The 72089-nt window shown below is 46.5% G+C and overlaps 3 protein-coding genes across 3 annotated transcripts in view; 1 reads left to right on the top strand and 2 right to left on the bottom strand.

The window, feature by feature from the left end:
- Positions 1–3524, top strand: part of LOC142784030 (uncharacterized) — a 4623-nt gene extending 1099 nt beyond the window's left edge. The window contains exon 4 of the mRNA XM_075882652.1: positions 1–3524. This exon is cut by the window's left edge and continues 335 nt beyond it. The gene's annotated coding sequence lies outside the window, so the exon portion shown is untranslated.
- Positions 3525–29099: 25575 nt separating this feature from the next.
- Positions 29100–62112, bottom strand: LOC142784029 (uncharacterized). The gene is made up of 2 exons (XM_075882651.1): positions 61497–62112; positions 29100–53410 (listed from the first exon to the last, which is right to left on the bottom strand). The coding sequence occupies exon 2, from the start codon at positions 51577–51579 to the stop codon at positions 50797–50799; it is 783 nt and encodes a 260-aa protein (XP_075738766.1). The 5' UTR covers positions 51580–53410; positions 61497–62112; the 3' UTR covers positions 29100–50796.
- Positions 62113–65433: 3321 nt separating this feature from the next.
- On the bottom strand, positions 65434–69249 carry LOC119165515 (uncharacterized). Its single transcript, XM_075882592.1, has 2 exons — positions 68961–69249; positions 65434–66126 (listed from the first exon to the last, which is right to left on the bottom strand). Exons 1-2 carry the CDS (start codon positions 69026–69028, stop codon positions 65586–65588), a joined length of 609 nt encoding a protein of 202 aa, XP_075738707.1. The 5' UTR covers positions 69029–69249; the 3' UTR covers positions 65434–65585.
- Between the last annotated feature and the right edge of the window lie 2840 nt (positions 69250–72089).

The raw sequence follows: 72089 nt of genomic DNA, 5'->3' as shown, positions 1-72089 counted from the left end.
TCTGAAAGAGCGAGGAAAGTGCTCGTATGGGGTTAGTTGTTCTTCGCTTTTAGATCAATTTTTTCGTTTATTGCAGTGCGTTCCTGTGTGCCAGCGACAATGTCTCCATCAATGAAGTACAAGCAAACCATTAAACATCTGCAAGCCAAAGTAGCAGCACAGCGGAAAACTATCAAAAGACTGCAGAGACAGCCTCACCAAGCACCGTCATCGACTTCGAAGGCCCTTGAAGTTATCCGACCGCACGTCACCGAGGAGGTTTTTAAACTTCTTTCTGCACATGTTCGCTTGAGGCCCAAACGCAAGGGCAAGCGGTTTGCCGTGTGGTTCAAGAAATTAGCTCTTCACTTAAACTTCCGAGGTCCGCGAGCATACCGATTTCTGGCTCCATATTTTTCTTTGCCCTCCCGGCGTTCATTAAGGAGGTGGCTAGCTAATGTAAAGATGACTCCAGGCATAATTCCAGGAATCCTTTCTTCCATTGCAACAAATACTCAAGCTTGGAATGAACGGGACCGAGTGTGCGCTTTAGTTTTCGACGAAATAGCACTCAAAAAGAATTTGTACTATGATGCTGCAAGAGACGTTGTCCAGGGTTTTACAGATGATGGCACTCATCGCACTTCAACCATCGCTGATCGAGCACTGGTTTTTCTTCTTGTTGGCGTTTCAAGAAAGTGGGTTCAACCGGTTGCTTTTACTATAGGGCACACATCAACACCATCATCTGTTATGCATAACTTGCTGGTGTCACTCATTTTGGAGCTTAGGAGCATTATTATTGCAGTGAAAGCAGTCATTTGTGACCAGGGCAGTTCAAATGTAAGTCTCGCTAACCAACTAAGAGTGACTGTAGCAAAGCCTTTTTTTGAAGTTAATGGTGAGTGGGTATATTACATTTTTGATGTTCCGCATTTAATTAAAACAACGCGCAATAATGTCCAAGCACACAAGTTATACATTGGGGATGACATCGTTAACTGGTCGCACGTTGTAAGCCTTTACCGATCCTCACATGAGTTGCGGTTGCGATTGGCTCCAAAGTTGACTGAACGGCACGTTCATCAGAAACCTTTTTCTAATATGAAGGTCAGCAGAGCAACTCAGGTCCTCAGTGCATCAGTTTCGATTGCTATCACGGCAATGGTGTATGCGAAGGTGCTGCTTGCCTCGGCCATCACTACAGCTCAATTTTGTGATCGTATGGACAGGATTTTCGATGCTTTAAACAGCTAGAGTAAAAAAAGAACTTCGCAAAAGCTGCGGCATGCAATCATGAAAAATGATTCAGAGCTGATTGACTTCCTCCGAGGCCAGCTTCCCTGGATTGCATCATGGCAGTTTGCTGGCAGACGTCAACCACAAACCATCGTAGGTTGGCAAATTACAATTCAGGCAATTTGTCAACTATGGGACGACCTTTCCAAAAATTACAATTTTGAATACCTGTTAACACGCAGGCTTCAACAGGATCCTCTGGAGAACATATTTGGCCACATTAGGCAAAAACAGGGTTGCAACACCAACCCCAATGTAGCACAATTTATTTGTGGCCTGAAGCACATCTGCATAAGAAAACTCTTCAAGCTGTCAGAATACGGAAATGTCGAGGATGATGAATGTGACCTCCTCCAGGAGCAGCTCTTGCCATTCTCCCTCACCAGTGCGTCTCTTGTGGATAATGAGGAGTGTGCACAGCCACAGCCTGACGACTTTCCCGCTCTAGACGATCTCTCTGAACTTGCGACAAACATTCACTCCCATATTATCGATGACTCCGCTGCATATTATGTAGCTGGTTTTCCCATCAAACACTTCCTTCGGAATGCATGTGACGGTTGCAGTTGCCCACAGTTACTGAAAGACGACAGTGAGACGCTTAAGGGTACCCACCAGTATTTCACAATGCTCAAAGCATACCACGTCCCCAGCAAACTTTTTGGGAATCTCACTGTGCCATCAGAAGCAGCTTTTGCATACGTACAACAACTTGAATCTCACTTTCTTGCCATAATTGAGGCCACTGCACATCACCTGAAAGTGTGCGATGTTTTGTATCACCATCTGTCAAGTGTTGGCGATTTTCATTTCTGCTCTGCTGGGTGTTGCGCGAAGTTTCTGAAAATGTTTTGCCGGGTTCGTTTATGTTGGCATGTGCGTTTTGTGAACCGAAACTTGGATAGGGTTAGGTTCCAGTCTTCAATCTCGGGCATACAGCTTGACAAGTTCAAAGGTTAGCAATTAGCGGCGGGTTTACACTAAAGTATTCGAGCTGAGCCGAATCCTGCAACAGCTTTGTTATGTTATTACTTCGTTACAGCAGACTTCATTATGGTCTTATATGCTTATATTCAGCTCAACTGGACTAGCCACTCCTTCGTTGCATACATTGTTTAGGTTACCCGCTATGAGGAGTAGGGACACTGTGTATTCGCTCGAAGTGATTTGCATAACCTTAAAAAGAATGTTGGGTATCCTGTCTGTATTTTTGTAGCAAATGCGGGCAAACTGTACACTTTACTGTGGCTCACTCTGTCACTGTGTATGCTTTATCTCTCCAGCTCAAGTAATATATCGATAACAAAACTGCTTGTTGAAATGTCTTCGAGTGGGTAAGGAACACAGTATGAAGTGGGCACGGTTCACGTTATCACGCTTTTCGTATTTTAGCTTCTCATCAACCTCCTCATCTCGCCCATCAAAATTTTCAAAAGAATACCCAAACTTGTAGCGTTTGATGGGGCTGCGGATGCTGCCATTTTATTTTTATATAGCTTGCAAGTGATAACGTACGATGTAGAGCCTTTGTGAAAAATAATGAGCCAAAGTGGTTTCCTTCTGCTATTTATTAGCCCTGTAATACTGCTCTCGTAGCACCAATTAAAGTCCACAATTCTGGATAAAGTGATGACTAATCTATTTTAGCTCGCAAGCGTCACAGCAACACCCAGACGCAAATCACTTGGGATCTTAAGTTTTTGATGAAGGCGACGCATAACGAAAGCCACAAGACCTGCCAGTGTTGTAGCATAAAGTTTGTCTTTCACGTAGTGAGCAAGCTGCAAAGCCGTACCTTTGTGAGGACAAGCAGGCATCAAGTCTGCTTTTCTTCATTTTGGACTAGCTGTTCTTAAGCACAGCCAGCACACTACACCTTTGCCTTTCTGCTATATTGTGTCGTGTGGTTTCTGTGCGCTCTTTTTTTCTATGCATTATTTCGGTTAAGCCCAGGCGTGATTCGCGACTTCATTGCTGTGTATATGTCACTTCTTCATCAGCATTGTGCGCTGTTTTTGCCATAGATCCTTACCCACTGGCCCGGTGTGTCATACTTCACCAGCTTCGTGGCTTCTGCCAACTCTAGCGATTTGTGCGTTGTCTGTGTTCTCTATGTATTTGTTAAAATATTTGTTACAATTTATTTGTAAGGCGAGATGCATTTGTTGTCTACCTTTGTCATATTGTGCTTTTTATATTCTCATACTCTACCTTGCCTTTGAATAAAACATTGCGGATGCTCTGTTTCTTTGACTGATATATACATTGATCACTTGTTCCAAAAGAAAAACACGAGCGTGATGAATAAAACCGTAGTGAATTATCATTACCTACATTTCTTTTTATTATAACTTAATCGAAAGAAAAATTACGTCACGACCGATTCGCACGAACCACTGAACAAAACAAAACAGGGAATCGCTAAATCAAAACGACCTACAAAAACTATCCATTTGGGCGATGAATAGTGGTCTGAAATCATGAATTTTCGTCATAGCCAAACGTCGGTTATGCAAAGTAATTCAAAATTTGCGCCAGTGAAACCGAAACCGGAAGCGCACGTCACTTGTTCTCACCAACCACTAGGTGTGCTAGGGTCGATTGGGCCGCTGGGGTCTACGGGGGTGTCCACTCTTAACCTTTATTTCTCTATGGCGCGAGCTTCATTCGTCACCAAGGAGGATATAAAAACCTGCTGGAGTGGAAGTTGCCTATGCTTACTCATGGGAGGGGGTGAAGCCGCGCCGAGCCGCCGGCGGCCATCTTGGCAGAGGCAAGAAACAGCCGAGTACAGCTGCGCTCGCGCTTATCTAAGCAGCAGGTGCAGTTTCTCGCGTCTTCAAAGCAATAAAAACAGTTGTGTCAGGTTGTAAGCATTTATTCTTTGCTTTTTGGTGGCGAAATGGCCTACGATAACGCTTTGAGAAACTCGAAAATGGCAGAAAAAACACAATCACACAAACATTAAAAATATATGCGAACAGTATAGCCGAAACGAGCAGTGCGGGGAGACTCACTGATGTTTGAAAATGATCATTCTTGAAAGAACTGGCCTGACCCTGTCCTTGATGATCTCGTGGTTTCTTTCTTTTGTCATATGGTGGATGCGGATTTTCACATACAGCTCCGCAACTTTTTTGCACAAGCTGTAGATATGATTGTCGAGGGGATCAAGGTCAAGAATGTGCTGCTCTAGCTTCTGAAACCATTTTTCCTCTACAGACAGTCGTAGCACTTCCAAAACGAGATGCTTTGACTGGGAGTTAACTGCTTGAAGTGTTCCACACTCAATCTGCAGCCGTCGCAGCCCCTTTTCAACGGCTTCACACAAGCCAATGACATCATTGGACGGGGACACAAGCCCACCTCTGTTTTTCTGCTCAACTAGAGGAACTAGCTCATCTGAGTACAGGGCTGCAATGCACTCTTCGCATGTTGTTGTCTTGCACACTTGGCGTACAACGAAGCCTGCGATATAAGGCACCACCGCAACAACTACGGCAGAAAGGTTTTCAGGGTGCGTGTAGTCGTGGTCATCGTGAGGCTCCAAGATCGAGGACCTGCGCATGTCTGTGAGCGCGCTTGTTGCGTCTACCTGGGCGACAACAGTAGTGGCATTCAGGATGGAAACCATGTCTTTGGTGCAGTTTCCCGAGCTAGAAGACGTCACTTCTGTTTGCACCAGCAAACGCTTGTATGCTGCCATGAACTGAGCAGCGGTTGGGTTGTTGTTATACCCACCTCGGCCACGAACAGATCCGAAGAAGTTCTCAGCGTGATCCTGACTCAGTTTGTGCGTCAACAAGTACTTCAGCTTACCCTGGCCAACAAGCTCGTCGAACATTTTTTCAGTGCTCGCCATGCAGATCAAGAAGCCCACAAAACCAGTTTTTTTCAAGCCTTCTAAAACTGGCCGCCCAGCCGGATCTCTCAATCCCTTTATATACGTTTGGGTGTAGGCAAAGAATGGCTTCCAGCAGGCTTCATTCTGCTTCCGCAGAGGAGCCTTGTACGACCTTGCAAAAGGGTTCTGTTAGTTGGGAGGCGGCCACGCCGCTCCAGCAGTAAACGTGACAGTCGGACCATGCCAACAGAAAAGAACAGCCAGTTTTATTCACACTCGTGAATATATATAGGAAAGTAAGGGGGAGAGGGAAGGGGGATAAGATTGTGCACATGCGCACTTGAGAGCTTGGGTCGCGTCGTTCAATGGGTTACAGCATTTCTTCCCCCTTAGTAGCCAAAACGCACGACCGGTTTCTTGGCTCGTGTGGAGCGACGTAGTACGTATGGTTGCGATTCTGGGGTACTCTGAGAGGTAGCCGGCGCCGTTGTTTCTAGTCGTACCGGCCCTGGGGAAACCGGTGTAGATGGCCTCGACATGTCGTCGGCTGCTGGCGTTTCATCTGGGCTCCGCTTGCGAACTTGATCCACGAGGCGGCGGACAAGGCCATCCACAGTCTTTACCTCCAGGAGGCGAGTGCCACGCGTGGCCTCCACTGTGCCTGGGAACCACTTGTCTCCGGCGCCGTAATTTCGCACGTACACGTAGTCTCCCGGTGCGAAATTCCAGCCTGGGTCACTCGCAGCTTTGGCAGGATAGACTCTGGAAGGAAAAGACATCTCCATTCTTGTGCGCAGACGGTATCCTAATAGCCTCTCTGAGGGAGAAGGACCCTCCTGGTGTGGTGCGTTCCGATAATTGCACAATACACGTGCCAGTGAGGTGAGGAGGCAAGTGCCGCCTATCTTCTTCAAGCCATCTTTGATAGTGCGCACGGCTCGCTCTGCTAGTCCATTACTCTGGGGGTGATAGGGAGGTGTTCGAATATGCGCAATGCCATTGCGCTCCATGAACTGCTCGAACTCTCGTGCCGTGAATGGCGTCCCGTTGTCAGAAACCACCGTGCGCGGTATACCAAAACGGCTAAATATCGTTCTGAGGGCCTCGACTGTGCTATGCGAGTTGGCCTGCGACACGGGAAGCGCCTCAATCCACTTGGTGTGCGCGTCGACAACGATGAGTAACATTTTCCCTTTTACTGGTCCCGCATAGTCCACATGTAACCGCGACCACCTTTCGTGCGTCTCGGGCCAATTTACTGGTTCTTTTGCCTGAGCCATCGGCAACGCTTGCACACAGTTTTGGCATGTCGCCGCAACGCGCTCGATGTCTTGCTCTACGCCGGGCCACCAAAATAACGATCTGGCCTTCGCCTTCATGGTGGAAATTCCTTGGTGGGCTTCATGCAGTAGCCTTAGCAACTTCCCGCGTGCTGCTGTCGGCACTACAAAGCGATGGCCCCAGTAAAGAAGTTCTTCACTAACAGACAGCTCATGCCGCCTTTGTAAAAATCGGCGATTTCTGTAGTTTCCGTGTCGAGTTTTTTCGGCCAACCTTCCCGGGTATACTTGCGTACCTGGAAAAGTACCTCATCCGCGACGGCGAGTGCCTGGAGTTCCTTCCATGGCAGGGCCGGCTGATCCCACTGGTCCAGGGTCAGAACTTGAGCTTCGTCCTCCTGGTCCACTTCTTCCTGCAACGGTTGGGGTAGACGGCTAAGAGCATCAGCATTGCACATGAGTTTACCCGGTCGATGTTGCAACCGATAACGGTAGGCACCAAGTATGATGGCCCAACGCTGAATGCGCGCAGCGGCCATAGCCGGCGTCTGACGATCCGCTCTTAGGAGACCCAACAGTGGTTGATGGTCGGTTAGAAGCGTGAACTGTCTGCCCAGCAGATAATCTCGGAATCGCGTGACGCCATAAACCAGAGCCAACGCCTCACGTTCAATCTGTGCATAATTCTTTTCTGCGGCAGTAAGCGTCCTGGATCGAAATCCAAGTGGCTGATACTGTCCTTCAATTCGGTGGAATAGTGCCGCTCCCACACCGTAGGGTGACGCGTCGCACTCCAGAAATAGCTCTCGTGCGGGATCGAAGTGAGTTAACACAGGCGCGGAACACAAAACGGCTTTTGCTTTTCGGAAGGCATCGTTTTCGCGCTCATCCCAAGACCATTTCGATTTCTTTTCCAGAAGAAGGTATAGGGGACTCAGGAGCGTGGACAGATTAGGCAAGAATTTATTGTAGAAAGTTAGCATGCCCAAAAAAGACCGCAATTCCGTGACATTGTGAGGAGTCGGTGCCAGCTTAATTGCTTCGATGTTCTTGTCTGACGGGTGCAACCCTGCCGCGTCAATTCTGTGTCCTAGATACGTAACTGACTCCTCACCTATTCGGCACTTGTCCGCGCGGAGCTTCACGCCGTACTCCCTGAACCGCTGCAAGACTGCTTGCAGGTTCGCAGTTGGCTTATCGTTCGCATCTGCTATCAGGACGTCGTCTAAGTACGCTTGAACCCCTGGGAGGCCTTGCAGCACCTGCTCAATTGTTCGTTGAAAAATCGCAGGGGCCGAGGCTATCCCAAACGGTAGCCTGTTATAACAAAAGAGGCCCTTGTGAGTGTTTATAACCGCTAACTTGCGCGAATCTTCGTCTAGAAGAATTTGGTTGTAGGCATCACGTAGATCCAAGATACTGAACTGCTGCCCTCCACGAAGCGTAGCGAAAATGTCGTCCACTACGGGTAGAGGATAACTTTCCATTTCACATACTGGGTTTAGAGTAACTTTGAAATCGCCACAGATGCGGACTGTTCCGTCACGTTTCAGCACTGGCACCACCGGGGTTGCCCATTCTGAATAGGAAACTGGCGTAATAATGCCTTCGGCCACGAGTCGATCTAGCTCGGCGGACACTTTGTCTAGCAAAGAAAATGGAATTTTTCTTGCCTTACAGAACCTTGGGGTTGCTCCGTCCTTTATATGAAGCCGTGCTGGTGGTCCCTTGATGGCTCCCAGGCCCTCCGCAAAAAGGTCTGCGTACTGTTCCAGCACGGGTGCCGCTGTCCGACTCTCCAGCTTCCCGTCCGATGAGAGTGACGCGATGTGAAGAAGCGGTGCCCCTTGTGTCTCGAGCATCTGTAACAGGTCACGGCCGCAAAGGCTAGGACCTTCGCAGTCTAACACAACGAGATCGCAGTCAACTGTTGCAGACTTGTAGGAAGCTTGCATTTTGACAATGCCCCGCACTGGTATCTTCCCAAGATAGCATGACAGAGTTAATGCAGCTTTACAAAGCGGTGGCCACTTATGACGATAGGCTTCGTATATCGCTTTAGGCACTACGCAGACAGGTGAACCTGTGTCGATTATCATATTCAGTGGCACTCCGTTCCATGTAACCTGCTTGTGTAGGGGCGGAACCAGGCTTCCATTACCCTTCACTGACCATATTTGTAGTGCGTTACAATCGTTATCTTCACTTTCCGCTGAACACTCTGTTATCGCGAAGGTTCTGTTGGTGGTGGCTGTCCGGGAGCATACTCGCGCCAAGTGACCTTGTCGCCCACATTTGTAGCACCTGCGCCGTCGTAATGAGCATTCCCTGGCTTGATGTCCCTGTTTGCCACAGCAGCTGCAGTGCTGCGATAAGCTGCTCCGTTCGCTCCTGCTGATTTCGGGTTGCCTGCTACGCTGCACGTTGAACACCCCAACGGCGTCACCTTGCCCGGTCATCTGTTGCGACCCTAACTCCGCGCTTTCGGCTGCTAGAGCTAGTGCTTCCGCTTCTGCCAGCGTCCAGTCCTTTTTGGCTAATAGTTGTTTCTGCAGGTTTTTCGAGCGCACTCCACAAACGATGCGGTCCCTCAGCATTCGCTCCAACATTGAAGAGAAGTTGCAGTTATGCGCTAGCTTGCGAATCTCGACGATAAACGCCTGCACGGACTCCCCTTCTTGTTGGTTTCGGTGAAAGAACTTGAAGCTTTCTGATATCTCGTTAGGGGACGGATCATAGTGCTCGTTCAAGGTTGAAACAACTTCTTCGTAACTCAGCGAGCTTGGTTTTCGCGGTGCGATTCTGCCGCAAAGGATTTCAACGGTCCTCGATCCTAACGCAGCCACCAACAAGGCCCTTTTCTTCGCGTCGTCCGTAACTTCGTTCGCTTCGAAGTAGGCGTCAATCTTAACGAGATACGCTTGCCACTTATCTGTCTCCTCTGCAAAATCCGGAAGCTTGAGGGCCATGGCTGCGGGCGGGCTGATGGGCGTCTTCGTCTTGGTCTCGCCGCTGGCGCCCGGCTTACACGTATCGGTGGGTATTCTCGTCGCCACTGTTAGTTGGGAGGCGGCCACGCCGCTCCAGCAGTAAACGTGACAGTCGGACCATGCCAACAGAAAAGAACAGCCAGTTTTATTCACACTCGTGAATATATATAGGAAAGTAAGGGGGAGAGGGAAGGGAGATAAGATTGTGCACATGCGCACTTGAGAGCTTGGGTCGCGTCGTTCAATGGGTTACAGCAGGTTCCTAGAATTAGAAAGGTCGAACAGGTGATCGAAGACCCTCACGAACTTCGATGTTGCACTGGCGCCCCGGAACTGGGGTAGCTTCAGCACATTTTCACAGAAGTCCAAGGCGTCGGCCACAGAGGAACTCAATGCTTGCGCAGCATATCGCACCTTCATCTTTTGTTTTTCCCATTGCACGTGGACTTTCGTGAGTTTGTTGCCCAGCCGCAGCCCTTCGGAACGCTGCAATGCCTCCAATGCCACTATGTAGGCCCACTTTATGTGCTTTCCTTCAGCATCAACAATGTAGCTTAAGTTCGCCAAGGAATTGCGGATAAGCTTAATCATGTGGCAGGCGTCTAGGATAATGTAAACATTCTTAGCATCGTCAGCTGGGTTCACAAAGCTTGAAGAAATTTGCTCACAGTCAACACGAAGTTGAGCACCTAAACACCTGGCCATAGTGAAATTCGACGAGGCTCCGTCAAATGTGAGAGAGACTACTTCAGCCTTCACCAACGCAAGCTTCTCAATGCACTGTTTGGCCACCTCGGCCCTCTCTGCTCCTGTGAGTGAGTCTATTAAGAAGTATCCAACTGGCATCTTAAATCTGACGTTGATTCCAACGATCATGAAGACACACGCATTTGCAGCTTCAGGAAGACCGTCATCGTCAAGCCCAGTTCCAAAGTCAACATACCCTACTACCTTATCTCCAACTAGCTCTACGTGTTTCCTGATGGCCATGTCGTCTACAATTAGAGCGCAGTAGAAGGGTTCATCACGTGCTTCCGCAAACTTCTCAAGGAAAGCAAATGCTTCGGCTGTGAAGCCAGGAGCTCCTTGAATCGACTTGTACCAGCCCCTTAGTGTTCGCTGGGATGGGAGGGCTTCGTTGAACTTGGATCGTACATACTCGTACGCGGCTGGACTGTAAAAATGCAAAGTCAGTGCAAATGCTCGCAGCTCAGGTGGGTACTTGCCCTTCTGCTTATTGTCCACCCTGCAAAGTAGTTGCTGAATGTCATCCGAGAAAACAGATGAAAACACATGTGAGCCTTCTTCTGACAAGAGTTTTTGCTCTCTGATTTCTTTGATGATTTCTTGGGCGGTTTCATTTCTCTTGACCAGCCTTCGTTTAGTTTGTTGCAGTGTTTTGACCTTCTTCTTCAACTGGGTTATCTCTTCTTGTGAGGAAAGGACCTTGTCTTTGTAGAACTGTTTGGTTGGCGAGTCTTCAGGAAAATTTTCAGCTCCAGGCAGGTCGCACAACCCAGAACACTCAGGACCAGGCGGGGCCGGGAAATCTCGAGACTTGGGGTCGGGACGCTTCTGTTTGACCTGGGTTTGAAAGCATACGTTTTCTCAGACGAGCTAAAAAGGCAGCAAGTGCAAAAACTAAATGAAACCTCACATGTATAATGTGGGTACAATTAAGCTACACATTTTCTTTGAAGAAATAATAAATGTATTAAGTAACAAGCTTTTCATAATCGTGCACGAGACATTGTATGCCAGCAAAAAGGACATGCACGCGCTCTGGTAATACTTTCCATTCGCCGGGTGTGCCTTTAAGTATTGAATTGTAACCACTGTCAGTATGCTGTGGATGTCAATAATGTTTTTGTAGTAAACATTGCTGTATGCCCATTCCTGCTTAAGACCTGGTAAACAGGTCAGCAGTAATAAATAAATATGTATCTTGATCACCAGTTAAGGCGAAGGTGAAGCAGTTACCATTACCGGTAACTTCACCTTCGCCGGCGGCGTCCGGTAATGCGGTAAACGGTAACGCAAACACGGTAACGATTTGCTAAAACTACAGCTACTCCTCCACAGTACCGCCAATTTTCGGCACGCAATCAATGCCACGTATACCCGCAACAACATTTCGTGGAACAAGTATTATGTAGCGGCCGTAACGCCACAAGCGTTATGCACGCTAAACATTACGCTTCTCGTCCAACGATGGCAGTAATACTCACAGGTTTCTGCAGATGAGGCGGAAAAGCTGGAAACGACGTGGGCACACTTCCCACCCGCAGTCGCGTCGTTTGCCGAGTGCGGTCAAAGCACTCAGGAGTGAAATGTACAGAGCACAGGCGGTCTCGATCCTTAGCGCGCCACCCTTCACGGCGAACTGCCCGCTCCCAAAGACTCCGAACTTCTGCATTCTTTGGAAACCTGTCAAGAAATATACGACAATCAACTGCGGCACACGTAGACACAATGCCATTTTGCTGCTCTTTCATGCGCGGGCCTGCAAGCAACTACAATTCGGCTGAAATGACCGCGAGTAGAACACGCTAAATTTCATGTACTTACAGGTGAAATGTGAGGCCAGAACCTTTCTTCAGCCTGTTTGTGCATCCGTAGGCAACGCAGGAGGTAACCATTATCCAAGAGCAAGACTTGCACTCATTGAAAACTTTGAAGAAAACAGCGTGCACCAGCAACGAAGCGTGGAGGCGACACACCGGCAGCGCGCTTTCTGCCTCCGGCAAGATGGCTGCCGCTGGCGTCACCTGACGGGCGTCGCTTCCACTCCAGCAACTTTTTATATCCTCCTTGTTCGTCACTTCCTAAAGCTGTAGAGGTATATACATAACGAAGTGTTGAAAGTCTTGAAGGGGGCAAAAAATTTGCGCCATCTTTGGGATGCAGTAAAAGGCTAACAATATGGTGTAAATTCAAGATTTTTCACCATTTTCACCAGATTTTGTCTGGTGTAGCCATTTCGACACATCAACACCAGTAACTCCCAAATTTCACCAGATTTTCAGAATCTGGTGCCAAATTTCACCATATAGCAACGCTGTACCATAGCCTCTTTGATTTCTCGTGCCTGCCGGAATATCGACGGTCACTTGGGAAGCGGCGATTGTTGGAACTATGATAGTGGCGTCACTCAAGTAGGAATGTCTTCAAAGAGATTTTTACATTTTTAGACCTTGAATGCAACAAAATTAGCGTAAAAAGTTTTTAAAAAGCGTAAAAATATTTATAATTAATTCTATGTAAGTGACGCCGTCTTTCAACAAGCAACGTTTTTATTACAAGGCATCCTCTCAAATTAGTAGCAAATGTCAAAATTGCCAATGCTAAAGACCGAATACAAAAACCCTTATTCCTACGTATGCAGCGCCGCTATAACTGATCGACGTTTCACGTTTATTTGGCAGGCACAAGAAATCTAGGAGGCGTTGTTTTGACCTTTTCTAGAAAGATGCCTGAGGAATGGCTCGCGCTCCCAGCGGAGTTGGCCTGCCTTCAGTTTTAAACAAGCTCCGCGCGGTGGCGCTCGCGACAAACAAACTAAAGAAAAAAATTTTAGTTTTCGGTTCATTAAGTATTACGGCTTGGTGGCGCTTGCCACCGCCCGATTTAAAGGAAATAGCCATATCCATTCATCAATTCATGCTATACGAAGGGGTAGACCAAGGAGGATACATAAAACTTGCTGGAGTGGAAGGAACGCTGTGCGAGTGAAGCCAGCCGCCGCCATCTTGCCAGTGGCAAAAAGCGTGCTCAGCGCCCTCGCGAGCTGCTGATTTCGTCCGTTCTTGTTTCACCTTGTCGGCTTGTAAAGACAAATGGTTTACAATGGTTGCCTCTTGCGTCATTTACGGATGTGCCAACAGGTTGAAAAAAGGTTGTGACCTCACATTCCACCTGTACGTACACAAAAACGTCTTCGACATAGCCATTCCGCGCTCGTTACTAAAGGGAGCTATAGCTGACGCGATCTAAGCGTGCAAAACATAACAGTCCAGATTTGTTTTACAGATTTACTAAAAATCCCGTAACGCGGAGCCTCTGGGAGTGGGCCGTTCGCCGTGAGAAGTAGAATGCGAAAGACGGAGATCACTTCGCTCTGTGCACTTCGCGCCAGAGTGCTTTGACCACCTCTTTGACATTGAAGGGAAGCATGTGAAATGGGGTTATGAAGTGGCATTGAAGGCACTTCAACGTGAAGAAGGGTTGTGGCTCGGAAACAAACTTACGAAAGTCCACGTCCAATGGGAAAAGTAAGAAAATGAGGGTGTGATATGCTGTACAACTGAACGAGTGCCCCAGTTGCCGACGCTTTGGACTTCTGCGAACAAAAGCTAAAGCTGCCGCAATTCAAGGGTGCCAGCACAAGATCTACGTTTATTAGAACTTTTGATGGCTTGTTTGACATCTTAAACTCCAGGAACCCGCTGGCAAGGTCGTACAAAGCACCCCTTCGGCAAGGGAACGAAGCATTCTGGAAGTCGTTTTTTTTGTTTTTTTTTTTTGTGGAGACTCGAACGTACATAAACGGGCTGAGAGATCCGGCAGTGACAGAAGGACTGAAAAAAATGGATTCATTGGTTTTTGGATATGCATGGCAAGCACCGAAAGAATGTTTGACAGACTTGTCAGCCAGGGTCAGCTGAAATACTTACTGACACACAAACTCAGTCAAGAATATGCCGAAAACTTCTTTGAATCAATACGTGGATGAGGCGGCCATAACAACAACCGAACAGCTTCGCAGTTTATGGCTGCATACAAGCGTCTATTGGTTCAGACGGAAGTCACGTCTTCAAGTTCTGGACACTGCTCCCAAGATGTTCTCTCCGTATTGAATGCAACGACTCCTGCAGCCATGGTACATCCAAAAAGCAATCTCACTGACATGCGCTAGGCCCCAGTCCGGCAGCTCGATGACCACGACAATACGCATCGCATTGACTAGCCCGAAAGCTTTTCTGCTTTTGTCAATTCCGTGGTGCCATACATAGCAGGCTTCATTGTTCGAAAGGTCGAACTGCAACTACCTGTGAAGAGTGCATAGCAGCCATGCACTCAGATGAGCTGACACCTTTAATTAAATGTAAGAGGCGAGGTGGTCTTGTTTTACCGTCGCGAGATGTCATTAGCCCCTGTAAAGAAGTCGAGGACTGAGGTGGCTACAGGCTGAATGTGATTCCATCACAACGGTGAAGTCTAGAACAAGACACCTCATCCTGAAAAATCTATGAGCTTCCTCCGAGAAAAACTGGTTCCATAAACTAGAGAAGCACGTCCTAGACTTTGATAGGCTTGATAATCAGGTTTACAGTTTGTGCAGGCAAATCGCTGAACAATACGTAAAAGTGAGGATACAACACATGACGAAGGAAAAAAAAACCGAGAATCGGTCAAAAGTAAGGTGGGACCACTTTTGACAAGGGCAATAATTTTCAACCACCAGTAGGGCACCTATGTTTTCGATTATGTGTTTGCTTTAGGCATCGCGATTTGATGCATATGCACTTTAATTGAGTTTTCTACATGCCACTTGGCTGCGTATAGGTCGCAATAAACATTTACAACCAGAGTTACTTGTTTTCGTTGCTTTATAAACACACGAGTCACTTCACCCGCAGCGCGGTGAAGCATTAAATTTGAAGCGCTTGGCTCTTTTCTGCCACTGGCAACATGGCCGCCGCATGCTCGGCGCGGCTTCACTCTCTCCCGTAGCGGCGCATAGGCGGCTTCCACTCCAGCAAGTTTTATGTATCCTCCTTGGGGTAGACACGGTATGCAGTGCGTGTGGAGAAGAAAAAGAAACTGCCAGACACTTGATAATATTTTGCAAAAGGCTTCACCATATAGTTCAGGATAATGGCGCAGAGTTTTCAAAGCACTGGGGTTTAAGGACAGGGAGGGCAAAATAGACTTTAGGCGAGTAGAATTAACTAGAAGGAGGTTGTTTGATTGGTAAATAAAGTCAAGGCACGAGTGAAAATAAACCCTTCACAGCAAAGTACGAATCCTAAACATCACTATTTAAATAGAAAAAAATGTAAATCTGGTTTCTGGTTTATTAGGTATTACGGCTTGGTGGCGCTAGCCACTGCCCGATCTAAAGGGTACAGCCATAATCATCCATCCATCTATCTAACTTCTGCAAGGTTGTGTAAGGTGGTTAATGCAGGATCAGCGCGCAACGAGAGATAAGTTTCTCTTCATTTCTTTGTGTTTGTGAAAAACATTATTATTATTTTTGCTCCTAATCAATAATGAGCGTTGCGAGTACTGTAGGTGTGGGACACGGGCAACGTTGTAGTGACGTTGACCACGTGAACGGGCTAGCCGGCTGTTTTAAAGAAGGTCGGGGCGCCCGGTTGGTTGTTAAAGAGCTAGAGCCTTTCTCTAGCTTTAGCTTGAGCCTTTCTCTTTGTCTAGCTCTAGCTAGAGCTAGAAGGGAACCTAGTGAGAGGCTACTAGCGAAATCGAACACGTATGTGGGCGGTGTAGGGGGCAGCTTCAAACAGTTGTTGAGGTAGGAGAGTTAACGGAGGCGGCTGGATAGCGGAATAAGGGTTAAACGTGGGGCTGTCGGGCGCTCGGTCCGATGGTCGGGCGGGCGATGGCTAAGGAGGCTAGGAAAATCACGAGCGAGAGTGAGCTGGTGCAGTGCGAAGAATGCAAGCGCTGGTGCTACTTAGATGAAACAGCATTCACGAGTTTGGCCGACGCGCAGAAGGCGAGTTTCGTGTGCAGGCTGTGCGAGGCACTGAAGGCGGCCGTGCAGCGCATGGAGGCTAGCATCAAGGGGCTTCAGGGGGAGCTTAGGGCGGAACGGGAGCAGAGGATAGAACTCCAAAAACAGCTCGGAGCGTCGCGTGAGTGGGAGAAGGCTACCGACAGCCTATTAGAGCAAATGGAGGGCGACCTTCGAAAAGAACGGGAAGGGCGGAACTGCTAGAGCAGCGGGTAAAGGAGCTAATGGCGCTTTGCCCCGACCCCGAGCGGTGTGAGACGGAAGGCGTGAGTAGTGGAGAAGGCGACAGGCGGGAAGGAACAGGCGAGAAGGGAGGTCAGGGGGCCGCTGTGTCTGACCACAGCACGGAAGCTCCGAGAACATACAGCTCGGTGGCGCAGCAGTCTTCAAGCAGGGCAGAGACACATGACAGATGGCAGAGAGAGAAACAGGTGAAGCAAACAGGGGCGCCATCACAAACAGCAAGCCAGCGATTGGAGCGTAGAAGTTTCCTAGTGGTGGGGGACTCTAACGTGGCCAGGGTTAGGGTTCCGTCTTCAAGACAGTGAAGGAAAATGGGAGAGTCAGGGTGGAGGCACAGTCAGGGAAAAGCATGGTAGATGCACTGGCCAAAGCTTAGGAGATTGTAGAAAACAGCATGGAGGGCGAAAATCTCGTCATTGTTCATGCTGGGCTCAATGATGTGTTAAAGGGAGAGGATCAGAACCTTCAGAGAAAGTTAGAGGATGGGATGCGTAAGCTCCGAAAAACCTCTGGGAGTGTGCATGTGACCATATGCACAGTCCCAGAGGTCGTTGGGCAGCCTCGTGGGATTGAAAGAAGGGTAGTGGAGGCCAATTGTGTGATCAAGGGTATTAGCCGGTAACTCGCATACGGTGTAATGAAAGTTAGCCCCTTCGCACAGGATGACATTCACTATAGTGGTGCGACGGGCAGGAGGGTCAATAATAGGATGGGTCGCCAATAGGCTTGTGCGAACATTTGAATATTCGAACGAATAGGTTAGTATTTGAATTCACTTAGATTCGAACTTAAGTTATCAAATATTTTCGAAGTATTCGCAATAAACAAACAAATGTACATTAGTCCGCCTATAAAGGTGGTTTCTTTGCAATGTAGTAATGCAAAGCCGTGAAAGCGCCTTCTCAAAAGAAATTTGCCTTGCCGCAAAGCTCCCCTTCAGATTTAAAGGGGCCCCGCAACACTTACTGAGCATGGTCAGGAAACGCTGCCGATCGGTAGTCGAGGCTACCGAGAACACGCGAGGCAAGTAGTATAGCGCAGCACGTGGCCAGAAATTCACAACGAATTTTCAAAGCTAAAAATTGCTCTCTTCCCTCGACAAATGACACTACAAGCTCAAAAATCACTTGCCACAGCCAAGAAAGAAAATACGGCTCTGGTCGCAGTCATTGGCTAATTTGAGCATGGCGCGCTCGTCGTTATCGGTCCGCCGCGTGAGGCCGCCGCTTGTCCACAAGTACGTGCAGGATCGTGCTGAAAGGCCTCGTATTCGAGGAAAAAAGAGAGAGAAAAAAGGCTCAAGGTCACTAGGCGCTCATGTTGTTTTTTTCTTTTCCCGTGCCATCCTTCCCTACTTAGCTTCCAGCTCTTTTGACGGGTCGAGAATGGAGAATGCAATTGCAGCATGCGACAAATTTTTGGAACTCGGCTCGTACTGGAGCGATTCTAGAAACTTTGTGGCGGTAAATTTGTGAGGCGACAAGCATGTTTACTGGCTCCATGGATACTTGGAAAAGTGTTGACGGGCCCCTTTAAAGGAACATGTTACCCTCAAATAAATTATTTTATAAAGCTTGTTATGATGGTTTTTATGATTTAAGTATAATAAATGTTAAAACGTTATGTATCTTGCAGGTTATCACTCGGATCCTACAGAAACTACTAATCAAGGTTGTTTTGACTTCCTTTCAACGAAAAAAAAAGGCATTTGCATAGAGCCACTATTTCAATTCAAAAGAAGTTAGGTTATGATAAATATTTCCCCTTTTTTAATGTCATACATACTATTCGAATTCGATTCGAAATTATTCGACCGCAATCACTATTCGCTTCGACCCTGAAATTCACTAATCGCACAAGCCTAGTCGCCAAGCCATAGCTTTTTTAGGGGGACCCAGAGCCCTGAGGCTAACAGTGTAGTCAAAGACGGACCTAAAGGGGCACAAATATTCAAGCCACATGATGTCCGTGAGAGAAGAAATCGATGTAAGCACAAGGGCCAAGCTAAGTCACACGTAGGCTATATTAACATGCAGGGTGGCAGGAATAGGTTAAAGTGGGAAGAGATAGAAGAGCAGTTGAGAAAAGGAGGAGCTAATGGTATATGGTGTTGTGGAGACATCTTCGTGACATAGAGCAACCACCCTGCGATTCCGGACTACGTATGGGAATATTGCGATAGAGCAGAAGGCATCAAAAAGGGGGGTGGAATTGGTGCATTTATACATAAGAGCATGGGTCGGCAAAGAGTCAAGCAGGGATGCATGAAACATTTATGGCTAAGAGGGAAAGTAGCTGGGCAGGTGACACTCCTTGGTTTGGTGTACATGTGGACGGGAGCAAAGGCCAGAGAGGAAAACCAGGCAATGGTCGAGTGTATATCAAAGGACATTGAGGAATTAGGAGGAGAGTGCGAGATAATTATACTAGGAGATATGAATGCACACATAGAAGATATAGATGGGTATACTGACTCAACAGGCAAAATGATCATGGATATGTGTGAAAGGCATGATTTGATCATTTGCAACAGTACCGAGAAGTGTGAAGAACAAATAACATGAGAGGTAGGAAGGCTGCAGTAAACGATAGATTACGCACTGATGTCACATAGGATATATGATAAGCTCAGGGGAATGCACATAGATGAAGGTGGCTCCAGAAGTGTGGGTAGTGATCACAAACGTATCAAGCTATGTTTTGGAAGAGCAGCGAAAGTGGGAAGGAGATAAGATCGGCAACTACAGGAAAATTTCTATTCAGAAAGGCAAATAGAAATTGCTACTAAACAAATTGAGAAAGTAATCACTGAGGATAATAAAACTGTGTGGACATACACAAATTTATTTAGACTGTTTGAGCTAGAGCTTGCTAAGGCACGTGACAAGTCACCCCGAAAAAGAAGACAAGCCCAAGAGTTGGTGGGATGAAGAAGAGAGCCATAGCAAAACGCCAGGAAGCCTCTAGGGAACACAGACATGCTAAGCAACGGGGTGAACCAACAGATGATGTTGAAAGAAATAGGGAAATCTTTCTAAGCTCAGTTGGAAGTTAGCGCTCTGTCCTCTTGTGTCGGTCTGCTCGGCCGTTTCTTCTTCCCCGTAATGCGCTATACCAGTTCAAGTACTTCCTAGCCTACTTTCCTCCCCCATTTCTCTCAATCGCTTCTCAAATTTTATCCTGCTGCTAGCTTCCCTGCCCTCAAATGATGTCCATCTCATATCACCTTGTACTTCCCGATTTGGCGTATTACCGTGAGCTCCTAAAGCACGCCTACCTATTCCACGTTGCTTAATTTCTAATCTTGTTTGAACTTTTGATCTCATGTACAAGACCGCATTGCCGAACGTCAGCCCAGGAACCATGACCGCTTTCCATATTTCTCTCACAACATCATACCTATTGTAATTCCCCAGTGCCCTATTTTTCATCACTGCTGCATTCCTGTTACCTTTAGTCGTCACGTATATTTCGTGTTCCCTTAGGTACTCGGTCCCACTGCTTATCCACACGCCCAGATATTTGTATTTATCTGTTATCTCTAGCATGACCTTCTGTATTCTAAGCTCACTACCTTCGTTATCATTAAAAATCAGGACTGCTGATTTTTTCTTACTAAATCTAAAATCTAACCTATCTCCCTCACTACCGCAGATGTCCATCAATCTCTGCACACTTCCTTGTTGGCGGCCAATAGCACTATATCATCTGCGTACATTAATGCTGGTAGTGCCTGATCGATGAGCTTTCCTTGTTTGACTAAAGAGAGGTTGAAGCCAAGTCTACTTCCCTCTAATTTGGCATCTAATTCTTGTTGGTACATAACGAATAACAAGGGTGACAGTGGACACCCCTGCCTAAGTCCCCGTTTCACCTCTGTGGGCTTGGATACCTGTTTTTCCCACTTTATAACTACCTTGTTACTTTTATAGATTTTCTTTAAAGGATTAGTGACTCCATCTTCCACACCCAGTGTATCTAGTATTCCCCACAAGTCCTCTTGGATCACGCTATCGTACGCTCCCTTAATATCCAAAAATGCTAGCCACAGGGGCCTGTGTTAATTTTCTGCTATTGCGATGCACTCCGTCAGTGAGAACAGATTGTCTTCAAACCTCCTGTGTTTTCGAAACCCATTCTGTAGCTCCCCCAGCACACCATCATCCTCTATCCATGCCTGCAGTCTTTCCTTTATAATCTGCATCGCCAGCCTGTAGACCACTGAAGTCACTGTTATAGGATGGTTGTTGTTTGTCATCTTTGTCCCCCTTTCCTTTATAGATCATGCTCATCCTGCTAAGTTTCCATCCGTCAGGGACTTCACCATCTATTATTGTTCTGCTCACTGCCTCTCTTAAAGTCTGTTTAGACTTCGGACCCAATGTCTTTATCAGCATAATTGGAATGCCATCTGGGCCTGTTGATGTACTACTTGGAACCCTCTTCTCAGCCCTTTCCCACTCTCGTGAAAATGGAGCCATTGTGCCACTTGATCCATCCCTGTCTATTGTGGTGCATAAGGCACATCTTTGTTGAAACTTTTCTGTCACCCTTGTTCTAATATATTCAATAGCTTCGTCCCCTTCTAGCCTAGCACCTTGAGCGGTAGTTATAAATCTCTGCTCTATGTTTGTTTCATTTCTTAGGGAGTTTAGATGGTTCCAAAATTTCGCAGCTGCCTTTCTGTCCTTTTTATGTACTTCTGCCAGGCACTGAGCACAAATTTCTTCTAATCTTCTCATTCATCAGGAGGGATGCTTCCTTTCTAGAGCTTAGAAAGATTTCCCTATTTCTTTCAACATCATCTGTCGGTTCACCCCGTTGCTTAGCATGTCTGTGTTCCCTAGAGGCTTCCTGACGTTTTGTTATGGCTCTCTTCCTCATCCCACCAACTCTTGGGCTTGTCTTCTTTTCCGGGGTGACTTGTCACGTGCCTTAGCAAGCTCTTGCTCAGTCTAATGATATTCGTGTATGCCCACACTGTCTTATTATCCTCAGTGATTACTTTCTCAATTTGTTCAGTGGCTATTTCAATTTGAGTTTCTGAATAAAACTTTCCCTGTAGTTGCTCATTTTGTCTCCTTTCCCCTTTCACTGCTCTTTCAAAACTTAGCTTGAAACGTTTGTGATCACTACCCAGACTTCTGGAGCCATCTATTTGCATTCTCCCGAGCTTATCATACATCCTATTTGACATAAGTGCGTAATCTATCGTCGACTGCAGCCTTCCTACCTCCCATGTTATTTGCCCTTCACACTACTCGGTACTGTTGCAAATGATCAAATCAAGCCTTTCACACATATCCATGATCATTTTGCCTGTCGGGTAGGTATACCCATCTATAACTTCTATGTGCACAGTAATATCTCCTAGTATAACTGTCTCGCACTCTCCTCCTAATTCCTCAATGTCCTTTGATATACACTCCACCATTGCCTGGTTTTCCTTTCTGTCCTTCGCTCCCGTCCACAAGTACACCAAACCAAGGAGTGTCATCTGCCCAGCTACTTTCCCTCTTAACCATAAATGTTCCATGCATCCGTGCTTGACTCTTTGCCAACCCATGCTCTTATGTATAAATGCACCAATTCCACCCCCCTTTTTGCTGCCCTCTGTTCTATCGCAATATTCCCATACGTAGTCCGGAATCGCAGGGTGGTTGCTCTATGTCGCGAAGATGTCTCCACAACCCCATATACCGTCAGCTCCTCCTGCCTCAACTGCTCTTCTATCTCTTCCTACTTTAACCTATTCTTGCCACCCTGCATGTTAATATAGCCTACGTCTGACTTAGCTCGGCCTTTGTGCTTACGTCGATTTCTTCTCGCACGGACTTCGTGTAGCTTGTATATTTGTGCCCCTTTAGGTCCGTCTTTGGCTACACTGTTGGTCTGAGGGCTCTGGGTCCCCCTAAAAAAGCTATGGCTTGGCGACCCATTCTGTTACCGACCCTCCTGCCCGTCGCACCACTGTAGTGAATGCTATCCTGTGCAAAGGGGCGAGCGCCGGGCTTGTACACGTCTTGGTTAACTTTCATTACGCTGTATCCGAGTTGCCGGCTCAAACCCTTGATTACACAATTGGCCTCCACTACCCTCCTTTCAATGCCACGAGGCTGCCTCCAGACCTCTGGGACTGTGGATACGGTCACATGCACACTCCCAGAGGATTCTCGGAGCTTACGTATCCCATCCTCCAACTTTCTCTGAAGGTTCTGATTCTCTCCCTTCAACACATCATTGAGCCCAGCATGAATAATGACTAGATTTTTGCCCTCCATGCTGTTTTCTACAACCTCCTGAGCTTGGGCCAGTGCATCCACCATGCTCTTGCCTGACTGTGCCTCCAACCTGACCCTCCCATCTTCCTTCCCTGTCTTGAAGACGGAACCCTGACCCTGGCCACGTTAGAGTCCCCCACCACTAGGAAACTTCTACGCTCCAATCTCTGGCTTGCTGTTTGTGATGGCGCCCCTGTTTGCTTCACCTGTTTCTCTCTCTGCCATCTGTCATGTGTCTTTGCCCTGCTTGGAGACTGCTGCGCCACCGAGCTGTATGTTCTCGGAGCTTCCGTGCTGTGGTCAGACACAGCGGCCCCCTGACCTCCCTTCTCGCCTGTTCCTTCCCGCCTGTCGCCTTCTCCACTACTCACGCCTTCCGTCTCACACCGCTCGGGGTCGGGGCAAAGCGCCATTAGCTCCTTTACCCGCTGCTCTAGCAGTTCCGCCCTTCCCGTTCTTTTCAAAGGTCGCCCTCCATTTGCTCTAATAGGCTGTCGGTAGCCTCCTCCCACTCACGCGACGCTCAAACCTGTTTTTGGAGTTCTATCCTCTGCTCCCGTTCCGCCCTAAGCTCCCCCTGAAGCCCCTTGATGCTAGCCTCCATGCGCTGCACGGCCGCCTTCAGTGCCTCGCACAGCCTGCACACGAAACTCGCCTTCTGTGCGTCGGCCAAACTCGTGAATGCTGTCTCATCTAAGTAGCACCAGCGCTTGCATTCTTCGCACTGCACCAGCTCACTCTCGCTCGTGATTTTCCTAGCCTGGGGGTCACACTCTGCAGCGATCTTTCATGGGGTTTGCATATCACGAAAGTCATATCATCGGCAAACAAAACATTGGGATTCTTGCGACGTCATCTACGTAACGCACCTAGAAATGTAAAATTATTAGCTTACAAAAGCCTTGTTAGAACTAAACTTGAATATGCTTCCCCAATCTGGAGCCCGCATCAGGCCTATCTTGAAGACGCCCTTAAGTGTATTCAAAACCGTGCCGCTAGGTTTATCAATAGTTCTTACTCCAGTGACGTCAGCGTATCTTCACTTAAGGCAGAACTTCAACTGCCCCTCCTTTCCCTCCGCCGCCATATCGCCAGTCTTTCGTTATTTCATAAGTTTTTTCACAGCTCGATGCGCATGCCACCTTATTTTGTTCCCCCAGCGTACATCTCTCAACGAACTAATCATCCACTTCAAGTCGGACGCCCACGTGCACGCACCGTTACTTTTTCAACATCATTTTTTTCTCGCACGGCAGTTGCCTGGAATGGCCTTTCAGGCGACATTCCTGCCATTACTTGTACTTCTACCTTCACAACCAGTATCACTAATCATCTTTCACTTTAGGACAAACGATTGTTTTCTGCTCAATTTTTATGTACCCACCCCTTATGTAATGCCCCGCAAGGGGTCTTTAAGGAAATAAAATGAAATGAAATGAAATGAAAGCCTCCTTAGCCATCGCCCGCCCGACCATCGGACCGAGCGCCCGACAGCCCCACATTTAACCCTTATCCCGCTATCCAGCCGCCTCCTACCTCAACAACTGTTTGAAGCTGCCCCCTACACCGCTCACATACGTGTTCAATTTCGCTAGTAGCCTCTCACTAGGTTCCCTTCTAGCTCTAGCTGTAGCTCTAGCTAGAGCTAGAGCTAGACAAAGAGAAAGGCTCAAGCTAGAGCTAGAGAAAGGCTCTAGCTCTTTAACAACCAACCGGGCGCCGCGACCTTTTTTAAAACAGCCGGCTAGCCCGTTCACGTGGTCAACGTCACTACAACGTTGGCCGTGTCCCACACCTACTGTACTCGCAATGCTAATTATTGATTAGGAGAGAAAAAACTAATAATGGTTTTCACAAATACAAAGAAATGAAGATAAACTAATCTTTCGTTGCTCGCTGCTTCTGCACCAACCGACCTTGCACGACCTTGAATCCGTCGAGCTGTAGAGTAAGCCCACTTCCTTCTTCTAGTACACTGTAGTACTACCCATCATTCCCAGGCCGAGCGCCGCTGCTTCGACCTGGTGAGAATAGCCGTTATGCTATATTTCACCCGGCCAAACAACAAAAATGCTATTTTCACCCAACTTGGCTTGGATCTAGGCGGATTTGTGGAACATTGCGGCTTTTCGTAAGTTTACAACGCCGGTTCAGGCAACCTATGGAAGCTTTTCTTTTGATAAAGGCACATCGGGCGTATTTTTTTTCGTGTTTATGGTCGGCTCGGTGTTCACGTCGTTGGCGCACACTGTGATTGTGTTTGTCGTTGCTATATGCTTTGTGAACGTGAATAGTTAGATGGTGTTCGCGTTTGGAACCGCTGAATTATGTGGTTCGCCTGAGGTTGCGTGAAGACCACGATGTCTAGGACTCGTCAACCTGTTTCAGTACTCTTTGACATCCGTGATATTTACATCTGTTGTGTGTGAGGTGGTGACGGCGTGGTAGTCGGTACGTGTTGCCAGTTTTGCTGGGTGCGCTTGTAGTTTTGTGGTTTGCGCGGCCGTTCGGCAAGCCGCCTAGATTCTCGCGCTTGTTCGACGAATACTTTGTTTTACATGCGTAGTAGCATCAAACTGGTATTAGCTGAGCTGTTAAATGCGCAGTACTTGAACCACTACATCATTCAGAAAAGCTGCTGACCATTTCTGATTTCAAAGTACAGGCATCACACGATATAATTTCGATGGCTATCCAGTCAAAGTTTCTTGATTGCGTTAGATGCGAAGATGAGTCGATCACGGTCCATAAATTCACCTTCGATAGAAAGTGCCAATGTGACACCCGCATGCTCAATCAAGCCTCGCTATTCGCTTCCATGGCTGCACGAGCAATGAAAAAACATTCGATTTTGAGCGTGCGGCTAGCACCCCAGGGTTTCTGCGCATGCAGCAACATATGTGGCTGCGGACTAGTTGGTATTCCTTACTTCAAACTGCTCAGCGGTAAGCACAGCAGCACAAGTGAGACGAGAATTAGCACCGATATCCAATTGAAATTTATCTCAACTCCCAAATGTGTTGCCTACTAAAAACAACATGCTTGTGCTGAAAACAAAAAAAAAAAATCGAAGTAAAGTATAATATTACAGAGACCGCAAAAAAAAAAACGAAAAGCGGTGACATAGAACATGCCAATGAATACAGGTAAGCCAGTTCTTTGCAGTCGAAAGTATTGAAGGTTCTGGGTGCCATCATGAGGATGAGTTATAACAACTTGTATTTTCTCAAACAGGCATTGGAAATCGTATTTCTAATTATGAGAACCCAAAGAAACATCTCTATCTATGTATTTTACTTCTTGCGAATTTCTCTGTAACCATATGCTTAGATACTTTCTCGTTTTACCAATGCACTGAATAAGCAATCTCATTTATGTAATTGAACTTGTGATGTTAAAAGAGCTTTGAACTATAGTCAATCTATGCACGGCAAAACTCTGTTGACTGTGCAGGAGGCATCGATTAGAGCATATCTTGGTTCTGTGCACACAGTTATGTGGGTCAAAGAAACAAGTGCTTATTTATACGGTTACAGGAACATTGTCAAATGGTAAAAACCATAGATACAGATGGTTCTTTGGCTTCTGATTGTTGAGAATGTGGTTGCCAGCCTTTGTACGAGAAAACAAGCTATTGCAGCTCACCTTTATGATAGCACCAGGATTATCATTGAGGCTGCATGAACGGCTAAAGGAAGCTGGTGACATAAACCTTCGATGTTCCTATCTGTTAAAGAACTGACTTACTTGTATTTATCGTCACATGCCATTTTTCCTTAGTTTTTTTTAGTTTGTTTCTGTGCACTTTCACATAAGTGTTTTTTTCTTACCATGAGCATGTTTCTATTTTGGATGTGGGCTATATATTGTATGTTGTATAAAATTTCAGTTGGAAGCCTGTGCTTGTCCTTGTGTCACTGGGGTTGCTTCATCTGCTGTTGTGCTGGCTATTTTCAAATCTCTGCACAGATGCATTGTATGCATGTTGAAATCATCACAGCGAAAAAACGAGGACGCAGGAAGAACGGATACACACCACTGCGCCATCTCGCAACGAAACTTATGAGAACACACACCATTAGAAAGAAACCGAAAGTATCAAACTCCCCTGATCTGGTGGACCACGATCACAGTTTAGTCCTGAAAAGGCCAGCATGGTGCAGAAATTTGATGTGAAGGAGGGGGTGACAAACGTCAAGTAATGTAATAAAGTAAGGCCTTTTTACCGCATCCTATATATGGGACATTTATGAGAGAGATTTGTCATCAAAATTCGAGAGATGATGATATCGACATTCGGAATGGCTAAAATATGTATGATCGTTGCAAAATAAAGAACATTTACTTCGTTGGTAAATTCTGGCTGCATGGGGTGCTTGTGGAACAAAAGCTTGAGACCAATTACATCTGTGTGATTTGCCTGAACACGTTATCAAGAGCACGAGGCAAGAAATAAGTGCAAGTACTATTTAGCAAAATGACACAACTTTCTTCCTTTTAAAGCACAAAGCAGCTGCGGAAGTTCTGAACATGCTGGCTTGATGCCTTGCGAAATTCGGCAGCGACAAAAGAAGAAATGTTTGTATTCTTCTGCAGAGACGATCCTCATGGTCGATCGCAGGGCCTCGTCACTAGGGTAAGAATATCGGCTTCAGAGTGTTTTGTGTAGGCTTGGTCACACGAGAAAGGTCGGCTGGACACGTTTTTCAGGCTTTCAATTTAATCTGCAACCAGTGCAGAGTGTTGTTCTCACGTGATAACAATCGGACAAAAAAATCGAGGCAGATTTGCAACATTGGTGCCAAGCCTATAAGAAATTATACTGAACAAACTTCCTTGTTTTTGTGTTATTAGTCTTTTTTCCCTCTTGTTCTTTTTATATGTTATTTATGTCTTCTTTCCTACAATTTATTTTTGTCTATTTTAGATTCCACTCTATTTCTCTTTTTTCACCTTTCTCCCTCACTTTTTGATTCTGTTCCTTCCTCATTTTTTCTATGCGACACATTTTCCCTCCTCACCTTTTCCCCTGTTCCTCAATCTCGCTTATCTTTCCAACTCCCTCGCACTCTATACTGTAAAAAGCTATGATAAATTTTGCATTGGCCTGGATAGCCGAGTTTTTTTTCAGATTGTCAGTGCGAAGATTTGAATGCCGTCTCATTGAGATTTTTTTTTGCCAACATTGCGTTCTCTTTGCACTTATCAGTCTTAATGCATCAGTCTCCATCAGTCTTAATGCATCCCATGCCGGACGTGTCGGCGCATATGTTGTGGGAGTGAAGCACAGCAGGAAAAGATGAACAAGATGCCAAAGAGAGCATGTGCTCGTTCATGGTGATAGTTATTTCTGTTCCCCCATCGCTAACCAATGCTCTGATTAAACAGCTCCACTCTTAATATAGGAAAAAGTTGTCACATGCCCAATCTTTGACTATGTTCCAAAGTATATTCCGATTTGTTCTTAAGTGTGTGTGCACCATCCGAGTATCAAAGCATTTTTTTAGCAAAATAAAGGTATGTTGATCGTTTCGATCTGTCCATCTATCTAGCTACCTGCGTCTGGGTGCTCTGGTGGTCACCTCCTTTACTAGTACGTACCAAAACTGGCATATAAGAGTATGAGTGTAAGACAAACATGACTGATGCGTCATGGCTTGAATGACATGAAATACCTGTCGAGTAAAGCATGAAACCTTTTCCCATACACATCTGGTGCATACCCATTACCCATGAAACTTGGGCGTGTCCCGCAGGTTAGAAGCCCACAGTAAGGCTTTATTCTCAAGTATCGCTAAAACAGACATGGCAAATCTTACCATGATAACTTTAAAAAGCTTACGTCAAAAAAAGATTCTGCTGGCTGTTTCAGTGACAATGCCGGAGAGTAAAATATTTCTAAACCATACAAAACAAAAATCACAGTTGAAGCCAAATGTGAACCCAGGCATTTTGTGAAGTAGCCCATTTTTCTACCCCAGAGCTACACGACTGCTTAAAGTTGCGTACACTACGGTGGATCAGGCGCTAAAGTGCTCGCCTGCCGACCCGAAGCTCGGGAGTTTGATTCCGGCTACGGCAGTTACATCTCTACAACTTTTTACAATGCAACAAGCGAGTACGCCTACGAAGAGGTAATATTATTGACATAGTGTTAGCCACAACGAGCTGGTTCAGGCAGAAACCCGGCAAGCACGAACCACACGAACATTGTCTTATTTTACACTGGCACATAACTGGCACCGCTTTGCTCCGGCAATGTCACAAGTCCCGTTAATTAGGGAGGCGATCGCCGGGCTAATTCCAAGGGCCGAAGATCGGCCCCCCGAACCGCTCCACGAAAGCGTGGAAAATTTAGAAGTGGTCCTTTTTGGCGCGCCAGCGGGCGCCGGCTGTGGCCCAAAAACAAGTCAGAGCCGAGAGTTGATAAACAAACAAAATTATATTCTCAATAATGGCAGATCGAAAACAATATACAAGTATGCACACTCCGCAATAGTTGAGTACAATATGTCACCAATCAAACAACGTACTACACAGTACAATCAGCCACACTCAAAACAGCGGACACAAACAACAATACAGACTACAATGCAGTCGCATGCATTGGACAACCAAGACACTTAAAGACTAAAGAGATAGAAAACCTATTCAGTCCGAAGTCCTTGGAACAAAAGTCTGAATGATACTCTTCCGAGAATCACTCACTCAAAGTCCAGCGTTGTTGTCGTTCCGCTGCCCCCTGAAGTTCTCTTCCAGGAAACCTCGCGTCTTCAAATGGCCACTCTCCAAGCTTCAAACTTCTTCGCCGGAAACACGTCGGCTTCACACACGCAGCTGTTGCCACGCGTCTTCGCTCGATAGTGGTAAACACACGCTCTGGTCTGTAGCTCGAGCCTTCACCCCTCAGGTGGAAATCCTCTTCTTCTCCTGCTTTGTCGCTACGGACAAAACCTTCGCCGACTACACGGCGGAATCCCTACGCGCCCTGGCGCTAACTTCCGTCTTCTCCTGCTCTCTCGTCTCGGCCGCTCGATTAAATACCTTCCGCGCGAGATTCCAGAAGGTTCTCGTCATTTCGTCGGCGCGATACGCAGCGAAGGCTGGGGAGAGGGCGAGACGGTTCGAATACCCTCCGCGTCGGATGACTCGACTCGGCATGACCACGCCTATTTCCTTCTAGAAATTTCCAGTGCTTGCTCGGCCGCCCTCGCCCCCGGCGAGTTTACAAAGGCGAGCGGATAGAGCCACCCAGAATGCACCGCGGCCCAGCACTCTTGGAGGCTATGCATTTCCGCCGGCCTAACTGTGTCATCGCACTGTCGCTCCCCGCACTTTCATATAGTATTGATGATGATGATTAAAGGCCTCCCCTTTGAATCGGGGTGACGGCATGCACCATCTAGCCTACCTTAATAGTTCGAGTTTAAATTTTGTCCCTCAACTCGGATGTCTTTTTAATTTTGCCCAGCCTCTACTTTTGGCTGGGATGTTATTTTATCGACTTCTCTGCTTTTCCTCCACCAATACTCCAGCTGCTGCTTAGTAATACCTACTGCTGACCAGTTAATGCTTCCATCAACCGCGAAGCCCAGCGCCTCAGGAAGTGTCACCTTCCCCCCATTTCTATCCGGCTGAATCTTTTGGCATTCCATGACTATGTGGTCGATTGTTTCTTTATTTATGCCACATCCAACACATGTCTCATCCTGTGACGAATATTTGCTCCTGTAAGTTAGAGTTCTCAAGCAGCCAGCCCGCGCCTCAAAGAGCAACGCACTACCTTTATTGTTGTCATAAAAGTTCTCTTTCCGGATCTCTTGTTTGCTTGCCTTGTAGATTCCCAGCGATCCCTTCTTTTCCATCCTCTCTTTCCACATGAGCGTCTCTGTTTCCCCCACTTGCTTTTTAACTGGCCCCCTTTGCTTATTTGCCGTGGTTAAGTTATATTTAGTCGCCAGCTTTCGCGTCCTCTTCCGCCATTGGGTGTCCACACTTTCCAGGTATAGGTATCTGTGCACTCTGGCTGCCCAGTTCTTCTCATTTAAATGTCTAAGTCGCTCCTCAAACAGTATTTTACTTTGTGCTTCCCTCGCCTCAAATGAGGCCCAACCCATATCGCCTTGTACAGCCTCGTTTGTAGTCTTACTGTGAGCTCCCAGAGCTAACCTGCCGACTGCCTTTTGGTTAACCTCCAGCCCGGACAGGATATCTGACTTTAAGCATAATACGGCATTAGAGAACGTGAGCGCCGGCACCATTACCCCTTTCCAGATGCCTCGTACTACCTCGTACTTATTGTGTCCCCAAAGTGCTCTATGTTTCATTACTGCTGCATTTCGTCTCCCTTTCAGTTTGAGGTGTTCTTCATGAGCATTCAAGTAGCCTTTTCCTTCATTAAGCCATATGCCCAAGTATTTGTACTTATTTACTAATGGTATGTCTTCCTGTTGTATCCTTATTGGTGCTACATGAGCTTTCTCGTTGAACACCATGACTCCAGATTTCTGTGGGTTAAAATGTAGGCCTAGGTACGTTGCCTCATCACCACAAATGTCAGCCAGTTTTTGAAGTTCTTCTGCATTATCCGCCAGCAGCACTATATCGTCTGCGTACATCAATCCCGGAATCCGTTGCTCCACTAACACTCCATTGCTTCGGTGTGACAAATCAAAGCCCAATCCACTCTCCTCTAGTCGTCTTTCCATTCCTCTAATGTACAGTGTGAACATCAATGGCGAAAGAGGGCACCCCTGTTTTAAACCTCTTCGAATGTACACGGGCTCTGTGTATGTACGCCCTTCCCATGTAATGTGTGCCTTGTTATCCTCATATATTGCCCTTAGCAGCCCTACAAATTCCGACCCAATCCCCGCCTCTTCCAGTATATGCCACAGCAATCTCCTGTCCACGTTGTCATAGGCACCCTTTATGTCCAGAAACAGTAGCCATGTTGGTCTGCCCTGTGCTGCCGAAATTTCGATGGTCTGGGTTATGACGAAAAGATTGTCTTCCAAGCGTCGACCCGGCCTAAATCCATTTTGCAGTTCCCCTAAAATACCGTTACTTTCAACCCACTGCAACAACTCGGCTTTGATGGCTTGTATAGCTAATCTATAGGGCACTGACGTGACTGTAATCGGCCTGTAAGAGCTCGCCTTGTCCCTTTCTCCCTTGCCTTTGTAGATCAAACTCATTCTACTTTCGCGCCAGTGTGCAGGAATCCTCTTGGATTTTATAGCGCGCTCGATGGCTCCATACAAGTGCGCCTGTCCCGCTGGTCCCAAATGGTTGATAATCTCTATCGGGATTCCATCCGGTCCTGTTGCCGTACTTTTGGGAACACTGTGTTCTGCCTTTTTCCAGTCCAAAAATTCGATATTAAATTTTTCATCTGCCACTCTTTTATTTGCCACCTGTGTCCAGTTAGCCGCCCTCTCGCGTGCTTGGCCGAAAGTATTTCCTATGACTCCATGTAGGTATTCTAATGCGCTGTCCCCCAGGAGAACGTTACCGTCCCCGTCCTGTATCTGAGTCTGCATCTTTTTTTTTTTTTATTGATATGATATATAAGGAGATGTTGGCGCACCATTATGGCGCCGGCTACTCCTGAGCCGTTAATTGAAACTTGAACACGTATCTTGAAGCAAAAACATACAAAGCAGTGCATGGAAAATAGAAAACTCAGGCACAGATATGTAAGGACACATTTATACGTACATATCACAATGGTAAGTAAATGTTTGAAAGTCATTGTAAGAAGTCTCTGGAAACAACAAAACACAAACAACAAACACAAAACACAACAACAAAGCACACGTCTGGTCCCTATAAAGATGCATTCGCTCGTATGTACACAATAGTCGACACGTCATTCATTTCACAACACACACGTGATGGGTGTCACATGATACTGTATATAATAAGTACATGTGTTACAAATGAAAGCTTGTTCTTTGTTACTACTTGTCAGCAATCCCGCTGTCTTGTAAAAAACGTGTTAATGCTCTTAAAGCGTGGGACTGTAAAACTCCAGTTGGCCACGGGCCCAGAAGTTTTTTCATGCTAAATGGTCTGTGGTCCAATGCGAACAGTTCGCTTTTAAGACGGCGTCTTGGCGTGTCATAATGTGGACAGTCTATGAGAAGGTGACATACGTCTTCATCTATAAATCCACAATCGCATTCGGGAGTTTCAGCTCTGCCGATTCTGTGCAAAAAATGTTTTGTGTATGCGGTGCCTAGCCTCAATCGGTGAATTAGAGTTTCCATCCTTCTATCTAATGCCAGCGTAATTTTGAATTCAATAAATGAATCGATGTGATATAAATCGCAGCTCTTTGTACTTTGGTCAAACCAAGCAGTTTTGCTCATTCTGAAAGTTGTATTCTTTATAATACTACGCAATTCATTTTTCGAAATCGATAAAGAAACAGTAACGTCTTTACGATGTGCTTGTCGTGCTGCTTCATCGGCAGCTGTGTTTCCAGGAATGTTGCAGTGGCCAGGTATCCACTGGAATTCGATCTCATGTTGCGCCTTCTTTGCTTTAGTGAGCTCCTTCAGCGTTTCGTATGTCATACTATCACTTATTACTGTCCTGTTTGTACTGGAGAGTGATCTTAATGCGGCCTGTGAGTCGCTGAAAAGTACCCATTTTCTAGCCTCTGCTACCGAGTTTATAAACTTTAGAGCATACAGAATAGCGAAGAGCTCAGATGTTGTAGATGACGTCGTGCGGCATAATTTAAACGATTCCTGAATATTGAGCTGTGGTATGATAAATGCCGATGTTGAAGACGTTGTAGTACTTGAGCCATCTGTGTAAATATGTATGTACCCTGGATACCGCATGTGTATCTGATAAAGCGCTAGTTGTTGAGCAGCTTGGATGAACATGTCTCTCTTTCTAATAATGCCATCCACTGAGAATTCAATGCTTGGTATAACAAGCACCCATGGAGGATAGTCCATTTCAGAGTTCCAAAATTCATGGCTGGGTAATATATGTACATTACTCTGGACTTCGTTATGAGCATTGCTTTTGTCTCTTAGTAAAATCTCCAGCGCCAATGGGTGGTCCCTGTGTTGCGTCTGTAAGCGAAAAAAATGGCGGCATGTTTCAATTGTTCTCATGACTGGAAAGGGTGGTTGTCGAGTCTCTGCTATGACAAGGCTGCTGGAAGTCGCTCGTGGAACACCTATGCAGACGCGCAGTCCCCTAGCTAACAGTCTTTGAAGTCGCTCCTCTGAAGTGCGGGAAAGGCCGTGTAACACTGCTGCAGAATATGCAACTTTTTGTCGTATTAAAGCATTGTGAACAGCGAGCATGAATGATACAGATCCGCCCCATGATGTGCCAGCAATTCTGCGGAGTATATTCACTAGTGTATTCACCTCGTTTTCGAGTTTCTTTATGTGAGGTGCCCATGATAGCTGCCTATCAAGTATTACTCCGAGAAATCGATGCTCTGTCACAATCATTAGTGGTCCTTCTTCTAAATTGAGATTGAAGTTCTTTAACTTCTTACGGGTGAAGGGCAATACAGCTGTCTTTGCGTGCGATAGAATCATTCCTTTTTCTTTTAAAAAGTTGTTGACAATATTTATTCCGTCTTGCAATGCAATCTGAATTAACCGTATGTCCGTGCCAGATGCCCAAATGCACACATCATCTGCATATAAGGAGTATTTCAACCTGGAAGGCAGTCTTTTAGCTAAATCAGCCATAACACAGTTGAAAAGAAAAGGGCTGAGTACGCTTCCTTGTGGCACTCCCTGTCTGACGTCGTGTTCTGCACTTTTTCCTTCGCTTGTCTGAATGAATATTTTACGACCTGATAAAAATTTGGATACCCACCGCAAAGACCTGCCGGACAGTCCGTGTTCCAACATACTCAGCAGAACATGAGTGTGACTGACTGTGTCAAATGCCCTTTTGATGTCCAAGAACACTGCGACCGTCAAACTACCACAGGTGCGTTCATGCTCCACATACGTTACTAGGTCCAGTATTGCATCCATTGTGCATCTCTGTTTCCTAAATCCTGTCAAGTAGTTGGAGAATACACCAGTTCTGTTGCACCACCATTGAAGTCGCGCATCAATCATTTTTTCCATTACTTTACATACACAGCTTGTCAGACTGATTGGACGGAAGGATTCAAGGTTCAAGGGTGTCTTAGCCGGTTTTAAGATCGGAATGATGCGAGCAGACTTCCAAGACTCGGGTACAATTTCTTGCGTCCATAGATTATTATAAATATCTAAGAGAATAGTTGTGCCTGTGGGCCCAAGGTTCTTTAGCATATTGTACGTAATGCCGTCCGGTCCAGAGGCCGATTTTTGATGACATGATGCTATAGCACAATGCAGCTCCCTTAATGTAAATACAGGGTCTAGCTGAGGATGCTGGGCCCAAAAGCAAGCATTAATTTTCTGGCTGGCTAATGCAACAGAATTATCAAATAAGGCACATTGTGATGCGGCGGGCCTACTGATAAGTTGACAAAATTCATCTGCTACCACAGCTTCCGGTTTGTCCAAAGCTACAGCAAGAGCACGAAATGGGAAGCTCTGTGATACAGGGCCACTAAGTGCTCGAATTACAAGCCAAATTCTTGGAACAGGTGTGTGGGGAGAGAGCGTGCCACAGAAATCACGCCAGCGTCGTTTACCTAAATTTTCTAGCCGTCTGCGCATTACACTGTGGATTTTCTGTGCATTTTTGTATGCTTCTAAACTTCCACTGCGTCGATATGCCCTTTCTGAACGTCGTCTGATGGCTCTTAGATGTTCATACTCTCCATCGACTGCAGCATAGTCTTTTGGAATCGGGACTTTCTTTGTACATTTATTCGCATTATCTTGCAGAAATTCAGTAAACCTTTCAACTGTCGTGAGTTCACTATTTTGGTTTGTTATGTGGTGCCGAAAAGCTTTACAGTTCGTCAATTTGCTGTAGCGTCTGGTGTCGTCTTTTCGCAAGTAGGGGTGACTTATTAGAATGGGAAAATGGTCACTTCCACGTGTTTCTACATCCGTCGTCCATACCACACCATTCACTACATCTTGGGAACACAAGGTTACATCGATGCAACTAGAGTAATTATGCCCTCGGAGAAAAGTTGGGGAGCCGTCATTTAAAATTGTCAAATTGCATTTGTCTGCGGCACACTCAACAATGTTCCCACGTGCATCACATCGATCACTACCTCAGATTATGTTGTGCGCATTAAAGTCTCCGCATATAAACGTATATGAATTAGAAATGTTGAAGATATTTGTTAGCTCTTCCACCGAAATGCGGCTTGAAGGTTGTAGGTAAAAATTGATCACTGTAAAGCACTGCTCACCAAAGGATACTTTGCAAGCGACGAATTCCGGGAAGTCCGAATCACTTGACTTAACTTGATGAGAAGGTAGGTCCTTTCTGACGCACAAATGTACTCTGCTAGGACCACTTCGACGAGATGACTTATATATCACGTAGTTGGAGAGGCGGAAATCATCATTCATTCCTGCCTCTTGGATGCAAAGTATTGGAAAGTTATACTGCAGAAGGAGTTTACGGAAGTCAGCACACTTCCTTCGAAGACCATTGGCATTCCACTGGTATATGGAGACATCTTTGTAGCGATTATTCATATGCTACTTGTCGCAGGTTCGACCCGGACTGTTGACACAGTAGTGCTTCCAGAGGCAGCAGGGCTTTTACTTCCGGTAAAGCAGCTTTTACTGGCAGGTTGTTTGCTTCCGGTAAAGCAGACAGGATTGCCTTAAGTGCTGCGAAAAGCATTGGCAGAATCAATTGCATGACTGATGCAGAGGCACGGTCTATATTGAATGGTTGATTTTCTGAGGCCTGTTGAGAATGACGTGGCGTTTTGGGGCGAACACCTGCACTGTCGGTTTTGCTACTTTCCGGCAGAGGTCCCGTGGGCGTTCGTAGCTTTGACGCGTAGGTTGGGTTACTTGAAGGTACTTCTCGTGAGTGGTCTCTCGAGTGTGCTCTTGGCGTCTCTCTTGGCGGTTCTCTTGGCGTGCTTGTCGGCTGTTGTTGCGGTGGCCGCTGAGGTGGATCACGTACAGGATGAACAATCTCAAGGTTTGGAGATGGTTCATTGGGGCGCGGTTTTCTTCCATGGATGAGCTCATGCTGACGCATTTTTGCAGCAGCTTTACTTTGCGGGCAGCCTGAATATGAGGCAGCGTGATTACCTGCACAGTTTGCACACTTAGGCTGAAGAACAGACTTGCACTCCTTATGATGGTGTTCTTCTGAGCAGATCTTACACCGGCGTGTGTTACGGCAACTTTTCGCCATGTGTCCGAATCGCTGGCAGTTATAGCACCGAAGTGCTGGACTAAGATATTCTTCCACTGGGTGACTGGTGAATCCTAAGTAGATTCTTCCTGGAATCGGGCGGTCATCTCGAAAAGTCAGGATCACTGAGTGAAGTGGACGCGTCGTTACTCCTCCATCTTCCTGGCGGTAGTATTTTATTTGCCGTCGCACCGATATAACCCCTGCATCTCTCAAGTACTCTAGGAATTGTTGGTCTGAATACTGCAGAGGAACATGTTTTACTTTCCCAACGTTCCGAGTGTATGACTCTGGGATGAAAGGCTTAACTTCCAGGCCACCTACATTTGAAAGCATCAGAAGTCGCTTAGCTGAACTTAAGGAAGCAACGCTGACACTAAAGCTTCCATCTCTGGTCGTTCTGAATGACTGCACTTTTTCTTTAGCAGCGGAAACTACTTCAGCTGACACTCGATTGGGGTTCACTTTCCAGAAGCTAGCACCTTCAGCTGTTGGACGAAAGACGACTGGGATACCCTCTGCTCGTTTCTTTTTATAAGTAACCAACGTAAATGGTTCATCTTCGCCCATGTCTTCTTCATCACTTAGGTGATAAGTTGACGTTTTATCGTCGAGAGGATTCTCTTCTAAGCGAGGCTTCTTGCTCTCAGCTTCATCGTCTTCCAATGCTGCTGTGCTCGCTTGAGCCATTTCGCGGTTGTGAATTTGCAAACGTGCCGGCTTTATGATGCTTGGACGCACCTGTAAGCCCCCAGGCTTTTTATTGTATCCTGCAGTATCACTCATGTGGTTTAACGCACTTGGACGAGCATAAGGCTCGTGGCGATGGCTACCAACCACCGTAGTGGTCGCGTACTAGCCAAATCTTTGATAACGGAACCTCGTACCTGTAGGGCGCCGAGCCCTCGAAGTCTTCACCCGGCGTCTTGTCGGCACACCGCGAAGAAAAAACGGTGCCACGTTTTTCGTGGTTCCTCGCGACGCTAGCTGCGTCACAGCGGTGTCTACGGCAAACGCTATGCAGGTGGCTCTTCTTCCGGCGCAGCGAACACGAAACGGACATAAAATGGTCAAATGCAAGTCCTCCCACCTGATTTTTCGTCAGGATGGTCGCGATGACTTGTGGCGTCGATTCGTAACGACAAATACGCTGGATATGGTGATTTCCGCCGCGAAACATCCAGAAAACACGGAGTCGACGCGATGAGCGACTGCTCCTGCTGGGCGCCTCACGCGTCTCCCGAGTCTGCATCTCTTCAGTCGTCGTTCCCAATGCTTTAAATGGTTCCAGAATTTTTGGGGGGCACTCTTATCCTTCTTACGTATGTCTGATACCTATTTCTCACTCGCAGCTTTAATCTTCGCTTGTACTAGTTTCTGCACCTCGAATTTCTTTTCTCGGTACCGGCTCCAACGTAACTGCACCTCATCATCCTGATATCCCATTTGCTTTGCTTTTCTGTGCAGTCTAGAGGCCCATCGTCGCTCTTCCTTGTCCCACCAGCTTCGTGGTTTCCGTTTACCCCTCCAGCGGTTTTTTTCCCTTACTTTGTTTATTTCCTTTAGTATACAGCTAACAACCTCGTCATATTCCCACACCTTTGTTGGCTGTGCTTCTAATTCTCTTTCGATGCTATTGACGATGTCTGCTATCTGCTTTTCGCTTACTTTCGCTTACCCAGCCTAGCGGGGGGTCGCGCTCGCGGAAAGAAGCCCTGCCAAGGCATATGGCCCTGCAATCGGATGCTCGCGAAGTAATCGTGTGCGGCTCGTCTGACCGAACGAGCTGCGCTGAGTTAGATACTCGTGAATAAAGCGTGTGCCCCCACCAAATAAAGGAGGCTATGCCCCACCTCTCACTGTCGCAAAGCCGCGTTATTCAGGACGCAATAAAGCCGAGTCGCCAACTACGCCTGTTGCCAAGTGCTCGGAAGGAAGCCCTGCGCCGAGTAGGATACTCGCGAAAGAAGCGTGTGCGCCCACCTTCCACTGAACGAACTCCCTACGCCGAGTTGGATACTCATGAAGAAAGCGTGTGCCCCACCTTTCACTGCCGAGTCGCAAAGCCGCGCCGTTCAGGATGCATTGAAGCCGAGTCGACCGACTACGCCTGATACACCTAGGCCTGCTGCGCAAAACGCCGCACCGGAGATTACTGAACTCCACTTGGTGAGTTTTTGTCGATTCTCAGCATGCTGTTATTGAAAGCGCGTTTCTGATACTGTCGTTTTAAATAAGGCTACGAACTGAGTTCGGGCAGCAAGGACAGAAATGTAGTAGTGATACATGCGTGCGATCGTAAAATCCTTGAAAGCCTGCGCGCTAAACTTTGTTGTGCGTCACTACCACAATGTCGAAGCTAAAAGTAAAGCATGCAGCCTCAAGACATTGTCTTTAGTCGAACTAATTTGATACAAGAGAATTAAACTTATCGGAGAGCTCCTCGCGGATGGTTTTTTTTTTTTCATGGCTTCACTGCAATACGGCCCCGTGTTCAGGTGAAGGCAAGTTAGACTCGCAGTTATCCTCGCCCGTTTGTGGTTGTCGCTTTTTTTTTTTCGCCCCCCTGTGTTATGTGATCTGAAAATAATCTGCCACCCTTCTCTATGAAACTGTCGAGTGCACTCCATGCGGCTCTACTCTGCATGATGTCTCCTTTGAGAGGCTTCCTCAATAAAAGAATGTATTAGGGCAAAGCTTACTAAAATTGCAGCTGCCAACTGCTGTAACCACTATACCCATGCAAAAATAAATATGCAATACATGAGATAATAATTTATTAACATGAAAACTGTCCCATGAGAGAACACTGAAGGTATTTACAGGAGAATGGCACAACAAAGATAACACTTTATGCGTCAAGCATAGACATACGTGAATGTACACATTGGTGAGTTCATGTATGAACAGTCATGGTAGTAACCTTGAAAAGCAAAATGAACTCTGCTTGCAGTGCAAGCTGAAAGAAAAATGAGAAGGGAGACAGGAAAGAGCGTACTCTTTCCTGTCCCCCTTCTCGTTTTTCCATCAGCTTGCACTGCAAGCAGAGTTTTCAAGTATGAAACTAACTAGTCTGCAAATAAGTATTGATTCAAAAAGCACAAAGTCTTTGTTAGAATTTCAGTGGAAGCGGCATAGCAGGCGCGTATATTAAATGGACACTATCGACACGATGCTGTCATGCCAATGTGTGTAAAGTACACAGATGAAGCATGGTGCATACACAGGCAATATCAATTTGACTTTCTGTTGACCAGAAAGCACTATACTGCACTTAGGCTCAGCCATCTTGACACTAGAGTAGGGCTCTGTTGTTTTGAGCTAAAATTGAAAATGCAAGTGGCACATCGGTACTAAAAATGTGGGCTCGGTAGTTGGCCATCATATAATGATGCACTGGATGATGTGGTGCTCACAGAAGGGCATACTATTGCTGACAGCACAGGTAGTTTGCCGGGTTAACACATAAGTGTGCATTGCAGGGAACTTGGTGGTGACAAGTGGTGTTCTGGTACCGTTTTATACATTGAGTGATGTGGGCCGACAGCACTGAGGACCAACCCACCACATCTAGTGGTGACCTGCAGGTTACGGCATTGAAATCCCGGCCGCGGTGGCAGTCTCGATGCAGTACATTGGAATGAAAGAAAAAGGATGAGTGCACTATACAATGGGACGGCATGTCATAACGCAAAATAGCTCAATCGGCCGCTATCAAGCAAGGTATCAAATAAGAATAAACAGCAAACAACAAAATGGAGAAGATGAATTAAAAGAAACCATGCTAAGTTGTCAATACACTGTAATGTTGCTAATTAGACGAGTCGGAGCAAGAAAAGTACGGTTAAAGTCTAGAAACGCGCGCGACTATGCTTTCTGGAAGCTAATAGCAGTTTCTTGAGGTGCCTTCTGGGAGAACCTCATAGGGTACTTCAGTATTTTGCTGTAAAACCTTGTAAGGCCCGAAATAGAATCATAGCACAGAAACCTTCTCCGAAAGTATGTCTGTGCCCCAACGGGTGTTTCATAAATGATATTGTTACTGGTAGATGACTGAAAACAGGTATATTTACAATATATAGTCACAGTAATGCGGGTAAAAACAACTGCGATAGCGAGAGCAGGCACCACCTAGTACTTCACTTTTTCGTCCTCTCTATGTGAGCGGCACATAACGTTACCCTCCGGCGGTGAAGGAACCGACTCGGTGCAGTCAGAGAAAGACGGTATAAAAGTGGTTATTATACATGTGCGTTGCGGCAGCCCGGTGTATGACATGGCTTCAGACGTACAACGTAAACGATGTTGGTACGGGGTTGAGTCGACGAGGACAAAGACAATTCAATTTCTTATGTCACGACGGTCACTTGGCGGTGCATAGGGTACGGTTCGGAGGGCGGGAACAGTAGCTTTGTAAAAAGCCCAATACAGCGTGCTGGAGACCACAGCACAGAAATCCTGGAGGAAAGTGAGTATTTATATGACTGCTCTCGTAAGGAAATCGTTGGCCCGCTTGCGAGTCGGTTAGCCGAACGCACACAAGTTGACGTGTATGGTCGGCATGGGCTATAGCTTATTGAGCGTATTCAGTGGGTGGGCATGTTGAAGGAGGCATCATTGGTGTCCATAGGCAACATTGGATTTCAGTCAAATAAAATAAAGGCGAACAGCCAGCTGCCTCGTGTTACGACGTATATGTTGCACAAGACTAAGACATCTTGTATGTAAACCATGTACGGCTCCGCTGAGGTTCGGGCACGGCACGAGAGTTCTTTATGTTGGCGTGCAACGGGCTTTCCGAAAAGGTTTTTTTATTTTTTGAAGCACATTGGATGAAGCACGAGCCAAAAAAAAAACGAGCGAACCTCTTTGGAAGAAAGTGTAATAGGGAAGTTGATGACGGCGCGTATTTTTGCTGGATCAGCTCGTTTACTTGCAGCGTCAACTAGATGGCCAAGCACGGCGATCTCCAGGCGCAAAAAGCAGCATTTTGAAGAGTTGAGTTGAAGATCAGCAATGTGAAAGACTTGCAATATGGCCGACAAGTTTCGCAGGTGACTAATGAATGTAAGGGGAGAAAACTACGATATTGTCCAGGCAGCAGAGAGGCATGTGGACCACTTGAAACCCCTCAGTAGAGAGTCCATCACACGCTCAAAATGTTGCTGGCGCATTACACAACCCAAAGGGCATGACTTAGCTCCCAATCATTTTCATCGACAGCTATTTGTCAATAGCCCAAACGAAGGTCGATGGAAGAAAAGTACTGTGCACCAAAAGGGAATCAATAGCGTCGTCTATTTGCAGCAATAGGCAGAAGTATTTTTTGATTTTGTTGAAGTGCCGGTGAAATGCCGGTAGTCGACGCAGAACTGCCTGGTGTTGTCTTTGTTTTTTACAAATACTACGGGCGACGCTCAAGGGCTCGAAAATGGCTCCATGATGTCCTTAGAGAGTATTTCATCAACTTCCGTTTGAATGACGCTGCGATCGGTCGCCGAGACATGCTAAGGGTGTCGATGAATGGGTGCTATGTCCGCGTTGTCAATTCGATGCCTCACTAGATATGTTTGTCCAAGTTTGGGTGAGGCGAAATCAAAAGTCGCGGTATGACTCCTAGGAAAGGCGTAGGTCCTGGCTTTTAGAAGGGTCAGGGTTCGGGGCAATCATGTTTTCGAATGTGTCATCAGGTGTCGGACCAGCAGCAGGGCTGCCTGGAGGCGACTGTGGGGCATCAATGGCCAGAGCAACAGGGTTGTTTGCGTCTAAAGGTGATATTGTGCCCAGCGAGATACCATCAGGAAGCAGTTGTGCGCAGCGTCCAAAGTTCAGGACAGGTGTGCAAAAGTTGTTCGCAGAAACAGTCACAAAATAGTGAGGCAAAACTAATCTTCGCGTCAGTAGAACGTCCAAGGAGCAACGTCCAGAACAGCAAAGAGAACTGAGGTGTTGTGGTCATCGAAGCTCACATGCGCAAAGCACATTCAAAGGACGGTAGGTGTACGGATATTGGCTTCGCGAACAACAGGTGATGAGGCGCCTGTAACGACTATAGGAAGACAACGAGAAAGGTGAGCACTCATCAATGATTATGGGCCCTTGTGTGGATGAGCACTGAAACAGGCATGCCCTCTACATCTACATCCATAAGCTTTTGTCGAGATGCCAGAGTTAACAGAGGATTTCGAGTCGATCAGTCAAGGCAGCATCACCTTCCGGGAGCTGCACTGGTCTGTTTTCCCGAGGAAGGACGGTGAGGGGGAGCGACGGGACATAAGCAACTGAGAAAGTCGTTGGGTCTGGGGAGACGGCGACGGCTCATAATGTGGGGTCGATGTTCGGGCATTAGTGTTCAGTGCATTGCCGTGCAAAGGGGAGGATGAAGTGTGGTCTGGACGGTATGGTGCACGAGGAGACGATGGCCGACGATAGCGACAATAGAGGGAAATGTGACCGGCGCCATTGCAGTTGAAGCATATCGATCCGTCTTCTCGTGTGCGCCACTGGTTCGAATCATGGTACCCGGAATAAGTCAGTGGTGGCTGGTAGTGTGGAGCAGGGCTGACGTAGTATGACTTTGGGCACATACAAGCTGCATGCCTGCATTCGCCAGTTCTTCGCGCACGGCGGCCTGAATTAATGACACTGTCGGGCGGGCCTCCTCGTGAGAATTAGCCTGGGGAGCAGATGGAGTTGCTGCCTCGATATTACGCCGCACGAGACGCAGGAAGTTTTTGGTACAGGGCGGCGGCTGGATCTAGACGTCTTTGCACGACGACGTGGCAGCAGTGGTAGGGAGCTGAACAAATTGCTGCGTAACATGTCGGCTTTTTGCTTCTTTGAAACTTCAGCACTCCCTGATAATGTCGTAAATGGTGGAGCAGTCTTTGTACACGAGCAAGTGAAGGGCGTCGTGAGCGATGCCTTCATTAATGTGGGTGACTGTTGGCTTCGGCCATTTGGCTATCAACTTGCCGGCACAAGGCTAAGACATCTTGTATGTAAACCATGTGCAGCTCCTTTGAGGTTCGGGCACGGCACGAGAGTTCTTTCTCTTGGCATGCAATGGGCTTTCCAAAAAGTTGTTTCATTTTTTTGTTTGTTTACATACGTCTTTTTTTTTTGTTACGTACGTTTAAATTCTCCTCGTGTGTGTCGAACCACACGCTGGCCCTACCCCTGAGGTAGTACCTGACGTTTGCAAGCATCAAAGTCGAATCCCAGCGATTGGTCTTGCTGCTGCTGCTGCACTCTTAGTTGGCCAGCCACTTCACCTGACTGTTATCAGTCCCGCAGAAGGGGCCTAGGCCTCGGAGGTGGGTCACGACAATGTGACTGGGTGCATTCGGCATAGCGGGGGCTGGATCAATAGAATTGTCTGCGGGCATGATGGACTGTCCAAGAATACGCCTGCTGCGAAGTTCCGTTGTGTGCTCCTGATGTGCCCAGCACCTCCATCAAAGATGTTATGAAGAGATGACAGAAAACGAGTGTATTTACAATATTCACAGTGTGAAGAAGAAAGAGCGTTGTTGGCAAGCAACATCGCCACCGCTTGGGTACTGGGTGCTGGGCTTCGCTCGCTCGGCTCGTGCTGATCATCGCCGGCATCTGCTTGACCGTTGCTCTTGCACGATCGTGTTTCTTCGTAGGACCACCGTCGCAACAGTCGTCAATAAACCCTTTTTCAATTGGTGGAAGGTGCTGACATTCCCCGTCGCCTGAACCTGGAGCTGCGCAACCGAACGCTACCTCCCATCATGGCTACCAACAACGCGCAACCTGGCTCTTCCACTCCATCCCCCAGCAACCCCGGCGTTCTTCGTTTGCGAGAGCCCAAGGTCTTTAGCGGAGCTGATGAGACCGACGTGGAAGACTGGTTCGCTAACTATGAACTGGTGAGCGCAAACAACAAGTGGGATGACGCGGACAAATTGACTTACGTCATCTTTTACCTCACTGACGTGGCCGAAATGTGGTATAACAACCACAAAAACGACATCACGACGTGGTCTATCTTCAAAACCTTGTTTGCTGACGTTTTTGGCCGACCCGCAGTCCGCAAGTCCAGAGCAGAACAATGCTTGCGGACTCGCGCACAAAAGCCAACGGAATCTTTCACCAGCTACATCGAAGACATTATTGGTCTTTGCAACCGTGTGAACACCACCATGCCCGAGTCGGAGAAGATTCAACACATCCTCAAAGGGGTAAATGACGGTGCATATCAGCTGCTCCTGGCCCGTAATCCTGCCACCGTTGCGGAACTTGTCACTTTGTGTCAAAGTTTCGACGAGTTGAACAAGCAGCGCGCCCTGACTCGGCCATTTTCCTCACACGCCGACTCGCTCTCCAGTCTCACTTCTGTTCCCGACCACTCACCAACCCTGCAAGAGATTAAAGACTTTGTGCGTGAAGAAGTAGCTCGGCAACTGTCGTTGATTCCCTTCACGCAGCAGCCGCCGTCCTCTCGTCTGCCCTCACCACTCCGCGACGTTATTGCCGAAGAGGTAGCTCAGGCTGTTCCCGTCGCTGCCCACCAGCAGCCTGTGGCCATGCCTGTTGCCCATGCGCCGGCTATGCAGCCCGTGGCCGCGCCTCTCACGTATGCCCAGGTGGTACGTAGCAGACCCCGCCAGCAGCATTTGCCACCCATGTCTTCAGTCGCTCCCCACTCCGCCCTATTTTCGACACCTTGGGCCGCACCACGAGTCAGCAATTCCTGGCGCACTCCTGACAATCGACCGATCTGCTACGCCTGCGGTACTCCAGGACACGTGGCACGATATTGTCGCCGTCGCTTCCAACCACTCCACGACGCTACTCGGCCGTTACCGTATGACCCACAGCCCATGCACATACCTGCTCCCTATCCCTCACCGCAGTACGGATACACTAACTTTCCTGAGTCTCGGTCACACCAGCCTCAAAGTCACTCTCCCCGCTCCCCATCTCCTCGCAGGCGATCACTGTCCCCAATGCGTCCTAGACCCGCTTCCTCCAACCGGGAAAACTGAACGCCGCAGTTCCAGAGGCAAGAACTGCGCCGTCGTCGAAATGCTCAAGTCCTCGCACTTCACCAGCTAACGTCGTCGCCATATCTGTCGATGGTGTTTCTGCCTTTGCCCTCGTCGACACAGGTGCTGCCGTTTCTGTTATAGCCGCCCAGCTCTGCCGCTCCCTACGCAAAGTGACCACGCCGCTCTCTGGACTATCGCTTCGTACAGCTAGCGCACAACAAGTTCGACCTCTTGGCACCTGTACGGCCCGCATATTCATCCAAGGCTCTATGTACGTTGTTGAGTTCATCGTCCTTTCGGTGTGCTCGCATGACGTTATCCTCGGGTGGGACTTTCTGTCAAATCATCATGCCATCATCGACTGCGCACGCGCTGAAGTTCAATTTTCGCACCTGTGTGACGAACCTTTGCACGAAACCCTTGAGCGGTCGCCAAAACTTGTCATGCGTGAGGACACTGAAATTCCGCCAGCCTCCCTTGCCGTTGTCCCGGTTTGCTGCGATGACTATAACGATGCTACAGTAATGTTTACACCTTCCGACATTTTCATGAGCCGCAGAGCTGTTTCCTTGCCTTTCGCTACACTCGACGTCACTGCGGGCCGAAGCAATATTTTCGTTCACAACCCCCTTTCTGCACCGCTTACGCTACTTGCCGGCGAATGTCTCGGTCGAGTGGAGTACCTCGATTCCTCTTTATTCCTTAGCATGCCAGACGAATCGTGCAGTAGCGCCTCGACCGAACTTCATGCCCTTTCCCCACTGGAGTGCTCATCGAGTGACACCTTCTCGAGTTCCATCGCCGACACCTTAAGTGCCCATGAACGCGCCGAGCTTCTTAATCTCCTCCAGCACTTCGCGAATTCATTCGACGTTTCTCAGCCGCAATTGGGTCGGACTTCCGCAGTGCACCACTACATTGACACCGGTTCGCACCAGCCATTGCGTCAAAGACCGTACCGTGTCTCTGCTGCAGAACGTCACGTCATCAACGACCAGGTCAAAGAGATGCTACGCCGTCGCGTTATTCGACCATCGCACAGTCCTTGGGCATCTCCTGTCGTTCTAGTTCGAAAAAAAGATGGATCGATTCGATTTTGCGTCGACTACCGGCGATTAAACAAGGTGACGCGGAAAGACGTCTATCCATTACCGCGCATAGACGACGCCCTTGACAGCCTACAAGGAGCCGAATTCTTCTCCTCCTTAGACTTACGATCTGGATACTGGCAGGTTCCTATGGCAGAAGCTGATCGCCAGAAAACTGCGTTCATTACACCAGATGGCCTGTACGAATTTAACGTAATGCCATTTGGTCTTTGTAAAGCTCCTGCCACGTTTGAACGGCTCATGGACAACACACTGCGTGGACTGAAGTGGTCTGTGTGGCTATGCTACCTCGACGACATTGTCGTTTTCTCTCCCGATTTTCCTACGCATCTGCTTCGGCTCCAACTGGTTTTGACGTGTTTAACCAACGCTGGGCTCCAACTGAACCTTAAAAAGTGCCGCTTCGCCGCGCGAGAGCTGTCCATCTTGGGGCACATCGTCTCCAAGCATGGTGTTCGATCCGACCCTGCAAAACTGCGAGCAGTCGCTGAGTTCCCGAAACCTACTACACTGAAAGAATTACGCAGTTTTGTCGGACTATGTTCGTACTTCCGGCGCTTCGTGCGAAATTTTGCATCGATCATGTCACCACTGACCAACCTCCTACGCGGGGATGCAGACCTTTCATCCTGGTCTTCTGACTGTGACGTAGCGTTTGCCACGCTCCGTAGTCTGCTAACATCTCCTCCAATTCTTCGGCATTTCGACCCAACAGCTGCAACGGAAGTTCACACAGACGCTAGTGGGGTTGGTCTAGGCGCCGTCCTCGCCCAACGCAAGCCGGGCTACTCCGAATACGTCGTCGCTTATGCGAGTCGCACACTTACTAAAGCTGAAACCAATTACAGCGTCACTGAAAAATAGTGCTTGGCGCTAGTGTGGGCGCTTTGCAAGTTCCGCCCTTATTTGTACGGTCGCCCATTCGACCTGGTAACGGACCACCATGCACTTTGTTGGCTCGCCACATTGAAAGACCCTTCTGGCCGCCTAGCTCGGTGGGCACTGCAAATCCAGGAGTACGACATTCGTGTCATCTATCGCAGCGGACGCAAGCATTCTGACGCCGACGCCCTGTCGCGTTCGCCTTTACCTCCCGACTCGGCCTGCGGAACCACTGGTATCTCCATCGCATCTCTTGACCTCGACTCCTTTACCAGTGAACAACACAAGGACCCGTGGATCGCTTCTCTTTTTAACTGTCTTTCTGGATCGTCAACCACTGCGGTACCACGATCTCTCCGACGTCAAGCCGCTCATTTCGCCATTCGTGATCGGCTACTACACCGACGCAACTACGCCCCCGAAGGTCGTAAGTGGCTCTTGGTTGTCCCGAGCAGCTTGCGATCACAAATCTGCGCCTCCTTTCACGACGATCCCCAATGTGGTCATGCCGGAGTTTTCAAAACTTACGAACGCATTCGCCATCGCTTCTACTGGAGCGGAATGTATAATTTCGTTCGAAAATTCGTTATGGGCTGTCCTGACTGTCAACGTCGCAAATCACCGCCTTTCCACTCGTCCGGTGCGCTTCAACCGCTTCCGTGCCCTGCCAAACCTTTCAATCGGATCGGAATTGATCTCTATGGCCCTCTACCGACAACATCAGATGAAAATCGGTGGATTATAGTCGCTGTGGACCATTTAACACGCTACGCTGAGACCGCCGCCCTTCCAAGTGCCACTGCGTGGGACGTAGCATCCTTCATCCTTCATCGCTTCATATTACGACATGGTGCACCTAGAGAACTACTAAGCGATCGAGGTCGAGCCTTCCTATCAGAAGTCGTCACGTCTCTGCTTTCTGAATGCTATGTTGTTCATCGCAAGACCACGGCATACCACCCGCAGACTAACGGGCTTACGGAAAGATTTAACCGCACCCTTGGCGATATGCTTGCCATGTATGTGACATCCGATCATACTAACTGGGATCGCATTCTTCCATTCATTACGTTCGCATATAACACCGCGGCACAGTCTACCACTGGATTTTCACCTTTCTTTCTTCTTTATGGACGCGAACCATCCCACACCATCGATACTCTCCTTCCACACCGTCCTGACGCATCCGAATGCCCATCTGTGTCCGAAGCTGCCCGAAATGCGGAAGAGTGCCGTGAACTCGCACGCACCTTTACGTCTCGAGAACAACAGCGCCAGAAAGCAAACAACGTCGACTCTTCCCAAAGCCCCAGCTATTCCCCGGGATCACTTGTATGGCTGGCTGTTCCTTACCAAACCCCCGGCATTTCCTCAAAACTCGTTCCAAAGTACGAGGGCCCATACCGCGTTTTGGAGCAAACCTCGCCGGTGAATTTTCTCATCGAGCCACTTTCCCCATCTGACGACATGCGCCGGCGTGGACGTGACATCGTCCACGTCGCCCGCCTTAAGCCATATTATAGCCCTCTGCCTCCAGACTCTTAGGTCGCCAGGATGGCTCTTTTTCGGCGGGGGCAAATTGTGAAGAAGAAAGAGCGTCGTTGGCAAGCAACATCGCCACCGCTTGGGTACTGGGTGCTGGGCTTCGCTCGCTCGGCTCGTGCTGATCATCGCCGGCATCTGCTTGACCGTTGCTCTTGCACGATCGTGTTTCTTCGTAGGACCACCGTCGCAACAGTCGTCAATAAACCCTTTTTCAACAGTAACAGTACTGCGGGTAAAAACAACCACGATGGCCAGTACAGGCACCAGCTAGTCTTCTCACTTCTTCGTTTTCTAGGTAAGTGGCACATAACAATACTGTCAGTGTCGTGGTTTTTGGACATTAGCCCCCCCGTCCCTCAAAAAAACGCAATTGAAGACCTCATAACTCCTGACGGTAAGGGGAAACAAAAGTCACTCATGGTGGAATAGCACAATGTTACTGCAGAACATTGATGAGTATCTGATTGAGACTTGTAAGGGCCACACCTGGTGGATCCAAGGGACTAGTGGGATTAGTGAGCACCATTCTTTAACATCAGCTTTGACAAGGCTGTATGCATGATACTGAGGTAGTAGTGCAGAGCCAAATGCTTCTGCCTGTGGCTAAGGTGACCAATTGTAAGGTTATGATATTACAGCTAATGCGAGGAGTCGTTCTCGCTTTGGTTCAATCAAAGATGAAGCATCAAGTGCAGCAGTGGCGATGAGCTGCTCCTTCGCATAGATTTAGGTTCACTTTAAAGAATCCCACATGGCCTAATTTGATCCGAAGTCACCCACTGTGGGCCCCGTCGCGGTGGTCTACTGGCTAAAATACTTGGCTGCTGACCCGCAGGCCGTGGCATTGAATCCCGGCTGTGGTGACTACATTTCCGATGGAGGTGGAAATGGTGTAGGCCAGTGTGCCCAGATTTGGGAGCCCGTTAAAAAACCCCAGGTGGTCGAAATTTCCGGAGCCCTCCACTACGGCGTCTCTCATAATCATATGGTGGTTTTGGGACGTTAAACCCCACATATCATCAGTCGCCCACTGCGGTGTGCTTCACAATCATATCATCGTTTCGCCACATAAAACCCTAGAAATTATGTTTGAAACTAAGTTGGCTCTGTGTCTAGAACTGTCGTGCGCCCAGTTGGTGGGAGGCAGCTGCCATTCAGTGCAGCCTTGCACCAGGCACATTTTTCTCTATGCTGTGGCTCAAAGAATGGGGCCTCTTCTTTGCTCTCTTGGCAGCTGGCTCAACTGCTGGGCGCCCTGTAGGGAGGTGCGAGGTGTGTGGCCTCTTGCGTGCTGGTGCCTTGCATTGCTTGGAGTTCGTCTGGCTCCTCCTGCTGGGCACTGGTACCTGCCGTGGTTCTGGAACTACTGCTGGGCTCCTCCTCTTGGAAGGGTTCGAAAAATATCCTCGGGGGACACTTCTCGCCCAGGGCCAGCTGTCCCAGTTGGTACCGGTCGTCAGTACTCAGTGCCGGAGCATTCGGAAACAGTCCTCCGTACTTTTTCTGCACCGAAGCCTGGTGCTTACAAAATGCACCTTGTTTACCAAAGAGACACGTACATAGTTCTATGTCAGCATAGACCTCATAACTGGAGCTGGGGTGGGTCGCACTAGGCACAATGTACTGTCCCTGGCCTACCACTTGGATGGCCTCGGCTGCGTCTTTCGGCATTCTCGACAGCAGCCGCTTGTACAGCAGTTGATGGGCTGCAACACGGCTGTAGGCGTGGCGAAGGATACGGCTTTCAAAGTATTTCTCCCACACCAGAGCCACCGAGTCTATGAGTGCGACTGCATTAAATGCTTCGACTCTGTTCAGGATAATGTCTTTGAGCACGCGTATGGTTGCCTCCGCAAAATTGTTGGTGTTGTGGCCCCTTGTCAACACGTCCAAACGGTAGAGCTGCACCCACTCTTCTTGTCGGCGCAAGAATGTCAGAACTCTATACACGAAGGCATCGTGTTGTAGGGCCTTCACTTCAGCAGTGGCAGCTTCAAGTTTTTCTGCTGTGTCTGCATACATGACCTGCAGATAGCAGGAAATTTTTCAATGAGGTGCTCGTATTTGGATATTTTCGCTTTTTTTAAACTGCACCATAATACAGATTCATGCTTCACTGTCTGCATTGAAGTCACTTTGTGATCTGCACATGCTTGCCCCAGTTCAAAGGGCCAGTAAACAACCCCCAAGGACCAAAAATCAAAAATATGTGCACCTTTGCTCTGTGAACATGCTGCCTCCTCAAGGATTTTGCAAATACATTAAGGAATTCACAGGGGTTAGAGCATTGGTTTCAGCTAGTTTCAAAATTTCGTGCGGTTTGCCACCCTTCTCTTTCAAAGGGAGGAAAAAGCGTAGCCTGCCGTCGTGACTGGTTCAACCCAATCGATGAGCTGTGTGCTTCGTCAAGTCGCCGATCGGCGAATTTGTGTCACTGCTCATGAAAGGAGGATTGGTCAGGTGTAGGAAAGGAGCGCGGGAATTGTTTTTCGAAATGGAGGCTGTGCACGGTGCGCAGCGCTGTAATCTGTAAATTGATTGGCGCGGTCTGCTCTACGAATTGCCAAGCGGTGGTCCATAAAAGTTGATGCTGCTGACATTTTCTGTACGCTTGTGCGAATAGAAAATTTTAGGTTCGAAGTGAATTCGAAGCGAATAATGATTTTGGTCGAATAATATCTAATTGAATTGTAATAGTATATATATTGCATATTATAAACAAAAAGGGGCATATTTGTCATGGCCAAACAAACTTGCACAGATCTTTAAAAATTGAAACAGGGCCTATGCAAAGGCCATTTTTTTTTTTCCATCAAAGGAAGTGGCAACAACTTCGAATTGTAGCAGCATTCGACTTTTGGTGCAGTCCAAGTAATAGCCAGTAAAATATGCTGCGTTTCAATTTTTTTTTTACTTAGAGCATATAAATCTGTGTAACGAGCTTTTAAACTGAAAACAAAAAAAAAAAGCAGAATCGATGTCATTGTAATTCTTTATTAAAACCTTGAAGTGGGGCTTTGTTGCAGTGCGAATTTCTCTTGATTACGTGTTTTCACGGCTTAGCACCAATTCACTGCAGTGAAACCACTTTTACATGTGGTCTAATATGCTTGGGTAAGTGCTTTCATGGTTTAGCATCCCTCCACTGCCGTGAAACTACCTTTACAAAGTGTTACATGTGGACTAATATACACCTATTTTGTTCATTTTTAATAATTCAAAATTTTCAGCAATTTAACTTCGATTCAAATCAAATTTGATTACTGCATTATTCATTTGAATATTCAAAGCATTTGAATATTTGTACAAGCCTCATTTTATGGCATTTGAAATCATTTGAACCCACCAGACGTTTACTGGTGTGCTTTTTAAATGTGATTAAAATGGACACAAATACTGTCTGCGTTGTCATCTGCAGATTAGGGCATCTTGTGCGGCATACACTCCAAATTATATCACGAGGAAGTGAAGGTAATTCATGCACTGGCCTTGCAGGACAGCTGTGCTTTTTATACACTTATGCTGCTATGCCAGCACCATCATCTTGGAAACATGAAACGAATGCTAAAATAGCAGACCATTGTGAATTTGTTCACTAAGTGCAGATGCAACGAATGCACCTCGTATCTTAGAGCTAGAGTTACAACTAGATTGCAAAAAAACTTGCCAGTTGGAAGGCAGACATGAATCGTCTCCTCTGGTCTTTGTCGACAGAGTTGTGTGATGTCGTCAGGCAGCGCCACTCCGCTTGTGCCACATGAAAATGGCACAAAAGCTGCCTTGCTGACGGTTATGTCTGCTGCAGGGCGGCCTTCTCAGCACTCGAATTGTCACTCATGAGTACCTGTGGGGCCTGGCAGACAATGCGATAAAGTTGAAAGCTGTCCATAGTTATAAAGGCATAGAAAAGTCGTGGATGTTGTGAGAACAATTTTCGTGGGTGAATCTAAAAATATAAACAGGGTGTCTACCAATTACATTTTTCCAAATTCCCTGACTTTTCCAGGTTTTCCATGACCATTTCAAGCAAATTCCATGACCGGTACGTCTGCTTGGAAGAAACTGCGCACTGGAAAACAAACTCCTGAGCGGTAAAAAGAAATTATGAGGCGCTCATATAAAATGGAAACCATGCTGCTTTATTGCATTCCCTTGTCTGAAAGCATTTTTTACAATAAATAAAATATTCAAAGACACAATAATTGTCCCTCGACAAACAGAAAAGCTTGTTTACTTGCATCGGCAATGCCCTCACTGTTTCAAGGATTCAATCTCTTGCTGCAGCATGGAGACCTGAAGCTGTGCGTCTTCCATCAGTTTTTGCTTCTTTGATTCAAGCTCTTTCACAAGAGCCGCAGTCCTCTTCTTTTTCCTTTCAGCATCCAATACGTCCAACCGTTCCTTCTTTTTCCTCTCCAGGTCTTCCTTCCATTTGATGTTGGAACTTCGAACCATGTCTATCATCTTGTCTGTTACGTCAACTTCTGCAACACCACCTGCTGCAGACACCTCATCGTACACTAACCTTTGTGCTACAAGTGACTCCTCCTTCATATTTTCCACAAGACATTCCTTGTTCACTGAAAATCCCCGCTCCACGGAAGAATTTCCATGTGAAAGGCACAGCACAATCTTCACAAACAGCAGTAGCTCTTCATGAGAACTTGCACAGAGTTCCACCCACAGCTTCTCCAAGCGCTCTCTTGCACGATCAAATTTTCGCAAACGCACTTGTGCAGTGCTGTTCGAGCACACTTGTACATATGATCTACTTGCTCTCTCTCCTTGTAGGCCTGTAAGGCGCCCATGCTCTATAAGTACTTCAAGTGCAATGTTTAGCTGCTTCTGGCCAGCTTCCACGGAAGCGGCACAAACTGCTGAGTTTAAGCAACTGGCCCCCCTTGTCAGCTTGTATTTCAGAGGTGATCTTTCGATTATCTTTGCTGAACAGGCCTTAATAAATAAGATGCATTCTTTTTTGACACTTACCACCGCTGTGTGAGATGGTTTAGTGATCTTTCGCAACTCACTTTTGGCGGCAAGGCCTATGTCAAAGGCAGCTATACCAATGATGTTGTTTGGGTTCTCCAGATCAATTTTTATCAGTTTTGAAAATGTGCCTGCAGCATCCAGCTTTTCCTTTACCACGATTCGTCCCAGCAGTGACCGCAACAGGCCGTCCAGTGCTGTTGCAAGAAAAGGTAGCATCGGCTTTTCTGTCTGAAACTCAGCCAAAAATGGCTCCAATTCTTCTGAAACTGAAAGCATAAAGGCCAGCTTTACTGGCAGCATCTCGTCTTTCACAGCCGTCTCGACATGAGCATAGCTGCCACACGCTGGAAGTTTCTTTTCTTTCTTGACATGCTCAACATATTTGACCACATTTGGGAGGACTTGCAGTGCCCTAGCAAGAGCCTTGCCATTTTCCAGACAGCGCACTGAGCAAAACTTTAGCGGAAACAGTATGCTCCCTGTGAAATTGACATAGTCGGCTCGGCGTGCAGGGACGTTTTTGAACAAATTGTACAAGCTTCTAAGAAACACTACTGTGTTCCACTTTGTCACATTGTGGCCTGTTTTAAATGCACCACTCACAACGTGCAGTCCGCAGCTTCCAATGTCCACAATATTCTGATTTCCATCAGACGCAGAAAACTCTTGCTTCAACGACTTCAACAACTTCAAATTGACGTTTGGACCATCCATCGAAAGTTGAAGTATTTTTGCCGGCTCAATGTTCTCAGTGGCCCTTTTGAAAGCGGCAGCTAAGTCTTCTGCGCGAGTGTGTCCTAAAAAACAGGACGTCAGGTAGCGGGTTTTGACAACGTCGTCAGCTGGGTCCCAAAACCTGATCAAAACGTCCATTTGCTCTTTCTGAGCAATTTTGTTCAGGGACTTGTCAAAAGCCACGACCACGTGTGGGACACTATGCAGCTTTGATAGCAGCCTGTTTCGGAAGTACGGGGCTATACCGTAACAAATTGTATAGCCAACTTTGTCCTTACCAAGTTGCAACTTCTTCGCGACGTCGCACGTGGGGAACATGATGGGAAAAAGCGCCGCTGACGCTGCTGCTGAACGAAACGATCCATGGGTCGCTATAGTGTTCAGACACTAAACAACTTCTGCTTTCGTGACACATTTTTTGACCAGAAACCCATTCAAGGATGCCTTCCCGTCAGGCGCGACGGCCACCGGTTTAGCAGGCACGCTTTCAGCACTCGTGCTTGGCACAGTCGATACACATTCACTCGTAGTCGTAGCAGTCATGGAACACGGCAAGTTGGGTCCAGCACCGAGAAACGCGCGGATGTGTGTCTGGGAAGCACTTTGCACAATGCTCACAGCAGTTAGGTGTTTCTTGCTCACAGCGTGACTGGAGACAGCAGCGATGCCCATATTGCTAAGCGAGAAAGTCTTCTGGCATGCTGCACAGTGAGCCTTACTTATATTGTAACGATGTTGAAGGACTCGGGGTATAATAAAACGTATTTATTAAAGGGCGAACCTGTGCCCACAACTCAAAGGGACTATGGTCGTAGCACGTTACAGCAGAACGGCAAGATGTCTTCTTCTTCTACTTCTTCAAGAAGAGTCCCAAGCGCGTGGCACACATCAGCAGGGGCCAGCTGGGTTCTCGTGCTATCATCATCGTCTCTGCGCAACACTAGACGGCGCCCATGTATGTCTCTGTGTGCGTGGTGATGGGCGCGTTGTTTGAATGCAGGCACTATGTCGTGGCATAATCCCCCTCCTCACACGCATCGTCCCGATGCGTCAGGCAATGAATATATTCGTGGTAGGCGTAGGCGTCACTGGTCTTCCGGTGATATCTCATAGTACGGCTTCATCCGGACTACATGTACAACCTCTGTAGGGTTGCGGCGTTTTGAGCTCCCGTGTATAGCGGATCTGACTTGGTAAGTTACATCGCTTACACGATGGAGTACTTCGTAAGGCCCGAAGTAGTGGCTAAAAAGTTTTTCAGAAAGTCCGCGGCGACGCACTGGGGTCCATATCCATACTTTGTCACCTGGTCGAAAATGCGCTTCGGTACGACGCTGATTGTACCGATAGGAGTCGATACGTTGTTGGCGGCGTATTCTGTATCTCGCCATCTGTCGTGCTTCCTCGGCTCTTTGCAGGAAGTCGTCTAGGCCAGGTGGATTGCTGCTTTCATCATTCAGTGGTAACATGGCATCCAGTGGAGTGGTGACTCTTCGGCCGAATACAAGTTCAAATGGTGTCACTCGCGTTGTTTCTTGAACGGCTGTATTATATGCGAATGTGATGTAGGGCAATATTTCATCCCACAGTTTATGTTCGACGTCAATATACATTGAAAGCATATCAGTCAGAGTTCTGTTCAAGCGCTCCGTTAGGCCATTTGTTTGAGAATGGTATGCTGTAGTTTTTCTCTGGTCTGTGTGGGTCATTCGCATCAGACATTTCATTATGTCTGCAGTAAAAGCTGGGCCACGATCTGTAATTACCACGCTGGGTGCACCATGTCTGAGGACTATGTTGTTAATGAAGAACTTGGCAACTATATCGTTCGGCACTGCTCTAATCCATGAGGCGTGCTCGGATATTTCCGCGTTCACCCAATCAGGGTTAAACGAACACTTCTTCGCAAGAGGCATAGCAACTCGCTGCATGCTCACGGCATCACAAGAAGAATGGCAATATGGCTGCAGCCCAGGCATCTTGATATGTGGATCGGATTGGATTGGATCCGATCTGGATTACCATATTTGCTCTACTACTGTTTTTGTATCCCAGTCCAATTTACGCACCTGTAAACTACACATTTCAGTAAAAAAATAATTACGACTCGCATATTCTGTGCACCTTGCCCTCTGCTGATGGCACTTCCAGCCTAACCAGAAAACCCTCAAGCCGAGCCGAGATCGCGGCCAAGACAAACATGCACAATTTTATGCGCGTGAGTAACGTTGTACTCGGAAAGTAGAAGCGCCAGCTATGCACTGCTTTTTTTTAACTATGCTTCTGCTTAGCTGTTCTGTGTGGTTTAAGGAGCGATTTTTAAAGCTTTGATTAATGCTAATGAATATTTTCGTGACAATCTGAAAGACTACAGTCAGTTTCCATGACCTGGCCGGATTTTTCAGAAATTCCCTGACTTTTCCCTGACTTTTCCAGGTTTTCCAGGTTTTCCAGGTTGGTAGACACCCTGATAAATAGCCTTGGCTAATAATTTTCTGTTAAATTTGAGTTCGCTATTTGCTTTTTAATAAATTATAGAGAGCAGTAACATTTATGGTAAGTTTCAAGGTTAAAGACAAGTGTAAGTTTGCATCTGTTACCAGTATTTTAAAAAGAGGAGAGAGTTCGGGCAATAGGTCCACGAACTCACTTATTGGCCAACTCACACGGACTCACTCAGACTCACATTATGAGTCTGAGTCTGAATAAGCACTATTTTTGTGAGTCGAAGTCCGAGAGAGTTTGTTTGAAGAAAATGTTAGTGAGTGTGAGTCCCAGCGGGTTCGGCTAAGCAAAATTTTGGAGAGTCTGAGTCCGAGTGTGTCTAAAGCGCAAAATATATTTCTTGAGTGAGTTCCACTTTCTTTTGCCGACTTGAGGTTCCACCTAGACATTTTCAGCATTACTCAGCCTTACCTAGATTCACATTTATACTCACATCTATTCATAGGTATTTCAAAGCAGTGTTTTTCATACACCGTTTCAATATTTATTAATTAGACGTTTGAATTATACAAGGGGGCGCCTTGGCAGTCCCAAACTAAGTCTTCCAGGGAATTTCTCGACTATTATATTTTAACATCTCCTTCAAGAAAAATGACTTTACTGGTTTGGAAGCACTCGGAACTCGTTTTCGAAGATGCTGTGTGAAGTGGCACCAAGAAGAGCACCGATTACATCAGATATTGGTGTTAAGGAGCATTGACACCACAATCAAAGAAGCTAATTCCATTCTGATGAACTCATGAGTTGACTCAGTAGTACTCACTCGCACTCAGGTCCAGCCGTGAGTCTGAGGCTGAGTGTGTGTGGTTGAGTAATGTTTTGGTGCGTTTGAGTCTGAGTGAGTCCGGCTTAAGAACCTGTATGGGCCTGTACAAAGGCCTACAGTATTGTTAAATAAATAAATATGCGTGAACGAGAGTTTGGGTGAGTTCAGCTCAGAAAAAATTTTGTGAGTCTGAGTACAATGAGTGGAAAGTTCAATATACAAGGTGCATTTGATTTACCTGCACCAATTGAAACTGGTTCACGGCTGTGCATGCAAAGTTCAGAAATTGTGAAGCGCAAGTTCAGTGGTGCAGGCACAGTGCAACACCCAAAACGAATGACGATGTGCTGATGCAGGCCTTATTTCTGTTCACTTAGTTAACACGGTTAAGGTAACACTGACCGATGGCCAAATGATTATGCTTACAGTTTATGAGGCACAAACTTCTTAGCAAAAAACACATCGTGTTAGTGGAGGCAGGTACGGTGCCTACACCAAGGTATTGCGTCGTCTGCTCAGCTGCACGCGCGGCTGCACCAAGCCGGCACTGTCAGTGTGGGAGGGGCGGGAAAATCGTGAACCAGCGCTGTACCTCTTCTGCACCTTTAGAAATGAATGGCAGGGTTCAGAGGTTGTCAATGCTGCACCGCTGAAACGAATGGCAAGACGCAGAACATCGTGAACTGGTTCACGTGGTGCAGGCAAATTGAACAGACTGATATATTTCATGAATGAGCCTGAGAGAGTTCCACAAGCTATGCCGACCTATGGTGTGGGCACATGTTTTAGCTTGAGAAACGCTTATCTAGCCTGAGTGAAATGCACAGAACAGGCACACTTCACCCACAATGATGGTGTCACATAAGAAAGATTAGAATTCATAGCCAAATGTGTGATGATGATGATGATGAGAGCATGTAGGTGTTTTTTATAAATGCCCACAAGAACCACAAAGGCCCTCTCCTGTGGCTTAGTCTGTGCAGTATTGTTTACTTTTGTTTTTGTCCAGCTTAATGGAGCTATTTGCTATTGTGTCATTACTTACACTATGCAAATTTAGAAATGTCTTCAAAAGAAGTTACAGAAGTTCCATAGGAAACTACAGGTTTTCCCGTTCACTTTGACCCAAATGGCAGCTTAGATAATCTGCACGCCATTGAAATAATCTGAGCGCCAACCTCTTTAATTCGTGTGCCAAACATTTAATGCAAGCCCCAACATATTTAATCCAAGTGCCAACTCAATCAGGCCGCGTGCCAGTGATTTTAATCCAAGTGCCACCATGTTTAATCCAATCGCCAATGGCTTGAATTCAGGTGCCAGTCAGTTCAATCCATGCACAAAAAGCACAATACGGGGCGTAAAAATGGCAATGCATTTGAAATGCAGTTTCTACAATATAAAATACTATAGTCGGAAAGTAGAATAAATCATTATTATTAGTATTCGCCGCTAGTATTCAAGGAAACAAAAATTCCGTGGTTCGCTTGAGCCATATTTGCAGTGCTTATACTGTGCTAAGTACAAGTTTGTAGATGAGTGCTTGGCCCGGGTGGAGTCATTTTAATAGCAATGAAAGAAAAAAGCAAGGATGTTTTGTGTTCGTCAACAAAGCTCATAATTATATTTGTATAGCATTACATGTCTGGGCCAGGTAATGTAATGCGGCAGGCATAATATTGTTATTGGAGTGCCGGGATGCATAACAAGATATGAAGAACTTGACTGTGGGCAGTGATGAGTCAGAAACAGGTACATGCTCAATAAATTAGGGCAGAGCAAATTAGAAATAATTTAAGAGGCTTTCGTCCTGCAGGGCACATAAGACGCAAACTCGTGACCCTGATGTGGAAAACAGAAGTCATATTTTATATTCATATTAGTTATCTTTTATTCAAACAAAATTATGTGTATTCGATGAACGCGTGTTTCGAGCAAACACGCTTCAGGAATACTAGCGTTGTCTTTTTATATGAAAACAGGAGTTTCTCTTTTGATGCTTTTATAAAAAACTTAATTCCAAGTGAACCGAAACAAATGCAACTTGAGTTTTAAATGGTTGTTTCTGATTTCAAGAACGAATGAGTATCAAATCAAATCAAACTTTATTTATTTACCAGACAAAAACTGGAGGGTCGCCAAGGCTAAAAGCCGCGAGAAGGGCTTGACAAAGGCCCTGGTGACCATCTGTCTATCACCGTTATCACCGGGCTGAGCAGACGACTGCGAATGCTGCAGCGAATAAGTAGCCGAAAGACGTCTGCTTAGCAGACGACACGAATCTATGTATATTGGATGGTGTACATGGTTAGCCAGAATAATGCAGTAGCGACGAACCATACACTGACTCTATGAGCAAATACTCTTAGTACCCATAAATGCAATTAACACACACTGTTCTTTTTTTATTTTGAAGCTATGACACCAAAATGTTAGGAGGAAATAGCAATGCGCACTTCATTTCATAAGCGCAAGCATGTATAGGTGAAGGAAAAGTTCTTCCTGTGACTTCATGTTTACGTTATTTTCACATTTATACTGTATAAAGCGGCAAACTAGTGTTTCTAGTGCGTGGATTAAAGTGACTGGCACTTTAATTAGTCATTGGCAATTGGATTAAACTCACTGACATGCGGCCTCATTGAGTTGGCGCTTGGATTAAACGTTTGGCACATGGATTAAATAGCTCGGCGCTCAGATTATTTCAATGACAAGCAGATTATTTAAGCTGGCACTTGGATTAAAGTGGGCGGGAAAACCTGTAGTTCAGATACTGAATTATATTCAAGCCACGCATTGAGCACTGGCCTCTACATTTTCTTCACTAGTTGCTCTTGTAAATTTGTGTTAACAATGCTATTGTAGAGAATTGGGATGGCATTAATATATAGCAATTCACTGTGCACAAAATTTACAATTTTGTGCCTTCTTCCTTACTTACTGGTTGGCCTCCAAAGCAGAGAGGATGGGCTTCCTTGAGGAGCTTGAAATCAGCCAGGTAGGCATCGGTGCTCTGCTCCTTGTGAATTAGTACTGCGAGTGGGACAGCACCAGTCTTGGTCGCAGTCAGCACTACTGTTACTGTGCATTTGGTGGTGTCGCATGAGGCAGTCGAATCAACAAAGACGATCTCCCTTGCCAGCTCGAGGTTATGAGCTCGTCACATGATGGGGGCAACCACGACCACTGCCTAGCAGGCACTGCTGCCACCACGGGTCACACTTATGTGAGTGCCTGGAAAGTTATGTGGAATGGCAGGTGGTCTTTTAAGAACAATCTTCAGGCGCATTACTTTTAATGGCCATTTTGCTCTCTGTACAGTGCAAAGTGTTCCTGCAAAGTAAGTTTTAGATCTAGCTTCACCTTGCCTTTTAAAAACGTCCTGCAGGCTTTTGTCAAGCGATCATAACATTACCTCATTGTCGGAGTTTGTTGCCTCACAAATCAATTGCAGCAAAAATATTTTGACTCCTTGAAGTACAAGTGGAGTTCAGGTTTACTGCAATCTTTTTGTACTTCATTTATTGATTCTCCACGAGCACACTGTCAGCTACACAGCAATTAATGACAAAGGGAAAGAGGCTACATCAGCGAGCATTGTTACATATTAGTATCAGATAGAGCAGGGAAGATGAGCAAAATCAAGAGAGCATGGACCCGTGCAGGTGCCCGCATTCCCTTATGAATGCGGAGCATTTCTTTGCGTACTGCATGCACTTTCGGTATCTATCTACCTGTATATTTATCTATCTATCTATCTAAGCCCTGCCGCGGTGGTCTAGTGGCTAAGGTACTCGGCTGCTGTCCCACAGGGTGCGGGATCGAATCCTGGTTGCGGTGGTGGTGGCGTCTATCTATCTGTCTGTCTATCTCTATCTATCTATCTAGCCGCTTACGTCTGGGTGCTCTCGTGATAATCTCCTTAACTTGGTGGGAACCTAAATTAATATGAGAGGGTTTGATGATTATGACACGCTGGTCAGAACACAAATAACATTATATGCATTGTTAAACACTTCTTGTTAAACAGTTAAACAGTGGCACATACCTTGCCACAGCTGTTTGACACTTGGTATCTACCCAAAAACGACGAGAACACACATGGGCCATTGTAGTGCATGAACGTTAAAGGGACTCTGAAACACCTTTTTAAGTAACCATGGAATGGATTCACTAAAAGAGCTTATTGCCTCACGAATTCAACGCTGCAAAAATTTTAAGAATACGTCCAGTATGAGCGGACTCGCAAAGATTTGTCATGCTGCAATCGCATTCGCTCTGCTCTCATCCCGGCGAAAGCCCTGGGAGCTAAGCCTTTTGTCGCACGTGCCTTTTGTCATTGAAAACTTTTTCTTTTTTTTTTTTTCGCTTTGAATACATGGTCTTTTCTGTGTGATCGCGAGCGTGCGTGGGGACAAGTTGCGGCCTCTCACGGCGATCCCTGTAAGGACCGAACGCGCCATGTTAAAATCAGCGAATGGCTCATAGATGGCCTTTGAATGATTTTTCAGCTTCCTCCGTCATTTGTTGAAACGAGAGAAAGCAATTTTTAGCTGACTTTGGTCATTTATTTATTGCAAATTCCAAGCCCCGTGCTGCACTATAATATTTGGCCCATGTGTTCTCGGGAGCCTCTTCTACCAAATGGCAACATTTTCTGGCCATGCTCAAAAAGTGTTGCAGGGCCTCTTTAAGACAAAACTGACAGCAGCAGCGTTTACTCGACAAACACAAAGAAAAATGTCAGGGTGCGAGCAGGGCCCCGCCGCGGTGGTCTAGTGGCTAAGGTACTCGGCTGCTGACTTGCACGTCGCGGAATCGAATTCTGGCTGCGGCGGCTGCATTTTCGATGCAGGCAAAAATGTTGTAGGCTAGTGTGCTCAGATTAGTGTGCACGTTAAAGAACCCCAGGTGGTTGGAATTTGCGAAGCCCTCCACTACAGCGTCTCTCATAATCATATGGTGGTTTTGGGACGTCAAACTCCACATATTAATCTATCAGGGTGTCAGCAGGAGTCGAACTCAAGCATAATGCGAGGCAATCAAGAATTCTACCACAGAGCCATGCTAGATCTCGGAACTATTTTTCAAATAGACCGTAATGTTCGTAAAACGTCAAATGTGGTTGCAGTGCTGGCTATGCAATCTCAAAAAGATTACATATTTACTCCTATGCTACAACCTTTATGTTGTGTAAACGTGCATTGTAGTTAGGTGCCATGTGCAGAAGTGGATTTATGTACCAGTGTCCAGGGCTACCATCCTTGCAAGCACAAACCCTTCATATCAGCTTATCACTTCTGGTGTTGCTAATACTCATGTTACTGATGGCACCATTGTGCAAGTGCAAACAACTGGTTATAGAAACATCTGCAACTGTTCAATATGCATCTGTTCCTGCAACATTTGTACATATATTTAGCATCATTTCATAACATGTCGCTGAATAAAAAAAATTACAACACGGCCACCTTCCCTCCGCATGCTTCACATAATGTGAAGTCCCAAAGTATATGGGATCTGCTGAATTTTTTTTTTGTTAGTTTCGCATCTGTCAAATAAGGTGTTCTCTGTTTCGGCTCTACATCTCAGTCTTCAATGGTATGGCACCAGGACCAGGATAAGATAGGTTTAAGATACCTGACCATCTTCCTGAACAGTGAGAGCAATCGGTGCCACCAAGCTAGGCGGAATGTGCTGCCATGCGAACGAACAGGAAGGAAGCGGAGCAAGCTGTTCAAAGAAACATATCAAGCCGTTCATCCAGTGATCAATATATGTCATAATTCAGTGTTCGTGCGGCTGTGTGTCTGTGGTACAGACTGGGCGGTGCATCAGTTATAGGCCTTGCAAACGTGTCAATTCATGTAAAGATTGGTGTTTGTAGTAATTTAGCCACACATTGTGCTAGGCATGGCTGCAGCATGCCTTCGTCTGTCGGATGTTACAGTCCTAAAATGCTGTTGCCAAAGGCTTGCACAGGAGATATTTGAGGCTTTTGCCATCCACCAAAGGCACTCCGCTACTTAATCTGTTTGAAAAAAAATCAATTTTATGTGACGCACATGACTGAAGATTTGTAATCTAACCATTTTTTTTTGTATCCGTGTATCCTTGATTTTGTTGATTAAAATTTCAGTTGGCAGTCAGCGCCCATTTTTGTATCGTCTTCCTTTGTTCCGTTCTTGCGCTTTACGCTTCTTTTCTTTTTTTGTTTTCTCCCAAGTTTAAATGGCCTCTCTAGATTGACCTGTGTGGCAGCCACTCTGTACAGCTCTGGTTGCTGCTGCTGTCATGCTTTCCGAAATTTCAACTCTTCCTTTAATGACATTTACAACTAATCCTTTCAAGTAACAGCCAAGAAGGACAAAATGCCTTTGACAAAGATAAATACTTACATTGAAACATAGGCTGGCCAGTATGAGGCATCTCATCTCTTTTTTTTCATGTTTTATATTTCACAATTTGTTTCCATGGGCTGACTCGAGAGCTTCATTAATGCTGGTTCCCTGTGAATTGATGCTGATGCAACGTATCAGTTGGTCTAGATTGCCAACTTATGCCTTGAATCAAAAACCTTTTAAAAATAAGTCAGTGTCACTTTCAAAGAAAAAAAATAACGTTTTTGTTATTTCTTTTATCTGGTCATGTATATGTTCTTCTTCCCCCCTTTCTTTTTCATCATTTTGGTTTTCCTATCAATCTGATCTGGTTTTCTGGTTTCGCCACTTAAAACTCCGACTACCTGTGCACCTCTTGGGCTTTAAGTTTGCCATACTCAAGGTTACTCCAAGTATTTGATGTTTCTGATTTCACAGGAACGTAAATTCATCAAAAAGTTGTGGGTTTCAAAGTAAATACATCATTTCTTACTTCCCAAGAAAATAATGGTAAATGTATGCTCTGACTGGCAGGTGCAATGTACAACCAAGCCACTGGCATGAATCACAAGTAGATGAGGCTTTGTGCTGAATGTGTCTGTAATTTGTCATAGCTACAACTTCACCATTCACACATTGAAAATGAGTGCTTATGAATACTGTTTTACGTAGAGGACAGATTCTCCCACAAGTTTAGACATACCTTGAGCTGCATACAAAGAAGCCTTTTCCTTCAGTTTCAGCACTGGGTCGATGTAAGTACCACCAAAACAAGCCTCCCTCCAAACGCTGTGCCAGTGGTAGACCGTTCTTTGAGGCGGATTTAAAGCCGCATTGGCCAGCTTTGCAGGGCCATCATCTTCCATAGAGAGCTTGCTCTCATGCAGTCTCCTTGCTTCACTAGGGGTCATGCCTTCGCTGAAGTAACGGAAGAATGTTTGCCTTGTTGACCTGGTGCGGCGAAGTAGCCGCAGAGCATCCGTTGAGTCGGTGCTGTGGCTGTGCCTGTCGTCGATTTGTATCACTGCAGAAAGAGGCACCTCTCTCTGCAGATACTTGTCCCTGCGTTTGGTGTCAAACGTGGCAAGCTTTATTTTTACATCAACTTTGGCCATGCACTTGGCATTGCGTGGGCCACTCTTCTTGTTCTTTGTGTGATGCTGGCAGCGCCAAATTTTGTGAAAAGTCATCCTGCATGACACACATGGGTGCAAATAGGGATAAGCTCTTTCATAATGCACTGCTTTGTAAAATATAATTATCTAAGTATGAATAACTAGAAGTACAAAACTATTTTCACAGTTGCACTGCTACAATAGCTATGCTTTTATCCCATTTGCAGCTGGCTGCTCGTATGTTGTATTCTGTGCAATGTATTCTGTGCAATGGCATGGCACCGTACGATTGTATGAGCACCATATGAGTGGTTGTCGCACATCTCACTGGGGCACCCCAGAGGTGCTTCAGCCGCCATGCCATCATGAAGATGATGGTAGTGTTGAACAATCGTTTGGCTCGGTGCACGCCAGGAAAGGACTCTGTCTGTACAGACTGTTGACTGAAAGCAACAAAGAATTATTGAATACTCACAATAACCTTTAACTTCACCAATTATGACACATTTTGGACTCCACAACTTAGTGAATATTTTTTTGCCTGACTTGGCAATGTGTTAAATAAGTTGTAGTTGGTATTGTTTGCGACGATCCCCTTTTCCCCTCCCGAGCCAGAAAAAAAAAAAAAAAAAAAGAGGCATCTAGAATTTGTGGCAGAATTGCATAGAGACGGGCACTATATGAACGTGACATTAACATCAAGTTGGGTATTTATACCAAGAGCCTGCTACAACACATGGCAAGTTCAGCTACCACCCTTTTCAACATTGCTGGTTAGGCCAATACTTGTAGCTTTTGCAGAGCCTGCTAGGTGAAATGACACATCATGTTGCAATCTATATGCACCAAGCAAAGTTTTATGGTAGGGCACATGCTTCGGTGCTGAAGTTGCCACATTCAAGATGCTGCAGTGTGCACATGTCATTGCAGTAGTGCAAGACCGGTTGCAGCAGGCAAAGTTTCCGAACAGATGGTGGTTATACATGAATATTGTGAGCTCAAGCAAGAGCTAGGTGGCTTTTGTCAACTGCCTCTTCATTATCATTAGCTCAAGCAAATAATCTCTGTTGAGTATTCAGTTATTGAGTTAAGATGGCTTGTTGGGCAAGTTGGTATATAGTCTTGGTGGGTTGAACCCCAGCAGCATCAACAGAATGCAGAAGCAATCAAGGCAAAAAAATACAGGGACAGGAAGGACGCTAGGCTGCCAAGTGGCGTGTCTACTACACTGTTGGTATTCCCACCTAGATGTTATTGACCTGGAGAGATTTTAGGACTATGCAGCTCTTATCTGTGTTGTTCAATGAGCACTAAAATTTACAGCATTAACTTAGAGACCCTGCTACATTTTTCAAGTAGTCATCTAATGGTTATTTAAAGGAGTTCATTGTCGTACAAATCGACTGCCGCAACAATTTTCAGTGTCAAGTATGGCCAGAGTTAATGGGGTTGGTCGCGTTTTTAAGTGCTTTCTGTAATAGCGAGCGGGCTGAAAGCTACACAAGCATGTATATATATATAAAAAAAAAGGCAAGATTAGGCACACCTGTTCGCCAGCGCGCGTCGCCTTTTTTTTTTGTTTTTTCTGGGAATGCTAAGCTACTTGCAGCGCGAGCGAGCGAACATCGCCGCATTTTGTGACGTCCGCGGTAACATTGCCCATCACGGGGTGTCAAATCAGCCAGTGGCCGTCCACTTTGAGTTTATGGCACGGTTAGGTTGACGGCATCATTGGGGGGAGAGAAGAGCGAACGATTTAAAGGTGTTTAAGAATTGTAAATTCTGTTTCACGTGCTGCGCTATGTTTGGCTCACATGCCCTGAGGAGCCTAGACTACCGATTGGCAGCACAATTGAATATGATGCGCAAGTAGGCGCGTAGAGGACACGGGACAGAGCGCGTTTTTTCGCCATGGTGAAAAATGAGCAAGGTTCCTTTTGGCGTTGCATAAGTTTGTTGCCAGACTTTGGTGTGGTTGTTGCCAGACTGCCGCTAAATTTGGCGAAAAAGTTTTTTCCTGTAGTTGTGGCTTCTTCGTAAGAGTTGGTGCTATCCGTGGTGCATTTCGCGAGTCCAGGCGTACATAGCTGTAGCATATCCGACATACCCTAATTAACCAGTCTTGGAACACTTATTCATCACATGTATATACGAGTCCGAACGATATGTCTTGCTGACACAGCTAGGGGAAGCGTAGCGTCCCCCGTCGTAGCGCGCGGTCGACGCGACATGATCAGCTGAGAGGGAAAAAAAAAAAGTAAGGGGGAGGGGGGCAGCGCATCACCTCCTGCGGTTCATTCCGTAAATAAAACGAATTCTGTAATGCGCGGTTCATTCCGTTAATTAAAACGGCCTCTTAATTACACGGCAGCGCCGCGCTCGACTTCTGCTAGGCTCGGTTCATTCCGTTAATTAAAAGGGCCAGCGTCGCTCATGCACTCGCAAAATGCACCGCGGATAGCACCAAACTCTTACGGAGAAGCCACAACTACACAAGAAAATTTGTCGGTTAAATTTAGCGACAGTCTGGCAACAACCACCCTTCCAGTCTGGCAACCACTTATGCAACGCCAAAAGGAACCTTGCCGAAAAATGGTCGAGCACTCGTGTTTCGATCGCCTACCACTTTTTTTTTTTTTTCGCCGAAAGACCGTGAAAACGTCTTGGCGCACGGTCAGCGTTAATTGTGCCTCTTCTGTCGAAATGTTTCAGTATGTAGCAGTTTTCACATCTCAGCGCAATTGCCGCAGCAACCTCATCACCGCAAATGGAGCTGCCGCCATGACATCAATAAAATCGCCTTGTAGCGCGGCGCAGAATTTCGAAACTATGATTTCAGCTGTAAGCCCTGTGTAAATGATCGCTCAAACGGCTGTAGTGCAGGAAATGGCATCGACAAGGCAAACCCACCTTTCCCCAGCACTCTGGACGCGCCAGACAATCCAAGAAGTGTTGGTCCGTACGCTGTACACTTCCATCCATTCATTGACGGCGTCTTCGTCGACCAAGTTTGCTCGGAACACGGACTCGTATTCAGTAGACTGCTAGTCATCTCTTACGACCTCAAGTGGCTGACGCATCTCCTCCATTGTGCCTCGATATTGTGCAACAACGCGATCGGCACTCGTACAAACTTGACGGTCACAACCACAGTCGTAGGACGAACTTCGTGGAGCGATCGCCTTCGTGACACCACGTGGACACGCCCCAGTGGTCTGACGTCACCGCCCACGGAGGAAGGTCACGCCGATTCAGCATGTACACTGTGGCCAGTGATGTTTCGTTCTACGCCGAAGAATTCGCGGTCATAGACATGAAAATTCCCTATTTCGGGAATTTTTCCCTGTTAACGTTGACTAAAGTTCCAGCATATTTCCCTGCATAACAGTACTCATTTCCGCCCTCATCTACGCAAACACTATAATTACACGTGTATGACGTACTGGCCACTTTTGAAATCATGACTAGCCCACCCGCTGCCGCACAACAAAGCCATGGCATATTCATTCATATAGTGAAAGTACACTGCACATTGCGGGCTTCAAGTCTAACACCAATAATGAACTAGAAATCACTCCGCGTATATCAAATCTCAAGGGTTCTGCTAGCGTGGTGCATGCACCTGAACCGATAACAGCAGATGAAGGCGCACTGTGACCGCTAATTATGGGTCGTCAAATGAGAATTTAACCATTCCTGAAATACCCTGCAATATTGCGAAGATTTTTTTTGGCTCAAAATGACAGGCGAATATTCCCCGATAAAACAAAATTTTCCTGCACGGAACATCACTGAGTGGCTGCGCCTGTGAGACATACTTCACCGTGCGTAACTGCTTTGAAAGGTGGTTTCACTGCCGCATAGGTTCTCTGTGCGGTGAAACCAACAACTTTGGAGATATTCGCAATGCCGTGAAGCGACCTTTCAAGACTGAGTTAGGTTATAGTGCCTGCAACCCTGTTAATTTTAAACAGCGAAGTTCATTGGACATTTGTATTTATAGTGGGATCATATCATAACATCCATCTATATTAAAACACTTGTGGGCTCTTATCGCAATAAGAACAAAAATTTATTGAGAAAACTGAGTTCATGTGTGCTACAAAAAAAATTTAAAAAATCAAGCAATGCTTTATACCGCACGGCACTAGCAATGAGGTGGCACCTCGCTTCCAATTTTCTTTGTCTATTTGAATAGAACCATCATATGCATCATTTATAAATTTGTTGTACTGTTCTTGGGTCATTTATTCTCAAATTCTATATTCTGAATTTTCTTTGTTTTGGAAATTTTGGGTATACAGTGTTTTTATTTCATAACTTGATAAGACAGATGCTTGGGCTAGTTGGTGATAGGGATTCAACATATTTTTACAGCGCAAGACTACGAGTAGTTACGATGTAACTACAGAAGAAGAGACAAGGACAGAAAGAGTGCTGACAACTGAAATTTTATTAACGAAAATGCTGGAAATATATACTCATGACGGAACACCACCGCGCAATGTATTGCATCACAGCAAGACAATCATCATCTCATTATATGGTTACAACGCCACAGCTCAGCACAAGTTCACAATCAATTGTGTCAAAGCCAGAAACTCGCTTTCTTTTTTAGTCAGAGCAAGCAAAGGCATGCTGATACATCGATCACCCAGCATTTGCATTTTATTGGCCTCCATAATCTCTCGTGTTAGCTGCTGACGGTGTTTGGCTACAACAGTGCACTTTTCGAAGTGTTGGAGGGCCCTATTAAGTTTAAAAGCTTGTTATATTGGCCAAGTAGGAAACCTTTAAACACAAATATTTCACTGTGTACAACTTGCAATGTAGTCATATTTAAATCATACATTTAATAGAAACTTGCTTCCACTTTGCTTCAACCCAAGGCAGTGTAAGTCAGAAAAACTTGTGAAGCTTGCTCAGACTCGGACTCAATAAACATTTTTGGGAGCCGTACTCACTATCACAAAAATTTGTTCAGCTGGACTCGCTCGGACTCACTGTCTTTTTCGACCACAATGTCAGTGCTTTTTAACACCGAAATTTCACGTAATTGATGCTCTTCTTGGCACCTTTTCATATGGTGCCTTCGAATACGAGTTACGAGTGCTCGTAAACCAGTAAGGTCGTTTTTCTTGAAAGAGATGACAGCGCAATATATATTCATCACCAACTTTTTTTTTTTTATTAAATGTATGTAAGGAGAGGTTATCACCAACTTCCTTTAATTGTCAATGGTTAGGGAAAGGTCGAGGCCTTCCACCATGTAATTCATGCCACTGATCAATAAATATTCAAATGGTATATAAAAGACACGGCTTTGAAATATGTGAGCATTGACGCGAGTATGAACGCTGATCTAGGTAAAGCAGATAGTAATACTGAAGACGAGTAGGTATGACCATAGCTTGGCAAACAAAAATCGAACTCAGATTCCCTCAGGAAATGTATCTTGCACTTTGGACTCGCTCCGACTCAGAAACAACAAAATTTTCCAGAGACGGACTCATTTAGACGCACACTCACAGAAATGTTAACTCATTCTGAGACTAGCATCTCGATCCGAGTTAGAATGAGTAGACTCTGAAGTCAGTTCACTAATATCTACAAGAAAGAGACATTCCTGGTATAAGAGCAAAAAAGGACACTGCTAAGAGGCGAGGAAATTACACAAGCGCATGTGATATTCGTACAAGCCTAATTCTTATTCGTTAAATTTTTAAGGTTATTGGATTATAAGAAAAATGCTTGATTTAAATGATTCAACCAAATTACTACTTTTTCAACCTCACATAACTATTTGCCCATCACTAAACCTTGCAGTTCTTGCTTCTTCTGGCTGTTTTGGACAGGTGCGTGGAAGAAGTTGTGGCTGAAAATCACATGCATGTTTTCTGACAGGGCGAACTGTTGGAGGCCTATATTTTTCAATCATGTTGAATGGTAGAACTGAAGATTACCAAGCATATACAAGCTGTCTTGTCAGGTTTCATGCATATTCGGAATTTGCTGCGAGGAGGGCTCGTTATATGTAAT

Source organism: Rhipicephalus microplus, unplaced genomic scaffold (genome assembly GCF_043290135.1).
Source record: "Rhipicephalus microplus isolate Deutch F79 unplaced genomic scaffold, USDA_Rmic scaffold_13, whole genome shotgun sequence".
Taxonomy (NCBI): domain Eukaryota; kingdom Metazoa; phylum Arthropoda; class Arachnida; order Ixodida; family Ixodidae; genus Rhipicephalus; species Rhipicephalus microplus.
Note: the sequence above shows the minus strand (reverse complement) of the source record. Positions and strands in the feature narration are given on the sequence as shown.

Coding starts and splice junctions, on each gene's coding strand:
- LOC142784029 (XM_075882651.1), bottom strand. CDS start 51,579: ATGTATGCAGACACAGCAGAAAAACTTGAAGCTGCCACTGCTGAAGTG.
- LOC119165515 (XM_075882592.1), bottom strand. CDS start 69,028: ATGGAAGTGTACAGCGTACGGACCAACACTTCTTGGATTGTCTGGCGC. Junction 66,127..68,960: donor GTCCAGAGTGCTGGGGAAAG/GTGGGTTTGCCT, acceptor TGTGTCATGCAG/GATGACTTTTCACAAAATTT.